Source organism: Manis javanica, chromosome 4, assembly GCF_040802235.1.
Source record: "Manis javanica isolate MJ-LG chromosome 4, MJ_LKY, whole genome shotgun sequence".
Classification (NCBI taxonomy): domain Eukaryota; kingdom Metazoa; phylum Chordata; class Mammalia; order Pholidota; family Manidae; genus Manis; species Manis javanica.
In genome coordinates, this window is record NC_133159.1 from 20142755 (window position 1) to 20213788 (window position 71034).

The 71034-nt window shown below is 50.1% G+C and overlaps 1 protein-coding gene across 2 annotated transcripts; it reads right to left on the bottom strand.

The window, feature by feature from the left end:
- Window positions 1–9982: 9982 nt before the first annotated feature.
- On the bottom strand, window positions 9983–56704 carry SLC9A1 (solute carrier family 9 member A1). Of its 2 annotated transcripts, none has more exons than XM_017640038.3 (12): window positions 55522–56704; window positions 22245–22705; window positions 19040–19290; window positions 17945–18162; window positions 16831–17033; window positions 15197–15286; window positions 14651–14721; window positions 14361–14534; window positions 14008–14122; window positions 13816–13917; window positions 12399–12471; window positions 9983–11718 (listed from the first exon to the last, which is right to left on the bottom strand). In XM_017640038.3, the coding sequence occupies exons 1-12, from the start codon at window positions 55871–55873 to the stop codon at window positions 11435–11437; spliced, it is 2394 nt and encodes a 797-aa protein (XP_017495527.1). In that variant the 5' UTR covers window positions 55874–56704; the 3' UTR covers window positions 9983–11434. The 2 variants fall into 2 exon arrangements, with proteins under 2 accessions (XP_017495527.1, XP_017495526.1); XM_017640037.3 differs by having other exon boundaries at window positions 9983–11772; window positions 55522–56701.
- Between the last annotated feature and the right edge of the window lie 14330 nt (window positions 56705–71034).

Genomic DNA, 71034 nt, shown 5'->3' on the forward strand with positions numbered 1-71034 from the left:
GTTTCAGTACTTTTGTATGGATTTCTAAATAATAATGACTTTTAAAAATATGACTGCAGTAGCATTACCAATAAGAAAATTAACCCTAATTCCTTAATGTTACTTACTATCAGTCTCGAAATTTCCTTGATTGCTCCATAACTGTCTTTTACAGCAGGTTAGTTTGAATCAAGATTCAAATAAGAGCCATTCATTGCATTTGGTTGATACAGTCTTTAAACTTCCCTTCATCTACAATAATCCTCCTCTTACTCTTTTTTGGGGGGTCTTCCCACCTATTTTTTGAAGAAATGTGGTCATTGTCCCAGAACTGTTCACATTCTGGATTTGCTGCTCAAATCCCTGTGGCGGTATTTCCATCCAATGGCTCCTTACCTGTTACTTTCAGACTCGTGGCCTCAGTAGCATTTAACGCCTCCTTTCTCCTTCTTGAGCTACTGTCTTGTCCTGGCTCGATGACCCCACACTCTCCCAACTTCCCTTCTCTGCCCCTCTGGCCAGCCCTCCTCAGTTTCTCCCACAGTTTGCTCCTCTTCCACCCAGCCTTGAATGGGTGAGGCCCCTCCGGCCCCTGGCTGGGCCCCATCCCTTCTCTAGTCATGTTTCTTCCGGTTCTGTGGCTGTTCATGCCGTCTAGGTACTGTAAGGCTCAAGCCATTTTCTCCCTGGCCCAAATGTCTCCCCAAGCCCCGGCTTATTTACACAGAGGCCCACTTGAAAGCTGCACCAGCCTTTTCACTGGCATTTCAAACTAAGCTCGTGCTAGAAGGAGCTCTGGACCTCCTGCCCCCTGTCCCCCCAGTCCTGTCCCCCATCCCCCCAGTCCTGTCCTCTCTCTGAGTGCATGGCAGCATCACCCACTCAGCCACAGAGCCCAGATCCTGGAGTTCCCCTTGATTCCTGCCTCCCCCTCACTTCTCACATGCAGCCAGCCAGGGGCTGTCATCCTGCCTCTGAAACACACATGACCACATGAGACCGACTGTGCCCTCTCCGGGCTGCTGTCGCCTCTACCTGGGACACTGCTCCAGTCTCCCTTCCTTCCTTCTTCCATTCCAAACACACTTCAATCTATGCTCCTCATGGCTGAAAACAATCCTTTAAAAGCGTAAATCATATAATATAACTACCCTGCTTAAATCATGGGACTAGGTTTCCAGTGCGCGGCTCTGGCCTGCGAAGTCTGCCCATCCCTCTGACGGGACATTCTCCCTGCCACTCATCCTCCTTCAGCTGCAGCTTTACAGTGCCTTCTCAGAGCCTTTCACTCACCACTGAATCGTAACAGTTCCCTCTATTATTCTGTCTCCTGTGGCGCACTTTGCACAAAGATATTGGTGTGTGCACTTATTTAGTGTCCATCTGCCCCACCAGAGCACAGTCTGTCACGCCTTTGCACGAATGGTGAACTTCCGGAGGATGGGCCCCAATTCCAGCTGCAGGCTGGTCTGCCAGGCTCCCAGAACCCTCCCAAGCAGCAGCAGAACCCTGGGTGCTGCGGGGATTAATTATTCAGGATGTGAACTCCAGGGCTGGAAGCCAGATTTCTTTTTAGCATTCTTAAAACAATGGAGATAAAATTTATACATAGAAATATACACAAATCCTAAGTGTACTATTCAGTGAGTTTCACAATACCGTGATCAAGATATAGAGCACTTCCAAAACACCGAGAAATTCCTTCTTGGCCCCCTCCAGTCAAGCCCCAAACTCACAGGCAACCACTGGTTGGTAGCTGGATTTTTCTACCCTGTTCAGGCAAGGGCAGTGGGGTGTTTATAATACTCGGCATAATACTCAAGCCGATCCACATATCTTGACACCACTATTTTTACCAACGAGACCTGTTTCTAGTATCAGTGTGCTAACACACCCTCTGGGGTTGATGGCAATAAGCAGAAGCTCTAGTGGTGGCCAGGACTGGCGAAGGGCCTTGCTGGCTAAATGAGGGTTCTCTTCCCTCCCTGTGTGAATCTCCAATGGGTGCAGCTGTCCGCCCCTACAGTAGAGCATAAACTAATGTGCACCTAACCTCACACTGTTTACACTCAAATTCAGACACTACAGCAAAGTGGAACCAGTGGAACAGGCCAGGCTAAAAGGAGCCTGGGAGGCTGGCTGGTGGGCCTGGAAAGCCAGCCAGTGGACCCAGGGCTGGTGGTTGCTCTCACAGTGAGTCTGGTTGATGTCATCCAGAGCACATGCCCAGTCCTGCAGAAGTAAACCACATTAGAAAGTCTTCTCTGACCACCTGCCACCTAATTGCAGAGCCATCTCTGACCCCTTTTCCCTTTCACGATGCAAGATGCTACCAGGGACTCCTTTGGAACGTAAAGGAGAAGCAGCTCCAGAGATGAATGACCAAGGTTTCCTCTTTCTCTCTCTCTGCAGTGTGTAGACTTTCCCCACTGGACTCAGGGATTCTTGCTCCTGAATTCAATTCTCATGGTCCTCCTTCCTGAAGACCCTCTTGGGGACACCTGGGGCTAAGGAAGTAGGTTTCAACTCTCCACAGCGTCCTGCCATCTTTCCCTGAGCACAGAGTGCAGTGTACAGTGGGCCCTTAAAACATATTCCTCGATGGAAAATTGCTTTCCTGGTTCTCACACGATCCTTTTACTGAATTTATGACGTGGGCAGAAATTAGGAATCCCTTGTTACAGATAGGAAATGAGGTTAAGTGTGAGTGTCTGCCCCACCAGCCTGCCAGGTCTCCCAGGACAGGCTCTGTGCCACACACACACACACACACACACACACGTGTGCGCACGTGCTCTGGGCCTATTTGCTGAAGTGCATGGGGGCAGCTAAGCCTTAGTTCCCTTATCTGTAGAGCAGGGCATTGCATCACATGTTCTTATTTGCTGGTCCAGGCCCGCTCTTCATATTTTTCCACTGCACTGGCCAGCGGAGGCTGACCTTTCCCAGGGCTGCAGCTCTCACCAGGTCCCAGGGCCTCCCCTTACTTCCAGCTGCTGCCAGCCCCAAGTGCTCCATCAGCCTTTCTTAACTCCTTTTAACTCTGCCCACCACTTTGTAATAGTCCCTTTTCAATTGTCCCTTTAAGTGTGTCATCTGTTTTTATGCAAGGCCCTGACTGCTACAATTATTGGTACCAGAATAGCCCTGGGAAACAGGCCCTTGGATGGGATTCTGGGATCTGAAATTGGGTTACTCACATATCTTGATTAGCGCATGAATAGCCACCTTGACAGAAGGTAGTGGTCAGTGGTAATCTGTGGCATGTGGTGGCATCACAATTACTGGCTTTATGACTGGTGGTGGCAAGAGATGGACTGGTAAGCTGCTGGGATATCAAGTGGCTATGGCACTTAGTCACTATGGTGACAGTAGAGATTACAGACTGGAGTGACCTCCTGACTACATCTGATTGCCCTAGGAAACACACACAAGTTAAAAACAGATTGAAAGCCTTGAACTGGGCTATCCTGGGAAATAATTCTCAGTATGGGCCTGGAGGCAATGAGAGGTGATGGGGGTGCGTCCTGAGGAAAACCAGCATCCCCCCAGCTGCCCCAGGTGGAGTCACTGAATGGCTTTTATGCCCAGAAGGCTGATTTCCTCACACTGAGGGCAGGGAGTGCTGCCTTCACCAAAAAAGAAGATTCAGGGTGTGTTGGGGGCTCATTGTAGTCTGGGGGTCCCACTCCTTCTTACCCAGTGCTCCTCCCTTAACATAAGATACTTGGTAGGGTTGCACATTTCATTGGCTCCGCAACCCTGGGATCCTAACAGGGCCTGGGCTTGGTTCTCGGCCAGATCTGCTCTGTAGCTACCAGACAGCAAAGATTCCTTCAGAGCCTCCCCACAGGCTTTCTGAATTTCCACCCTTGCGCCGAGTTGTGAGTTCAAGTCTTTCAATCTGTTCTTAGCTCCAGTAGATCCAATGGGACCACAGTCCCATGTGTGTCTGTAAATTAACTGGCAGAAGCACCCCTGCTGATTTCCTGATTCATGGACTGAGAGCTCTTAGGGGTGGCGGGGTCACATGGAAGCTCCTGAACTGCAGCTTCGCCGCTATCAAACTATCAAACCAAAGGCAACACTGTGTCCCTAGGGAATTTCAGAAATTAGTGCCACCAATTGAAGATCTGAAATATGTAGAGGTTGTCCTTCCTACCAAGATTCAGCTTAACTCACCTACCTGGCTGGTGCAGAAGTAACTTGGGGGCTGGGGAATGACTACAGATTATTGTGAAGTTCATTAGGTGTGAGGCCAACTACAGCTGTGGTTCTAGACATGCAATTTTACTGGAGCAAATTAACACCTCTTCTGATCTGATGTACCTCTTTGACCACAAAGCCTTTCTCTTCTATTACATGACAGTCAGAAATAGTTTGCCTTTGGATAGCAGACAGAGCAGTACCTCTTCACTCTGCCACCCCGGGGCTCATCTACTCTGCTGATTCCTGTCAGATAGTCCAAAGAGATGAATCATCTTGATACAGTTCAGAACATTATGCTGGTCCATTATATTAATGACATTATGGTGATTGGGCCTAGTGAGCAGGAAATTGCAAGCACTTGAGCATGTTGGTGGAACATACGTATGTCAAAGGAAGGGTGATAAATCTCACAACAATTCAGAGGCATGTCATGTCAGTGAACTTTGTAGGATAGCTGGTGGTCTGGGGTGTGTCAGGGTATCTCCTCTAAAATCAGAGACATGTTGCTCAGCCTTATACTGTCTATGATGAAGAAAGAGGCAAAATGTTTTATGGGACTATGGATTTTGGGAGCAACATATACCACATTTGGCTGTGCTGTTTTATCCATTTACTGGCAAATCCACAAGACGGCAAGTTTTGAGCAAGGCCTGCAACAATGTAAGACTTTGCAGCAGGTCCAGACTGCAGAGCAAGCTGCCCTGTCATATGAGCTTCAGGATTTGGAAGTGACTCTGGCAGGAAAAGATGCTGTATGGACAGGCGCCAACTTTATTAAATAGTATATATGAGATTAGGTCCAAGAAAGTCCAGAAAGCACAAGGAAATTGCATGAGCAGGTGGCTCAAATTCCCAAGGTGCCTGCACTTCTTGCTTCACTGCTTCTCCCTCAACCCACGGTTGGGGAAGTTGCTAGGACCAGTTAACATGGAGGAAAAAGCACAGACATGATTTCCACATGAGCCTGCATTGTATGTTAGCACCAGCCACAAATGGATAACTGCTGTATTAAAGCTACACTCAAGAGTGTCTCTAAAAGACAGTGATGAAGGGATATCCTCTGAGTGGACAGAACCTCTGGTTATATTCACCATCCATTTTGCAGGGAAGAAGAAATGACTTGAGAGACAGATCTACAAGTTTGTGGGCTGGTCAGGGACTTGAAAATAACAAGATTGGGAGATTGGCAGTGAAGAGGTCTGACAGAGTGATACAGATGGACTGCTTGAAACAGGCACAGATGGTGAAACTCTTTTTAACCCACACAAATGCACTGAGGGGGCATCCAATGTGAAAGAGGCTCTCAATAATCTGGTGGACAAGCTCCATTTAACTTCTCTCCCCAGTTACCCTGTTCTTGCTCAATGGGCCCACATGCAAAGCAGCTGTGGTGGCCGGGACAGGTGCTACGCATAGCGTGGTAGGCAGAAATAATGACTTTCCAAAGATGTCCATGTCCTGTAGTTACGTTGGGATCTGTGATATATTATGTTTTATGTGGATTAAGGTAGCAGAGAGAATTAAGGTTGCTTATCAGGTGACCTTAAAAATAGTGAGAGTACCCTGATATATCTGGGTGGGCCCAATGTAATCGCAAAGGTCTTCAAATGTGGAAGCGGACAGAAGGCAGTCAGTGTCAAGAGTGGTGTGATATGAGAAAGCCTTGCCCAGCCATGGCTGGCTTTCAAGACGGGAGGACGGTACAGTCCAAGGAATGCATGCAGCCTCCAGAAGCCAGAAGAAGAAAAGTGGATTCTCCTCTAGAGACTCCAGAAAGGAACGCAGCCTTGCTGATATCTTGATTTTAGCCCAGGGAGACTCATTTCAAGCTTCTGACCCCCAGAACTTTAGTGTTGTTTGAAGCCACTATATTGGTGATAATTTCAGCAGCCACAGAAAACTAATACATATAAAGCTCAACGTATTTCCCTCACCAAATCTGATCTAGCAACTGGCACTGCAGAATGTCCAAGCTGCCAAGCTGTTTCCTGTATGGCACCGATCCCTTGGGCAATGGTTCTCAAAGTGTAGACCAGGAACTCTTTCAGGGGTTCTGTGAGGTCAAATCTGTTTTTATACTAAGATATTCTTTGCCTTTTTTCGCTGTCATACTTTCGTGAATGTATGGTGGAATTTTCCAGAGGCTACATAATGCTTGTACAACAGACTGAATGCCGAAGCAGATTTGAGAATCTAACTGTCTTCTAGTAAGCCAGACTCAAAGGAGACTGGTAAAGATTTCAAATAATACCATTCTTCTCAAAATTTTTGTTTGGGACAAATCATTTTTCATTAAAAATGTTATATTTCTGTTAACAGGTAATGAATTTAATAATTTTAAATAAATTGAGAACTATTTTAAAGCTTTAATTTCTAATCCAGTGAAACAGATAAAACCCACATAAAAAAAGCCCTTTGTAATTTTTCAATAATTTTTAGGAGTATAAAGGACTCCTGAGACCAAACATTTGAGAACCATTGCTCTAGGGGGACCAGCTATTGGCAGGTTGTCTATACTGAGTGATTCTTTCATGAAGGGAACAGTTATTTATTACTGCATGGTAATAAATATGTGTTGTTGACATGGACCTGCCTTTCCTGCCTACAATGCTTTTGGCAGCACCATCATTTCTGGACTTAAAAATCATCTTATTCGTAATCTGCTTTCTTGCCCATTGCCTTTCTTCATTATATAGGGAAGAGCGACGTTCTCACCCATGGAATGCATTGGACTTACAAAGCGCCCTGTCACTCAGAAGCAGTTGACTAGAGAGAGTAGCGTTACACTGCCAGCTGAGAGACAGCACCCTGCAAGCTTAGGTTACTGATGGGAAGGAGGCAGCACGTGCTTAAAACGAGTGGCCAGGGTATGGCTCCACCCCTCTCACAACCAGAATGTAGAGGCCCAGGGACCAAGGGGTAGAGATGGGAGTGGTTCCTCTTACTATTATTTCACATAATCTGCTGGAGGAATTTTTGCTTTCCATCTCTTTAATTATGTGTTCAGTGGGTCTGGAGTTCTTAGTGCCCAAAGGAGGGATACTTCCTCCAGGAAACACATGTAGTTCCTTTAAACTGGAAATAGTCTTCCCTCTGATCATTTTGAGCTCTGTCTGTGGCTCAATCAAAAGTCAGAGATGGGGTGTAGGGAAAATGGAAGTTCCATGGCCAGGATCTTCACCTGACCCTCATCTACTTGATGATGTAGTTGGTCTACTGCTAGGCTACTGTGTCCACACTTGCTGGCAATAAGCCAATATTGCTTGTGTTGCTATGTAAGGAGCTCTGCCCAGTGCTTGGGGCAGGCAGAGGCTGGAGGCAAAGGTAGAACCTGGGGCAGAGCCAGAGCCTGGAGAAGACAGCAAGGGAGAGGCGGGAGTGCAGGAAGGGGTGCAAGGCGGCAGAGAGACTCAGAGCTGAGACTAGCTTGCTGCATGCAGATCTGCCCTGAGGTGGATGGGATTCTAGCGCTTGACCTGCCACTACGAGAATAAAGCTGGGTATAAACCCTTTACCCCCAATGTTCCGTTGTCATTTTTCGGTCTCACCAATTCCAGAGTGAACTTGTCCAGGGCTGAAACCCTCAGGTGAGACAGGGGGTCAACTGGACCAGATAGGGTGATTCATCTGGATCACCAGAAGGAAAAGGGAGGGTGTGCAGGGAAGGCTGTCTGGAATCTGGATTATCTGGGTGCCTCTCAGATCTCCCATGTCCAAGCATAACAGTCAATGAGAAAGGCAACCCAACAAACTTGAGTCTTGTAAGAACAGGAACTGCCTAGGAATAAAGGCTTAGGACACCCCACCAGGCAGAGAACCTAATCAGCCAAAGAGCTGGCAGCCAGTAAGTGATGCACAGAAGCGAGTGGAAGGGAGAGGCGGTGATTAGGCCTGTGAGCAGCTACAGAAGGGGGGCTGAGGTTTCTGTGGTTATTCAACCCCTCCCCTGTCTTACTGGAAGAACCCAAGTTAGACTCCAGGTGAGTATGCCTGAAGGATGACAGGGATATGGTGGTGGATGACTGTGTTTCCCCTGTGAGGTTTGAGCTTTTTTTCTTTCCATTAAAAAAAATTGAGGTGAATTCACATAAAACAAAATAAACCATTTTCAAGTGAACAATCAGTGTCATTTAGTACCTTCACAATGTCGTGCAACCCTCTCCATGATTTACAGTTGACCCTTGAAGAAAACAGGTTTGAACTGTGTGGGTCCACTTACACGCGGACTTTTCAACAAATGTATTGAAAAATTTGGGGGAGATTTGTGGCAATTGAAAAAAACATTGTCTTTAGCCTACTTTATTGTAAGAATACAGTACATAATACATATACAAAATATGTATTAACAGTAGACTATTAGCAGTTAAGTTTGGGGGCAGTCAAATGTTAGAATGTATATTTTCAACTGCCTGGGGTCAGCACCCTTAACCTCTGTGCTGTTCAAAGATCAGCTGTATTTCCAAAGCTTTTTCATCAGCCCAAACAGAAATTCTGTAACCATTTAGCAATAGGGACATGAATATTTAATTTGGAAGACCAAAGTGGATGGTGGTGGGCAAAAGGAATTGTTTCTGCTCGGATATCCCGTCTCCCTTCTAAATCCACTCTCCCCTGGCTCCATTTCCTGGAAGGCTGACCTTTGTGGACTGCTCAGGGAAGTCACTCAGGTGCCTTCCTTTCTGGCTTTTGGATGGGTTTGGCCAAGGGGAGGCACCAGCAGGATCAAAGTCACAATATGTATCCCCTGGCTTCTGGCCTGCCAGGCACTGTGTCTGCTCCCTATGGCTGTAGATCCAGCAGGGCAACACCCTGTCCCCCTCTGCCACCCATATAAACAGTTCCCTCCTCTTGCCTTGTGGGTCTAGGGGTTGTATGGGTTTTCTGGAGTGTGAGCCCCTGGGTTCTTCCCTGGTAGGTTCCCTTAACCCTGCCACACCTCTGTAAAGAGTCCCTTGGTTGAAGGCTTTTCAGTATCTCTAAGTGTACCATCCCTTTCTTGATACAACACCAATTGGTACAGAAATGGATGACGTGGTCTCTTCTCTAAGGTCCTTTTGGTACTAACCACTTCAGATTTTGTCAGTTAGACCAACTCCATTTACAGGTGCCAGTCTGGGCCAAGGAGATGCTTTCTGGACAGCCCAGGTTCCAAGGGTACCTGGGGTGTGTGCCAAGGCCCCACTGCCCTCTGGCGGTCATCTCCTGGAAATGCACCTCACGCACCCAACCTTAGCAGAACTGAGCCCCCTGGGCACCTGCACTGTGCTGAGCTCCTTCCATCCAGAAGTTACTGTCCCCACTTTACAGGTGAGAACTTTTTGATCACCCTTAGCATAAGCCAGAATCTTAACCATGGACTCAAGGGCTCATCCTTGCCTCCCCTCGTCACTCTCTAACCCAGCCACACTAGTCTTTTCTCAGACCCTAGGGTGTCTGCCTGTGCACCTCCCAACTACAATGTTCATGAACTCTGAAACCTTCATCTGGTTTATCATAACCTCAGCTCATTCTCTAGTCCTCTCCTAAGGTGCCACTTAAGAAAGTCCTCCTTGCCCTCCCTACCCCGCCCTCCACCTCTCCTTCACAAACACACTGGGGTTTTCCAGGTCTGTGTGGATGTTCGGTTAATGCTGCTCTCCCCAGAGGCTAAGGTGCCTAAGGACATCTTGTCTTAGTAAGAGTCACACCACTGGCTGACAAGGATTGAGCATTTCTCCATGCCAGCCATTCAGCTACGTCCTTCAAGCCCCCAGGCCACCCCAAAGTCCCTGGCCCCCAGGAAGCAGCCCTTGACTCTATCAAAAACTCACACCGATTTATTAGAATATGAAAAAGATTCGGTTTCTTCTGTACAGGTGGCAGAGCAGCAGCAGCTGTGGTGGCTTTGAACATGGTTGTCAATGTCACCCTTGCATGGTGACTCCTGCCCGAAACAGCACTTGCACAGAGGAGGGGGACAGGTGAGCACCCACTATCCAGTCCACTGGGGAGAGGGACACTCTGACTATTGCACAATCCTGGGGAAGGGAATGCCCTGGGGGAAGGACAGACACCACTAGGCCTGCACCTGGTCACGGTGGCACTGGGATGGGGGTGTGTGCCTGAGAGCAAAGGCCCCTGGGGCCCAGGGCTCTGCCCACCCCCAGCCCAGCCAGGCAGGAGGCACTCAGGGGAAGCCTTTTCCTCTGAGAACCGGGCTCCACAGCAAGCTGGGTGAGGTTCCAGGGCCAATGTGGGGATGAAAACACAGGCCAGCAGGAACAGAGTGAAGCCCAAGAGCAAAGAAGGTGCCAGGAGACCCTGCATCTGTGAGTTGAAGAGAATCATGATGGGTTGAATTTAGAGCCTTAGAGCCACACTTAAGAGCCCAGGAGGCACAGGAATGATTTAGGGGAGTGTGAGTAGGAGGGCCGGAGTTCTGTTCAGCCAGGCGTTTTCAAAATATTTTAAAAACAGGAATGCCCTCTGTGCAAATAGAATCGTACACGGAGGTTTGAATAAACAGAACAGATAAAGAGGCAGCACTTTCTGGAGCCTGTGACAGTCCCTCCCCTGACAGTGGCCCCTGAAGGGTCCAGTGGTCCCCAGAGGAGCAGTTTGGAAAGCTGAGTCACATCACTGTCCAAAGCACCCCAGCTCCAGACAGAGAAACTCAGAGGTGCCCTCAGCCTGCAGCTCTGAGTAAGGACAGGTCAGGATGGCTGGCCAGGGCGACAGAGCTGGCAGGAGAAGGGTGGGACTGTCATGGGTCCCCAATCCCTCTCCCAGTCAGATGCCTGGTCCCCTAGTCTTTCCCCTGTTCATGGAGGGCCTGGCCCAGGCCAAGAGATGCCTGGGCTCCTTCCCTTCCCAGGTGGGACTGAGGCTGAGCCAGAAGCTCTTTGGTTAGAAACTAAGATTGGTTTGGATGAGGAGGGTGATGGAGCAGGGGCAGGCCTCTGAGGTCTGGGAAACTCAGGGGCCCTAGCCCGGGTGTGGGGGGGCAGTCTGGATCAGGAAGGGGCAGGGTTTTGCCTCACAGCCCAGCAGTTCTGCCAAATGGACTGGGAGGGCAGTTCTGGTGAGAGGAGGTGCTTCCCAGGAGGCAGGGGGAAGCCGTGCTGCGGTGGGGGCTGTGGGCCCAGCTGCCATGCAGTGGGGAGGGGTGGGGCCAGCCCAGGCCAGGAAGGACGAGGGGAGCCCCCCAGCTGCCCTGCTCTGGCGGGAGAGTCTGTGGTGGGCCGGGCAGTGCCCGCTGGTCCCAGGGCTACTGCCCCTTGGGGATGAAAGGCTCTCCCTCCCCTGGCTCGGGGTTGGGGCCGGGGTCACTGAGGCAGCGCTGTATCCTCTGGGAGCTGGGGCTGTCACTTGGACCAGGGGTGAAGACATCATCGGTGCCTGGAGAGGGGGGCTCCTTGGTCCGCATCACAATGCCCCCATCGTCATCCTCATCCTCCTCGGCCACTCTGGCTGGGTCCCGGCTCAGCCCCAAGACTTTGCCCTTCAGCTCCTCGTTTACCAGGTCTACAGACTCAGGTGACTGCGGGGAGGCTGGGTCAATGGTGATAACAGGCAAGTCGGCCTTCGGCTCATAAGCCAATGGGTCTGGGGACCAAGAGCAAGGCAGCAGCTGGCTTCTGCCCCCGAGCCCTGCCGGCGACTCCCACAGAACCCTCCTGGGAGCGCAGGGATCCTATGTCTCAGGGTTACTCCCCATCCTCCTTAACAAGCCCTCCCCAGATAGCTTCTCTTCTCAGATGGGTCTCGAAGGTAGGACTGCACTCCTCTCCTCAGACCAGGGCTCCCATCGGTGTCCCTCCTCATATCAGGAATGTGGGCACCCTCCTTCCCGCGGGCCCCCTCCTTCCCGCGGGCCCAGGCCCAGGGGAAGGCCTGTTCTTGCTTCCCTGTGTGTTGGAGCTTCTGGTGGTACAGAGCCCTCCTGCCTCCCTGCCAGGCAAGCAGCCCCCATCACAGTCCTTGTCGTGAGCTGTGCGTGGAGCAGCTCTGTCCCCAGAAGGACCCAGGGCCATCCTTCTGGCTCCTTTGCCGAACTCTCAACTCCACCTGACGCAGGAACTCATGGCTTGGGAAAAGGTCAGGGAGGGAGAAGCTCGTCCTGTCTGCTGGCTCTCTGGGGCCCATTCCTGTTGGACCCCATCCTCAGGAGATGGTGGCCCTGAGCACCCAGCCTCAAGACCCCTCACCAGGCACCCTGTGCCCTGCCTTACCTGAGCCGATGCGGGCCCGAGACATGGTGGGTGAGTCCAGCTTGTGGGCTGGCACAGTCAGGTAGTTGTTGATCTGACAGAGAAAAGGCAACAGGGTGAGTACAGGGGGCCCTCTGGATGCACCCCAGGCTGGTGGCAACACCCTCCCCTGGCCAGCGCAGGCTGCTCACTCCCCCTTTGGCAGTTCCTCATAGGCTCTTTGTCCCGGATTCCCAGGGCCATGCTGGCACTTCAGGGTTCCTGAGGGCTTGGCCAAGGCTCTTGTCAAGCTGTGCTCCCTCCTGCGGGGCCTTGAACACTCCCGCTGCCCTGCCCCTCCCATGGTGACAATGGCCCAGTCTCTAGCTCCAGCCTGCACCTGCCCCTGAGGTCCAGATCCATAAAGTCAACTCAGGATTGGGCCCCTGGGCCCCAGAAGGCCGTCAGGTATCTCAATGCAACATGTCAAAAGTGAACTCAGCTTCCTATTTTCCCTCTAAACCTTATTCCTTCCTCAGCATCCTCTACCCACAGGAACCACTCTGGACCACCCCAATCAGACGTGATGCCCTCAACTCTGTTTCCTATTCCCTCATCCCCACCTCAAACTGGTGACCAAGTCTTGCTAGTTCAATGTCCTAAATGTTCCTTGAATCTACCCGCTCCTTTCCATCTCTCCCTGGCCACCACCCTAATCCGGAGTCACCCCCTTTCCCATGTCACTCCCTGGCTTAGAACCCTTCACAGCTCTCTCTTCGCTTGAATAAAGTTGGAACCCTTATATCATTAATAAACTTCCTTGAAAGCTGAACCCTCTCAGCTTCTAGAATGGGCCACAGTCTGTGACTGGGAACTTGGCACATGGACTGGACCTTCTTCTGCCCATGCACCCTTCACCCTGGCTCTTGGTCCCAAGCTTACCCTAACCACCTCCCTTGCTCAAGGCCCCCTGCACCCCCTTGTCCTATGTGGGCCACTGCAGGAGAAGCTCTGCAAGGGAGGGACTGAGCTGATTCACTGCCAGACTCACACAGGCTTCTCTGCTGCTTAGCATTTAGGAACTGCTCAACAAATGTTTCCTGAACAAGTGAATGAAGGCATGTGTGCTTTGCCTGGGACTGGGCATGTCCCTTTCTCCCGGGGCCTTAGTTTTCTCACTAGAAAATTAGGGGTTAGAGCATGTGGACACACTTCTAGCTCAGACGCCTGAAGATCTGATGAGGGGCCCTGAACTCTTCATGCCCTGAGTGGGGAGGAGGTGGAAGAAGTTGCTTTCTGGAACCTGCCCTGGGGCTCAGTGTTCGAAACAAGTGGAGGAGGCCAAAAAACCAGACTGGAGTGGTTCTGTCTTCAAAGCTACTGGTGGCGGTGTTGGTAGGGAAGGGGAAGAACCCAGATTCCAGAGAAAAGCAGGAGCCGGCTCCAGTCCTGGACGCACCTTCTGCTCCAGTTGCCGGGCCTTCTGTCTCCGGAGCAGCATCTGGTTCCAGGCCTCCTCGTAGGGGTCTGCCACCAGTGTGTGTCTGTTATAGGACCGCAGCTGTGGGAGGAGCAGCTGTCAGGCAGGGCAGGCCCCCAAGGGGCGGAGCGGCTCTGCCGCTGTGGTGGCCGGGTGGGCAGCAGCCCTCACCCGCTGCCTGGTCTTCTGCAGGTTGTTCCTCAGGATTTTGCGGATCTCCTCTTCCTTGTCCTTGGACAGTGCTGGCAGGATGCGCTCGGCAGGCAGGGACTTGGGGTGGATGTTCCTAGGACAATGGGCACAAGTTAGGTCCCCAAGAAAATTCCTGTGACCCTGGAGCCTGAGGGACTGCAGCAGGTCACCCTGGGGGTGGCCCAGCGGGGTGGGCAAAGCCTCAGGTCCTCAGTGTGGCCTTGCGGCTCTCTCACACACTGACAGGACAGAGAGGCCTTGCTTCCCAGCCCACCCCCAGGAGGCCCCCTCCAGGTGGGCGCAGAGGCTGCGGGCCCGGAACCAGCACTCACTGCATGGAGACGGTGGAGACGGCGGAAGGGATCTTGCCCACGCCACCACTCTCCACCAGCTCGATGGCCTGCTTCATCTCCATCTTGTGGTAGAAGGCGATGAGCTGGGGCTCCTTGGAGCGCTCGCCGGCTATTAGACACTTCTTTACATATTTCTTATTAAACCGGTTGAGCCTGGTGGGAGGAGCAGGAGAAGGATGGAGCCACTCCTAGGGCTGGGGAGACACCCAGGCCCTGGGAGAACCGTACATGCCCCTCCCCAGCCATCTGCCCTCAGGCCTGCCACCTACTTGTCCTTCCAGTGGTGGTGGCCATAGTGGCCACAGATGTCCTCGATGCCTGTCAGAAGGTGGTCCAGGAACTGAAATGGGCCCAGGGCCAGGTCAGGCCTCACTACTGGGCTCCTTCCCTACCAACACTTCGGAACAGGCCCCCACCTTCCACCCTGGTCAGCGGTGCTCAGCCCAGCCCTGTAGTTTCAAGAGCAGCCAAGAGGTGGCGCCTGTATCTCACCTATCCTGAACCCAGTGGTACCTCAAGCCCTCTGCTCCTGGAGCGTGGCTGAGCCCACTTCTCTGAACCCACCTGTGCCCAATGTCTAGGACAGGTTCCTACTAGAGGCAGAGATGGATTGACACCCCCTCCTCAGGCTCCCAGATGCTTATCCCACACCTCCCTATGGCATGTCACCTGATAACCTCAAGGGGCTGAAAGACCACCCTGGCACTGGATAAGGGAGAAAGGGAGTGACTGAGGGCATGCATATGAGGCCTAGCTGCTCCCCAGCTACCTGAACCTTCTCCTGCAACCAGGGGCCCAGGCCTGGCTTCTAGTACCTGTGTGTGGATCTCCTCATTGATGGAGCGCTTTGTTTCTTGCTTTTTCTTCACAGCCAACAGGTCTACCAGGGGCCGAATGGTCATGCCCTGGGGGGCAGGTGGGTGTCAGGCACTCAAGTTCGGCTACCTTGGCAGGGAGGCCATAGACCCTCCCACCTCCCTGCCGAAGCCCTTGAGATTGCGATGTCTCTGCTCTTAGGCCCACAATCTCTTAACCTCCATGCCAGCACCTATACAAAGGCAGGTCTTTTAAGGCCTGCTTCTTCCTGAAGACACAGCCAGAAGTCTGACAGTCCTTCCTTCCAATCAAAGGTGGCTCACACACTGGTTGTCTAGCCTGAGCCAGGGGCCAGAGGGCCTCGGTCGGTGGCCTCCGCCACAGACCAGCCCTGCTGCAGGGGAGTAGGCCTGGCTATCAGGGAGAACTCTGCTCTGCCTTCCTCACAGGACCAAGGCAGAGCAGCAGCAAATGTAACTGCACACTGCCCTGCGCCAGAGCCGCTAGGATTAGCTCTTTAATACCCACAGTGTCCCTGAGAGGTCGGTCCTTTCTTTGTCCCCATTGTCCTCCCCCACAGAGGAGGAAGCTGAGACTTAGGAGGCGAAGTAACCTTCTAAGGTCTCACAGAAGCAGAAAAGCTGGATTCAAGCCCATAGGGAAGGTCCCTCCCTCAACACTGCCTTCAGTGAAAGGGGCTTGGCAAACCACCAGCATATAAAACTGCAAAGTCAAGGAGATAAAATATTTTTGAAGATGGATGCAGGGCAAGAGGACCAAAGAGGCAGCCCCGTCTCCTTTCACAGGGCAGAAAACAAGTCCTGCCTCAGTTTCCTCCACATGTTCTTCTCCTGTTTCCCATCTAGGGCTTTGCTGAGATTTGTGCCTAGGAAAGCAGAGGGGATGGTAGAGAAACCGAGGCCCAAACACAGTGTTTCTCACTTGCCCCAAGGTCACCGGTCAGATAAGATGGCACAGTTTATCCTGGACTTCCCTGGGGACTTGGGGGAGGGCAGAAGGAGCCTCTCAGCTAAGCCTGGGTCATTTAATGCACAGAAATCACTGACCTGCAGGCTGAAAGGATTCCTCAGGATAATGCAGCCCAGCCCCCTCACCACAGAGATGGGGAACTTGGGACCCAGAGGACTTTCCCAGGGTCCCCACTGCATTTCCCAGAGAGCAGCAGAGCTCAGGCTGACTGCAGACCTCCTGCTGCCCAGTTCAGCGAACTTGCCAGTTCCCCACGTTGTGCTAGTATTCCTATTTTACCAATGAAGAAACTGAGAGCCTAAGATATTAACTCACTTCCCTCAAGCCCTATAACAAGCATTTGTGGGCCTGCTGACTGTACCTACTTCCCTTAGCACTATCTGTGTTCCTAACTAAGTTAGGCAGCATTCTGGGTACTTTACATTCCAACTGGTCACTCACAAATGACTCGTTATCACAAGTCTCCCTTCACAATTGAGGAAACTGAGGCCCAGAAAGGGTGAGGGGGGCTTGCCCAAGGTTATGTGGCAAGTTACTGGTGGAGCTGGGACTAGAACCTGTGGCCCCTCTCGAATCGCGCGCTTCCTCTGCCTGTGGGCAGAGTCAGGGTCCCCAGGCAGGGCTGTTCCACCCTGTCCAGCACCTGCACGAAGACAGTGAAGAAGATGACGGTGATGATGGCAGTGAGGAACAGGTCACACATGGGGAAGTGCTTCTTGTCCAGGAGGTAGCCCAGGGAGAAGGCGATGGCCCCTCGCAGGCCCCCATAGGCGATGATGAACTGGTCTTTGGGGGTCAGCTTCACAATGCGGAACTTGTTGATGAACCAAGTCAGGCCCAGCACACCTGCCAGGGAGGGGGGAGAAGAGGGGGAAGAAGAGGGGTCAGGCCGTCCCCAGCCCCTCCTGGCAGGAGCCTCCACCAGTGAGCCCGCCCAGCTCACTCATTTCCTGGTTCCCCCAGCCCAAGGTGCTCCGCATCCCTCATCCAGGAGCTGGGTAGATCATTGAGGGGATCCCCAAGCCTAGATGTACTTTAGAAACATCACAGAGGAGGTCGGGGGTGGGGGGTGGGAAAGAGATGAAACGAGATGGCCACGAGTTGACTCCTATTAAATATGATGGGTACATGGACCTATTTTCTGTGTGTGTGTGATTTTCTTAATAAAAAGGTAGTAAAAAATACAGAGGTGTGTGGCTCCAACCTCATCCCACAGAACCAGAATCTCTGGAGGATGAGGTCCAGGATTAAAGGGGTTCTAAAACAGGACACCATGTAAATGTGATGCCCAGTCAAGCCTGGGGACCGCACATCTAATCCCAGAGGAGGTGAGCGACATCTCGAGGGAGGAAGCAGCACACAGCGAGGCGTGGCGCGTCGGGCCTGTGGCCTGGTCCCTGTGCGCTGTCTGGGGCTGGCAGAGCAGATCTGGAGCAACAGCCTGCAGCTCTGCAGGAGCCATGAGGCAATGCAGAGAACATTCTCATACATGGGCTCTGTGGGCCTCAGTCCCCTCCTCAGATACTGAAAGGCTCAGAGGCACAGGGTCCCGGAGGCCCCTCCACTCTGACACCCCATCACTATCTCTCCAGAGACCAGAGACTTGCCACAGGCATGGGCTTCTCTCCTCTCAAGGGTCCTTGCAGCCTCAGCATTACAGAGAGGGGAGGGAGAGCCACTGTGGTGCAGCTGTGCTGGCCTCTCCACCCCTCCACCCACCCCACATATCCCTCCCCTGCTCAGGCCCAGGGCCTCACCCAGCACACGGGCGATGAGGCAGAAGAGCAGGGTGCTGATGACAAAGGTCCAGTTCCAGTGGTGGGAGCCAGCCACCGTGGAGACGCCAAGGAAGATGAAGATGAGGGTCTCACTGACACTGCTCCACATCTTCAGGAAATATTTGATGGTCGTGTGGGACTTGTGGGAGATGTTGGCCTCCACGTAGGGGCGCATCACCACTCCTGATGCAATGAGTCTGGCGTTGGGAAGAGCGGGATTTGGGGTCTTGCTGGGGTGGAGGCTGAAAGGTGCCCATTTACTGGGCTGCTCTAGGGATCAGATGCCTGCTGTGGGCTTTATATCTGTTCTTACTCAACCCTACAGACACTGGCATATTCTTACATTTTTCAGATGAGGGATCTGAGACTGGGAGTCTCAGTCTCTTGCCCGCTGTTACACTGCCAACAAGTGGCAGAGCTAAGATGCAAACCAAGGTCTGCCCAACTCCAAAGTCTGTGTCTTCTCCCCAAGGCCACACTGCCTCTCTGCTTACCAGGAGGCACTTACACCACGTCCATGGCCTTGGGTTTGTTCTTCTACGTCATCATGTCCCCTGATACATGGCAGTCCCTACAGAGAGCTCTGTTCTGAGCAGCAGCCGAAGCCCTCCCAGCCTGGTGCCCACACCTAGGCCCTCTCCTGCTGGCCTGGCCTCCTCACGGTCACCCTGAATCCCCCAGTCCAGCCTGGCCTCTGCACTTCCAACATCCTCTGCTACTGGAAACACCATTGCAGCTCACTGCCTCTCCATATTGCCCTGACAAGACCCACCTGAGGCCTTAGACCTCCAGGACTCCTCACTTCAACAGAAGCAGCCTCAGGGGCTGCTGAGGGGAGGGCTGAGTGCCAGTGCCTGTGTTCAGCTATGCTCTAAGGACTCCCTTTGAGGTGATGAAGGCAGGAGCTGAGACCTTCCAGAACCTGAAACTCAGTGCTTCCCGAGGCAGTCCTAAAGCCTGGTGCTCAGGTCTCTTCCCGGGAGCAGGAGACTGGGCCCTGGGGAGCTCCCTGGTGACCCTCAAAGCCTGGGGAATCCAAGCTGGTGGCCCCCCTCATGCTGCACCCGGACTCACGCCATGATGCCCGACAGGTGGAAGAGCTCGGCTGACAGGTAGGCCATGTAGCTGTAAAGGAAGACGAAGAGCGGCTCGATGACGCGGATGTGGGAGGTGAATCTGGAGGTGAAGGCTGCGATGACTCCATAGACCACGCCCACAAACACCCCACCCAGGGACACCACGAAGAAGCTCAGGAAGCCGAGGACGATGTCCACGATGCCCACGCGGTCATAGTTGGCAAACTCCTCAAAGAGGTGATACAGGACCTGGGGAAGGTGTGCAGGCTGGTTGGTGGGAGGGCAGGGCCCTGAACCCATGGCTCCCTGGGGTCCCCCCAGGGCAATCCTGTCTCCTCCACTGACCACAGCAACAAGAAGAGGCCCCATGGTAGCAGAGAAATCCTAAAGCCAAGCAGGTGCTCAAAACCATGGGCTGGGGTCAAGGGGTACACTACTGGTGGTCCTAAGCTCATGGCACTCACTGACCTTGGGCAGATCATGTCCCAGTCTGGAGTTCAGTCTCCCCTTCAGCACAAAGTAGGGGGAGTTTGGGCAATGAACCAGAACATGACTTCTTAATCACTGAAGCTTTTTAAAAATACACACAGTCAGGCCATAGCCCACCTGGACTCTCTGGTGGTGAGGCCCAGAAATCTCTATTTGACAAGCTCCCTGGGCAGTTGTGATGAAGAGCCAAGTTCAGAGTCTATGGAACTAGAGGTTCTCTAGGCTTCCCCACCTTCTGGACTGGGAAATAAGTGGCCATTATAATACTACCATCAGACATTCAAGTAGCACTTCATACACTGTAAAGACCTTGGACAATGGTTATCTTGCTCAACACACAGCAGTCTCCTGAGGTAGGTGGGCCAGGATGCCTGTTTCCTTGCTAAACTGAGCCTCAGAGTAGTTCAGGTGACTTGCCAGAGACCTTCCAGCCGAGGAGCAGCAGAATTGACTCCAGAACTTGTTCCCTGACAGCAATGGGGAGGTCCTCCCTAGCAGACTCAGCTTTGAAGTTCTGCCCCCTCTGAGATACAGGCTGCCTGGGCTACTCCTGGGCAGGTCTGCTGGGAAGCCAGATGGGGAGTTGCCAGGCCTGGGTGGGTACTGAGGGAGAATGGAGGGGGGCCTGAGGATCACTGAGAGGGAGCCCTCCAAAGCCCCCCAGGACCTGAGGGGCACCTGGAGGCAGGCAGGGTGTGTGTGTGTGTGTCCTGCGGGGTGTGTGTGTGTGGGGGGGCCTGCAGGGTGTGTGGTGTGTGTGTGTGTCCTGCAGGGTATGTGTGTGTGGGGGGGGGCCTGCAGGGTGTGGTGTGTGTGTGTGTGTGTGTGTGGCCTGAGACCACGCCCCTCAGAGGTGGCCTTCAGCTTTACTGTCTGGGAAAGAGGGCACTCACACCCATGCCCAGAGCTCTAGAAAGGGCCCAGGGCCAGGCAGGAAGGGGAGATGCCAAGCACTGGCCACAGTACTGCCTGGACTGCAGCTGTATGGCAGACCAGGCAGAGCTCCAGCAGCAGACAGCAGGTGCCTTCCCAGCCCTGGGCTACCTGAACTCACTCCTGGCCTGAGGACCCTGGGGTCCTCAGGGTGCACTACCTGGGCCAGTGGGGTGGGCACAGACAGTGAGGTCCTCCCTTCCGGCCTGGTACTTTTGTCACTGGGACTAGAGAGGCAGTGTCACATAGTAGTAAGTGTTCGGACTCTAGACTCAGGCAGTATAGATTTGAACCCCAGTCTTATCACTTATCAGCTAATATGACCTTGGATGATTTCTTAACCTCTCAGTGCCTCAGTTTCCTCATCTGGAAAAACTGGGGATAATTAGAATCCCAACCTCACAGAGCATGCATGGATTAGATGAGATAATATATATTCAGACAGGAAGTGCTCAGTGGACACCAGGTGATTACTGCTACCACTGCCGCCTCCCTGAGGAAGTGGGCTGTGGGCTCCAGGTGGCCTGACTGAGGTACCCACTTTACGCGACCATACCCCCAGTAGTGCCAGCCTGGACCCCAACACCCAGATCCAGCTGGGGAGTGCTCTGTCTCTGGCACCAACTGGTTTCACAGACAGTAGTGAGTACGGCACCGTAAGGCCCTACAGGGAGGATGACAGGCCAGGTGCTACAGCTCCTGCTTCAGATGGGGTGACAGGCTCGTGTGGTAACCCTGGGTGAGAGCTGATGCCAGAAAAACCAGGTTGGAGGCCTGCTGCTCAGGCCAGGCTGCTGCTCTGCAGCCCGGGGAGGAGTCCAGGAGGGGGGCGGGGGTGGGGAGATGAGCAGGAGCTGGGGCTGCATTGCTGGCTGCCACCGCCTGTCTCTTCTCTGAGGTGTGGCTTCCTGAGGGGCTGGGGGTGGAAGAGGCAGTGTGTGTGTCCTGGTGTTTTCCTGTGAGTGCAGCTGCTCTCTGAGGGTCCGGCTAGGAGGAGATGGGTGTTTTCACAATGCGACGTGAGTGTGCACACACAAGTTTGTTTCCTGGGGAAACTGGCTGAGAGGAAGGGCACATGCACGCACAGATGGAGCTGCCACATGCAGACCCTGCACTGGGGGTGTCTGTTCTCACCAGACCCTCGGAGGAATGCACTAAGTACTCTGCCACTTTGCAGCTGTCAAAGGTGAGGCCCAGAGAGGGACAGTCACTTGCCTATGGTCACACAGTAAGCAAGAAGCCAACCCAGGACAACCTCTACTTATCACTTTCTGGAGGTCTTGGAGGCAAGGCCCTTTGCACAAATATCACCCCAAACCTCTGCACAAACCAAACACTAACTTAAGACATAGCCAACATGAAAGCTGGAATGACCTTCACAGACTAAATGGTCTATTAAGGGCAAACTGAGGAATAAGGAGAGTAAGTAATTTCACCAAGATCACATCACAGTCCAAAAAGGAACACAGAATACAATCTGGTAAGGCCAAGAGCTCAGGCCCTGGGATCAGACAACTGGCCTCTAACCTTGGTTCTGTCCAATTCTAGCAAGTCATTTAACTTCTTCGGGCCTGATTCCTCCTCTGAAAGTGAGAATAACAAGCATGAGCATTAAATGAGATAATACATCTTGAGTGCTCTGCGTGCCTGGCACACAGTAAGCAGGAATGGACATTTGCTGTTTCAATACTACTACTACAGTGGGTGGATGTGGGATTCACTCTGGATCTGGATTCAGGTCTGTGCCCTGTGTGCCTGTAGGTGTGGTCCCCACCCCTCACCACAGTGACGGCGTCATTGAGCAGAGATTCTCCGAAGACAAGGATATGGAGCAGCTCATTGATGTGAATTTCCTCGAAGACGGCCAGCACGGCCACAGGGTCCACAGCCGAGATGATGCTGCCAAAGAGCAGGTTGTCCAGGAGGCCAATGTTGTTGATCTGCTCGCCCCCCACCAGGCACACAGCGTACATGAGGCCACCCAGGAAGAAGGCATTCCATAGTGTGCCCACAACAGCGAAGATCAGGATGGTGCCCAGGTTCTCGGTGAACTGCCGCAGCGGCAGGAAGTAGCCCGCGTCCAGGATGATGGGAGGCAGCAGGAAGAGGAAGAAGACATCCGACTGCAGGAAGGGGGGCGTCTCGCCCACGCCCTTGATCAGGCCCCCTACCAGCAGCCCCACCACGATCAGCAGGCAGCTCTCTGGGACGATGCTCGAGATAGTGGGGATCACATGGAAACCTGTGGAGGGCAAGAGAATGGGAGACCGTGGGCTTACAGGGAGCCTGGACGAAGCGGACAGGGCTGGGGACAGGGAGAGCAGCTGGTGACAGGGGTACAGGTGTGGTCTCAGAGGGCTGCTCTCTTAACACTCTGAGCCTCAGCTTCCTTGCCTGTAAAATGGAGGTGATAAAACCAGCTTCACAGCATTGTATAAACTGATGATGTTTTTAAAGTGCTTTCTTCAAAGGGTACACAAATGCTATCTCTGTCACTGTCACAAGATAGAAAGAAGCAGCTCTGTACGCCTCCAGAAGGCAGAAAGTAGAACTGGTTCATGAGCCTCCAGGTACCCAAGGGCATTAATGACACCTGAACCCAAGTCATCTTTCCAGGCACAAGTTCCAGGAAGCAGATGTGGGCCCAAGACCAGGCATAAGAACCTACGATTCCGTCTGAGGGAAGGTAGCAAGTTGCCCATCATGGAGGTGTGCAAGTGGAAGGCAGACAACCAGTTGGTGGAGAGGTGACACAGGAGGCAGAGGAAGCAGAGAAGGATCAAGGAATGAATATCAGTGCAGGAGAACCTGGAGATCATACCGCCAGGGTCTGCAAACCTGTAGGACATGTGCAGCAACCACGATCCCAGACTCACATGCTTTCCTGCCAAGCCCAGAGAGCTGCTTGAGAGGCCAACAAAAATCAAGCCGTTTTGCATGTGAGACACAACCTATTTGCCACTGCTTCTAGCTCAATCCCATCTGCTTCAAGATGGGGCAACCGAGGCTCAGAAAGAGGAAGAGACTAACTCATAGTCACATAGCCAATCACTGGCAGAACCAGTACAGAATCCAGGTCTGAGCTCCTGCAGCTCCCATCAAACCCTGCAGTTCTTTTTGTATTCAACCCCTCCTATTCTCATTCCCCATCAAGGCCTGAGACCCACCAACCATCTCTCCATGCCAGGTTTGACCTGAGCTCCTGGTAGGTTTTTGGTTTGTTTTGGGGTGGAGAAGCCCTGGGCCTCTAGCTACAATGCTGGGTACCATGACCCCAAGGTCAGCTGGGTTAAGAGGGCATGACACTTTGCTCAAGGTGAAAGCTCTCACGCTCCTCCTTAGCCTGTAAGTTCTGTGCAGGCTGATTCCATATCCATCTATAATTATATCCCCAGGGCTGGGGACACAGAGGGCAATCAACAGTATCTACTGATTTGAAAACCATGACTCACATAACTCCAATAATCTATCTGGCCAGGCTTCTGTTCTCATTATCCCTGAGATCCTTGGGAAGGAGGAGAACCACCCCTCGCTACGACCAAAGCATCCCCTACTCTCAGGCACCCCTCTGGGAAGTGCCAGTAGCTACAATGTAAAACTCACACTCAAAACACCAGTGCCAGAACCTCGGCACAGTGCCAAGCACCCAGTGACACTCAAAACATGTTGGAAAAAAACATACGTCCATCCTAGGCCAGGACAGGACCCCAAAGCCACCCTGTATATTCTCCTCATTAAAATAGACCCATCCCAAAGTCCCCTCTTTTGCTGAAAAGTCCCCTAGTCTCTGTAGTATCCTCCAGTAACCCCTGGTGTTCAGCTGACTGGTACGCTGGAATTCCTTGCAAATTCTCAAGTCAGCCTTATCCTCTTTGCCTGCAGACCTTTGCCTAGTTTGTCCCTTCAGAACACTATTTCAATACCTCTAGTCCTACTGCGTGTGGCTAACACCACATCCTTCTGCCTGCCTCCTCCTCCAGGAAGCATTCCCTGATTACCCCTGTGTGCCCAGGTTAGGGCAAGAGTCCTCCTTTGCTGTCGCCCACTCTCAAAACCTTCAACCCAAAGTCATGCACAGATTTCTCTTTCCTTGGCACCCAGCAAGAACAGACAACTCAGGCAGAAGTGGAAGAGACAGACAAAGACACCACACTTCAGAGAACTGCACTGCCCTGGAGGGGCGACAGGATAGCACCCAGGTTTAGGGGAGCAGAGATGCAGGCATGGGCCAGGAAGCAGCTTCTAAAGGCCAGGAGTCCAGCTCCAGCTCCGGCCAGCTGACCTTACACCCTACCCCAACCTACCCTGGAGGGTAGCACCAACAGCTACCTTGGGAAAAGGCAGAGTCAGAAGAGACAGCCCAGGGCAATAGACGACAGCTTCCACCTCCATCTAAAACATTTAGGCTTTAAAAATGCCTCCCCACCCCTCTATGCCATCAGTCCAATCTACAGAGCTTTCCTGACCCTAGGAGGTGCCAGTGTCCTGGAGAACCACAGATGAGAATGCTGCAGCCTCTTGGCACAGTGGGTAGGGTGGAGATGAGGAATGTGTGAAATGAGCCGAGAGCAGTAACATGAAGACTTTATTACTCCTGAAGATGCCCACCAGTCAGGTGCTTTGCTGGGAGCGGGGCACAGATCATCTCTTCAGGCCTCACAACAGCCTTATGGGACAAGCATTGTCCCTGTTTTACAGATGGGAAAGCTGGGGCTCAGTGTGATTCAGTGGCTTCCCCAGAGTCTAAGGGAGGAGTTCATACTCTAGCTCAGAGAGCCTCAAACCTGTAGCAGGGAAGGCAGTCACTCCTTCACTCAAGTGTGGGTATTTCCTCTGTGCCAGGTTGGTGCCATGTGCCCGTAACACAGAGGTGGCTCAGGGTCAGGGCCTCCGCGAGGAGCTCGTGGGGATGGCCTTGCTTTGCTGATCTCAGGCCCTCAGGCCCTCAGGCTCCCAGCACAAGGGAAGAGGCAGGGGGCATTCCTATCTGTGGATGGAAACCTGGAGCTCAGAGGCGGCAGGACATGCCCAGGCCACCCAAGACTAGGTCCTTGGCCCCCTGACTGGGGTGCAGAACACTTTCTTCCAAATAAGCCAGCTCCCAGAGTACCTGGGCTGGAGCATGATGTAGGAGCAGGTCTCTCCAGGCCTTTCTGTGTTGGCCCTGCCTCTCAGCAAGCAGAAGGAACTCCGGGACCTGATGGGCGAGGGAAGGGGAGGGCCAGGCCCAGGCTGAGGAGGAAGGTCTGGGATCCACTCTTGGCTCCCTGCCCACGGGTAGGCAGCACCTTACTGGAAAGCAGCTTCTGGGGGAGGGAGTGGATTCTGTCATCAGGAGCAGCAGCTCAGGGAAAGGGGGCTGCTCAGGCTTGTCCTTCTCCCAAGGCCCTGGCTCCACCAGTTGCCCCCACCCTGCCATCCTCTCACAGCACAGGAAGTTTGCTGACAGCAGGCATGGGAGGGGGCACTGTTGGGGTCCCTAGTCTCCCAACAAAGGCCCAGCATTGAGGCAAGATCCCAAGATGCCAAGAAAAAAGACAAAACTTGCAGGGCCTGAACTTGTGCCAGTGGTGACGTCACCAGAAAGGAATCAGGGGTGGGACAGAGGCAGTTAGAAGGGCCATGAAAGTAGAACAGACCTCGGAGATCATCCAAGTCTTCCAATACATGGTTAGGGAAACTGAGACTCAAAGAGAACCGGTGACCCATCGATGGTCACGTGAGCAGGTCCCCACGAGCACTTGTGACACTCCAAGCCAGTGATTTCTCAAGCCACCTGGTCTCCTGTGAGGGTGTCCTCCTTCAGAGCAAGGATGGAAGAAGGTGTGGAATTCAACAGCTCCAGGTCACAGCGCAAACCCTTGACACAGTTTGGGGCTGGGCCCCCTTTTAGGTGAAGTGGCTGGGGGAGGGGAGAGGCATTTCTCATTCTGTCCAGTTCAGGGCCAGTTGGGCAACTAGGGGTACAACCCACACTCTCACTCTGATACCCACACTTACATGCACATACACTCACTAATTCTTACACATCACATTCACTGTAACACTCTCATTCTTACACACACACACCGAATAGACACTTGACCAAACGGAATTGGTGAGGGGCTCCCGGCTCCCCTGCAGCTTCTCTGCTCTCCACCGTGAGTACATTCATTTACACCTCCTCTGACTTTCCCCATCTGCTGAGACTGGCGCAGTGGAGCAGCAGGCAAAGCTGTTCCACGTCACCCTTGGTTGCCAGGGTGCCCAGATGCCCCTGATCCCACGTCCCGCATCTCTCCCTGGCCTGGGCAGGCAGAGGGGAGTACCAGGAAGAGGGGGGTCACCAGGGACCCAGCAGTGTGCGAGGGGCTGTGCCGCCCTAGTTCCAGGCCTCAGGACTGCTCTGGGGCTGCAACTCGGCCAGGTCCCAGGGGATTCCTCGTTGCCCAATGATTCCATTTCTTTAACTCCCTCTGCAACTGCCCCAGCAACCAGTCTCAACTACAGTCATGAAATGTAATACCTCCCAGGGAAAGCCTGGCACTCTATAGTTTATAGCAGCGTGCTCTGATGCTTTTTAACTCGCTGGCACCTTACTACAGCTCTGGGAGGTACAACTACCATCCCCTTGTTTTACAGATGAGGAAACTGAGGCACAGAAAGGTGAAGCAACTTGCTGGAAGTCAAGTAGCTAGTGACATTCAAACCCAGGCAGTTGGCTTCAAAGTCTATGTTCTTAGCCACTCACATGTTATCCCTGATTTTATTTGTATTTTGTTTCTAAGGGGAGTGTTGGCACCCAGAACTAAAGAGGCCTAAAGTGGTTCCCAGAGGACCAGAGGTGGTATTTTCTTTCCATGAGCTCTTCTTCTGGAAGTCTCAACACTGCTCCCCTCCATCTGGTGGCCCAAGAAAGACCTTGGGAAACCCTTCCTGTCTTTTAAGCCTGCCCCCTCCAGGAAGCCCTCCTAGAGTTAACTCAGCCAGAAGAGGTAAATCTCTGCTACCAGGGCAGGAGGGAGGAATCACCAGACTGCTCAGCCCCTGCCTGCTGATCTACACTCAGCTCTGGTTCCCACAGGGCTGGAGGGTCCTCTGGCAAAGTAGAGGCTCTGATTCTTCCTGGGTCTGACTCTTTTCAGTGTTGATTTCTCCTACCATCAACGATGAGGACCAGGAAGAAAGATAAACCAGACTAGAACAGACTCAGCTGCTGCCTCAGCAGGCTCACAGCCGGACCAACAGACAAAAACATGTGGCACTAGCCACCCAACCCTGGGTTCCAATCAGGGTACAGCCACTGACCTGGGGCAAGTTACATTATATCTTCTACTCTCAGTTTCCCTATCTGTAATAAGTTTATTTCTGAGGGTTTTGGAGTACTAGAGGAAATAATGCTAAAGAATGCCAAATTATGCTTGTACTCAACGTTAGCAAAAAGTGGAAGTGGTAACTGATAATATTGTAATTTTCTTCAAAACCCAAGTATTACACAAATTGTTCTACGTTACCACGACCTGTTAGTGTACACTTGTCCATCACTGGGCTTTAAGCCATCTGAAGGTGGGAATTTCCTAGAGTCACCTGCATCTCCAGCTCCCAGCACAGAGTAGGCATTAATTACTTATGAACTGAGATAAAACGAACTTTTAGATGTTAAGTGTGGGAAAGAGGAAGGAGGTGGGGATGGCTCTGAAATTTCAAAAGGAGGTAATCCTCCCAGAGGAGGGACCATTTGAATTGGGCTTTGAAGATCAATAGAAGTTTGCAAGAGAGAGAGAGAGAGAGAGAGAAGCAGGAGAAAAGCCATTCTAGGGCTTTGTATCCTCTAAAGAGCCTATCACAAGCACACCGCACATAGCAAATGGGTGTATGGGTAATGAGTGAATGAAAAATAAGGAAAGAAAAAGACAAATAGGAAGGCGGGCTGACATCACCAAGCCTTTGCCAATATCCAAATATGAATGCTATTGTGAAGATTAAATGAGATGGTGTGTGTAATACACACAGCACAATACACGTTACATGTCTTTGGGTCTTGGTCCCTCCTCTGTAACTGCGCTCATGATGCTACCCCCACGGTGTCACTGAGATAAGTTATTTAGAGCGCCTGGCCTACAGGGGTCACCCACTGAATGACAATTTTTTAAAAATGTAAACCAATAGTGCCCACTATGCAAGGCTGAATTTGATCATGATTCACTTTTAAGATACAATCTCTAGTACAAAGGAGAAAAACACTTACAGATGTGCTGGGCTGGGGGCTTTTATGTATCCCCCTCTCATTTCATCTTGTATCCTGACCCTCACTTGATAGACAAAGAAACTGAGGCTCAGAGAGGTGAAGTGACTTGCCTTAGGTTACCTAGCTGGGAAGAGGCAGAGTCACAATTAGAACCCAGGTCTCCTAATTGGCAGGTCTTTGGGCCATGCTATGCCAATGAAAACTAAGCCTGTCAGGGTCAACAGGAAGAGAATTCAGGTCTGGAATATGCCTCCCCTACAGAAACAGCCATAAATAAGTCTGTTCCAAGTGCCTGGGTAGGAATTGTTCCCCATGCATGGGAGTCTGTCTCTCTCTCTCTGCCTTTCCTCATCATTCTTCCAAATAGCACCTCTATTTCTTGCTTGTTTCAATCCATATCTCAGGGACACAGGGTCCCACCCTCCAGGAACATCAAGTCAGTGGGAAATTAGCTAAAACGTTAGTTGAGAATACAAGCAGCATATACTGGGCCATCTGAGGCATGGCAAAAAGAAGACTGGGCCAGGAAGCCAAAACCTGGGTTCAAGGCCCAGCTCTGCCCTTTGGTGACCATGAACCCGTGGGCAAATAATTATACTACAGATGGGCCTCACCTTCCTCGTGTGTAGACAAGTGAGAATCAAGCAACTAGACACAGAAGCACCGTGTACACTGCAAAATGGCTAATATGGGTGAAGTTTCCCTCTGTGTGCCCAGAGTTGGGGGCAAACTTCAGAGACGATTGATGAAAGAAAGGCAAGACAGGAATGCCACGTGGACCGAAGTGGGCTCAGTGGCCAAGACCTGACAGCAATGAGCAGAGCGAGGCAGCCACTCTCCAGGCCCTGTGGAAGACCTAGTAGGAGAGGCTGCTCCAGAGTAGGTACCCAGTGATCAAGATTCCAGGGTCCAGTTGCTGGCTGAGCTCAGGTTTAATCCATACATACTACTTATCTTCCCATCCCCATCAACCACTACACGCCAGTTGCCAGAAGTCCCCAAACCCCAACTCTGGGCACACAGAGGGAAACTTCAACCTGAACTTCTACTCGCGTTTCAAAATGCAGTGTAGGTGTCACCTCCTCTGGGAAGCCTTCCCTGAACCCCCCAGGCCAAGTTGGGTGGTCCTCCTACCTGAAGAGCCAGGAGCTCTGTACCTGGTATTCTAGTCAGTTTGGCATCCCAGCACATGGCCCTGGGCCCCATGAAGGTGATGCACAGAGAAAGTGGGTTAAGGGAATGATAGAAGATTCCTAAAGAATGTGAAATTGAAATTGGGTCTTGAGGTGCAGGACCAGTGTGGGAAGAAAGCAAACAAATGAACAGAGAGGGATTCCCAAGTCTTCTAAGGGCCTTGAAGCCTCCAGCTAGTCAGGAAAAGAGAGTGTACAGTGAGAGAGAGGCTGACACACAGAGGAAATAGGCAGGCCATACAAGGAACTGAGTCAAGGGCCTGCTGATGCTGTAGGCCTCAGAGGGTCCCTGAACTTCAGGCCTGGCCCCAAATGCGCCTGACCTGGCCTTGAGTCAGGTTCTTTCACTCCCACCAAGCTCTTCCGTGGGACTCAAAGGCCCACTTCAGTGGCCCCTAGCGCCCCTCACCCCACCCTGAGCTGAGAAGTACCACCTCTTGGTGCCCAGCCCAGCTTCCCCCATCACCTAAGCTGTCCATAAATATCTGCTGGATGAATTTCATTCCAGCAGATTCTCCCCACCCCCTACAGGAATGAGAGTCCCCACGCAGTGAGGTGGATGACTCACACAGGACAGCAGGGGGGTAGGTAGGGACAGGGACAGGCAGTAAACAGTCCGTGCATGTTGACCAGACAGTGCTCCAGCAGGCACCAGGGCCTGGCAAGGAGAGAGGTCTCCGGGCAGCCGGCAGGGTGGCAGATCAGGGGGTGGGGTGGGGCCTCAGGCCCCAGTCTCAGTATGGCCGCCTCGGGTCCCTGGCAGGTGACCATGTGATGCTCATTTCTTTTTTGATTTTTTCAAAATGGGAATATATTGCTTTGATGATTTTAAATGGAACCCATGGTCATTTAAAACTTTCCTCTGACAGTTATCGTATACAGTGCACTAAGCAGAAAGTGAGTAATCTCTCAGGGACTCTCCCCCTTTCCTTGTACCTACTATACAAGCCTCCTCCCAATCCCGTCTACACTGCTAACCATTTGGAATTTGGTACACAAAGTTTGTATACCAAATTCCAAACTTTTCTGTATTGAATGGTTTTAGACTTTGTATAAATGGTATATTCTGCACGCTGGGTTGTACATGCTCCCATGGGACGGCCTGTACTATGCACTTCACTGCAGCAGCTCATGGAATTCTCTCACCAAGCCCAATGCTGTCGGTACTATTACTGTCACCATTTGAAGGGAAGTACAGAGAATGTCAAAGAGATGACTGCTTACAGGCCCCCAAGCCAAAGCAGGGCTACAAAGGAGTGCTTCAGAACTAGGATGTACCCCTCACCCCCAGTCCCTGGTGGAACAACCTCACTCTAGGTCTGGCCTTGCTTGTGCCCTAATGTATTGAACAGACCTCCTACACTGGCATTAGGGTGAAGCCTGCTTTCTCATTTGGAGCTCCTCCACTAAGAGCCTCAGGCCCCGCCTTTGTGACTGGCAGTGAAACCAGAGGGCCTCAGCTTCCACTTTCTCTGCACCTTCACCTGACCCACTGGTTTCACTGGTGTAAGAAAAATCTAAATCGCCTCTCTTGCAAAGGAGGCCCTGATCAGCAACAAGCATTTCAGCCACGGAGTATGCAGGAGGTGAAAGCACAGACTGCTTGAGTCAGAAAAGAACCTGGGGGTTAGTCCGGTTTTAAGCTACCGTCCACCTCCTTCCCTGGCGCCCCAGTGTGCAAGTCCTCAGCTGGGCCTCTCCCTTCCCCCTCCCCCGCCCGCCCCACTCCCAGCCTGCCCACGACCCCTGCCAGACTGACAGCTCTCAGGACTTGCACACTCCAAGCATCAGCCTGCCCCACACCAGGGGTAGGGGAAGAAACCAGAGACTTGGTAAGACAGGGTTCCATTTCCAGAAACTTTAGAGCCATGGGAAAGCTAGATTTTTCTTTTCTTTTCCTTTTGGTGGGAGTAGGGTATAGTTTGCAAAATGCAAATTGAATGTAACAGGTGTACCTGTTGTTCTCAGTGTCCCTTCCAGTTGAAAGCCACTTAGTTTATGATCGTAACAATGAATTAAGTCCACTGTACATAACTTGAACTTGTTCACAATATCACCATACTTAGATACTGAGAGGTGGAGGTAGGAAAGCAACAAAAAGAGAAATTCTACCATTTCCAGGAAAGCCCTGCAGAAAGCGGGTCATGGCATCCCATTTTTAGCTGCTACAGCTGGAGGAGGGGGTTGCTGCAAAGGAAGAACACCACTTTGAAGACACTGGCTGGGTTGGGGAAGAGGGAATAGTGCCAGAGAGGGATCAGGACCCTTCTACCCCTCCCAGATCAGTCTGTCATGTGCTTCACAGCGTCTGGGAGTGGGGATGAAGAAGGGGTGTCAGGCACCCCTCACCATGGGCATTTTGGTGACCTTACAGAAGGGCCAGAAAGATGTCAATGAGAGAACGACTCTCAGAGGACAGAGCTTAGAGTGGGCCCAAGAAGATGGGGAGGCTTCTCGAAGGGGTGAGCGTGGGATGATCCTTGGGCCAGTGTGTCCGGTGTGCACAGGGTGGACCTGCAGAGTGGCAAGGGTGCAGGAGCTGGACTCATGTCCCCACCCTCAGACCTGCTCCCCCTATTACACACCCCATCTCCCCAGCATCACTCAGTTGCTCAGGACCGAAACCCTGGAATCATCCTGACTCCTTTCTCTCACTCCCCACATTCAAGTCAGCAGCAAACCCTGTCAGCCCCACTCACTCCCCTCTAGCTCTACTGGCCCCCTTGCTTTTCCTTGAGCACAACTACAGTTCTACCGCAGGGCCTCTGCATTTGCTGTTCCCTCTGTCTGCAACAGTCTGCACCACATAGCTGGCCAGTGAGTTCTCTCCCTTCTTTCAGGTCTGTGGTCAAATGCCACTTCCTCAGAGGCCTTTTCCAAGCTTATCTACCCACTTACCCTGCTTTATCTTTCTTTATAGCCTTTACCACATCCTCACAGCCTGTATGTGCTCCCTGCCGGTTCCCCCATCCAGAACACAAATTCTATGAGGGCAGACTCTCTTGATCACCATTGTCCCCCTAACACCTAGAGTTGTGCCTGGCACACAGTAGGCTCACAATCAGTATCTGCTCAATGGATGACCATCTCCTACCTCAATGATGTTACGAAGTTGTTGTGAGGACCACGTAAGACCGTGGATATGAGGGCACTGGGCAATCACAGATCTTGTCTGGGTGGTTTACTGGGAACCACTCCAGCTCCTTCAACAGCTTTCCCTAAACACCCTCCAGCGTGGAAACAGTCATGCTCGGGTCTGGGGTCCTGTGGAATCTGGGATGCATGGCCCTCCACTGAGGGTCTGCTCACAACATGTGCTCAGTGGGCTGTCTTCCCCTAAAGACACCAGGTCACCCCTCAAGAGCAGGGACCCTGTCCTATTCGTCTCTGACTGTTCAGCACTGAGCATGGCGCCTGGCACATGGCAAGGATCAAGACTTGTTTGCTGAGCCTGTGTGACTGTCTGAGCTGGCATGCACTAACCACCAGCTGAACAGGCCTGAGCCTGAAGGACGGCTGGGGCTTAAGGAGGCTCTGGGAGGGCCTTTCAGGTAAGGCAGCAGCATGTGGAAAGTCAGGACAGGGGAACGACTGTGGTGCCGGCAGAGGATTTCTACTGGGTGCAAATGACAGTGGTGGCTGCAGAGGAGATAATACTTGGGTGGTCATAAAGCAGCCATTTCTCACTAAAACCCTGGGCAGTAGGCAACAGATGAGGAAACAGAAGTTCAGACAGGTTCAGACCCTCACCCATGATCACATGGGTAGCAGCAGAGCCAAGTCACAAACCTGAGATTGCTGACTCTAGGTCCAGTGCTCACCCAGGGCCAGACTATGAAAGATGAAATTCTGGATCAACCTGCTGGGCCAGGCAGAGCCACTGGAGGGCTGTGACCCGGGGATGATGTGAAAGACTTGTCTGAAAGCACCTCAGGGAGGAAGCCAAGGGAGATGCCACCCCTCCCACCCTGTCCCAGGGGCAGAGGAAGGGCCTGAGCCAAGCCTAAGCTGGGGATAAGGAGACCTGGGTTCCTGTCTAAGCCCTGCCATCCACTCACTAGGTGCTTTGAACAAGCCCTTGTCTTTCTCTGGCCTCAATTCCCCATCCTCAGAGGTGTACTGCAAGCCCTTCCAGCTCCGCCATCTGATGGATGATCTCTGCCCTTGGACAAAGCTGGGCTCTGTACACTCACCATCCGTTCATGCCAACGAGCGCAGAGGCTGGGCCCAGAGTGTTCGCGCAGAGCAAGATCACATGAGGCAGTAGGGGGCAGTGTGAGAGCCCAAGTCGGCCAGCGCAGGAGCTGGCTCTGCCCCTTCTAAACCTGAACTTCTCTGTGATCGCTGGAAATCATGGTACTGCCCTGAACCTCTCTTCCTTTGCAGTGGGGATAAGCAATGTGCTCGGCACGGGACGGCAGTGAGAAAGTGGAGGAAATAAAGGTAAAAATACTCAGAGAAAAACAGAAACAAACACCCACAGAGCTGCAGCCATTGCAGTGACAGCTCTGCTTTCAAGGAAGACATGCATGGGGGCACAGGACACATCTTCGATGGAGGGGTGGGATGGCAAGGGGCCTCTCTGTTTCTGGGGAGCAGAGCATATCTATCTCAGCAGAGGCATTGAGTCATGGGAGGATGTCCCACACGCAGGCTGGGAGATCCTGAGCAGGATGGAGGGGAAGGGAGACATCTGGAAAATGAGACGAGGTGTCACCTCAAAAATTTCAACCCAAACTCAGCCACCAGTCAGGAGGGGCAGGGAGTCCCCTTTGGTTAAGAGAGAGCATGGGCTGGGGAACCTACAGGCCTGTTTTTCTGGCTCTGCCATCTATTAGCCATGCCTCCTTGGCAGATACCCAACCTCTAAGTCTCAGTTTCTTTATCTGAAAAATAGGCTCATAACCATTTCTTTTTCAAAGGACTTTTCTGAGGATCCAGTGAGATTAAGTATCTGGAGCAAAGAGTTGCCAAAGAAAGCACTCAGCAAAGGGCACAGTTCCATCTCTGTACCCCTGGTCCCCGGCCCAGAGCACAGTTAATGGGGAAGCAGCCAGTCAGGAGACTGGGCCACACTCTGAGGAAGCCCCTCCAAAGCTTGGTTCCTGTCATATCATCATTGGTCCCAGGCTGAGCCTGGCTGGCAGAAGTCTCCAGAGGTAGTAAAGGGAGCCTCTGGGGAGGCTGAGGGGAGGTAGAAGGAGAGTGAAAGGAGGCTGAAGAGGCAGAAGCCCTCTGGAGCCCTACTAAACCTGCTTCTTGTCCCCTCTAAAATCTGTAAAACTTCCTTCCTGGGTACCTGAGTACAGGTCACAGGATCTGTGGATGTGGCTGAGCCACTCAGATGCAGGTTCCCTGAAACCTTAGCGGCAGATCCAAGGCAGGCTGGTAGGGTGGGGAGGCTAGAGCATCCCCCAAAGCAAAGGCCAGAGGCACCTATCTCCAGGGAGTGCCCGGAAAGTCTCCCACATACGTCTCCTGCAAACAGTACAGCTGGCTGAGCATCACAAAGGCGGGGGACAGAGAGGGCACACCTGGAGGGCCTCTCACTGACACCTGGGGACAGTTTGTCACCTCAGGCCTCTAGGAGCCAGGAGATGTACTGAGTAGATAGAAGAGCTGAGCATGCTCAGAGGAGGCTGCCCTTTGGAGGACACTGCAGAGAAAAGATGAGGACACGCCTGGCTGCAGGCATTGGTCCTGGTGCCAGAGGGCCCAAAGCTCCAGGAACAGCAAAGGGAGGTCAGACCTCTCCTTGGGGAGAAGAGGGGCAGCAAGAAGACACAGGAAATTAGAGGAAGCAGGGCCTTCTGAGACTATTTCAAGGCAACCACTCCATTTCACAGGTGCAAGAATGAAGCCCAGAGAGGGGCAGGGACTCAGCTGAAATCACACAGCAAGGTAATGGCAGAGCTGGGATTCATGCCAGGGACTTATCATCCAAAGCCAGTCTTTGGAAAAAGGAGCCAACCTCATCTATTCCCACCTTTTTAAGAAACTACCTTTTACCGAGCACTCTACTGTGATGCTTTGTCCACCGCAACTGCATGATTCTCCTAAAAGTTCCCTGACATGTCCTTACTCTGCAGCTGAGAAAAATGAGACAGAGAGAGGTGACGGGCCAAACCAAGGCCCTACATCTGGTCTGACTCCAGAGCGATGGCCCGGCCGTATTTCCTCCAGCTCTCAGCCCCAGCCTTCTGCCCTGCTGTGGTGGAAATAGGCATCCTGATTCACTCCAGGCTGTCGCTTGCTTGCTGTGTGACCTTGGGGATGAGCCACCTACCCACTCTAAATCTCTGGTTCCAAAACCCTGAGTAGTACCAATATGCCCTGGTTCTGTGTATGTTCTGCCAGCAGTAGAACCAGGAGCCCTCTGGTACCAAGGGAAGGGGAGTGGGTCTGGCTTCCTGGGCTCCTGCTTAATGCCTATGTGCACTGCCTTGGGGGACACAATGCAGCCTTCCAGCCACGTGCCTGTGTGGGAAGGGAGAATCATCAACAAGCCCTGTGCTTTTTTATTTGGCCTCACTAATGCCATGAGATAGGCATTATTTCCATTCTCCAGAGGAGAACTAAAGCTCAGAGCTTGAAGAACTTGCCCAAATGGCATACAGCCAGGAAGCAATAAATCTGGTACTCGATCCCAGGACTGCCTGATCTTAGAGGCCAAGCTCTGCCCTCATGCCAGGCTGCTTGGTACTGGCTCCTAGCAGCCTGTAACTGCTTCCTGCTGCCACTCTCACCCTCAGGGCACAGGTTCCGGAGTCCGGCTCAGATGTGGCTGTGCAGACAGAGTCTGGCTTGGGGATGGGAGCCCATCCATGATGAGCTAAGCACAGAGGGGTATGGTCCAGCCTGCCTACTTGCCTGCTGCTGGCCTACTCCATAGAAGTCACTGCCCCGTGCCCAGGAAGGAGTAAAGGAAGTCTCTGCCAGCACCGGCTTCACCTGGGTAGGGCCCACTGTATGATCCTATACATGGCACAGGGGCTGGGACGCCTGTGGCAGCAGGAACAGGGAAGCATTGCAGAGCAGGACAAGAAGGACCTGGACCTCGGGCTAGAGCCCTGGTTCTGATCAGCTCAGTCACACAGACTCCTCATGAGATGGGGATGCTGATGGTGACAGCACTCACTGAGGGCCCCTTAGTCGTCCCAACTACCCAGTCAGGTACTATCACACATACCCTACAGATGAGGACCCTGAGGTTCAGAGGCTAGGTTAATTGCCCAAAGCCATCTAGTTGGTAAGTCGCAAGGCCAGGCAGGATTCAAGCCCAGGAAGTGGCTCCAGAGCATTTGCCAACCAAGTTCCCCATCTGAGCCACAGAGAAAATGAGCAGGATAACAATTTTCTCAATTCTCCAAAGGATGGACCTAACTAGAACTGTCTCAGGATGTTCAACAGAGAGGACTGGGGGCACGGGATGGTAAAAATTACTATTGTTATCAATAGAATGGAAAGAACACTGTCCCAGAATGCCAGTCCCATGCTGCCCTCACTCTGAGCCTGGAGTTTGCTCAGCCGTATGATAAGAGAGAACAAGCTAACCTCAAATGGCTCTTTCACTCTAGCTTCCTAGGATTCAAGGTTGCTCAGTTCTACCCCTTTCTTGTGTGTGGGACCCTGGGTAAGCTAGTTAACATCACCAGACCTCAGGGTCCTCATTTATAAAACGGGGACACCTCCACCACCTCACAGAGTCAGCTGAGGCCCACCTGAGCCAATGAAGGCCAAGGGCCCGGAGTGGGGCCAGCAGGGCAAGGCTTCCGGCATGAGGTGGAGCCTGTTGATATATCTTCTGCGATATCACCATTCCCTGCCAGCTGGACACGTGCTACTCCACAACCTCACCCTGGACCAACAGGGCACTCCTGGGCAGGCCCCGCCCAGCCCACTGATAACACTGCCATGGGCACTTTCAAAACGAGCTGCGACTCGGAGACAGGCAGGAGCCAGAGCACAGGGAGCCATTTCCACTGCCGTGTGCCTGGTACTGCATGAGGCAGCTAAACACGGGGGGGAGTGGGGCCCACCTGGGCCAACAGGTGCAATCTTATCACACCAAATTGTTCCTGGGAAGGAGCAATTACTAGGAGCTAATAAGAGAGGCACAGGCCCCGCCCCTGCTGGGGTTTAGTTTCTGGATTCTTGACCTCAGCCTGGGCCTGGGGACCCCTCTCTATCCTCTTACAAAAGCTGTGAGGGTGAAAGCTCAGGAGATTCAAACGCTGAACCAGAAGCATCTGAAAGACTCTGAAATGCAGGCCACATCTGCCTGAAAAGACAGGGAGCAGAGGTGCTAGTCTGGCTCCTTAGAGGTAGAGAGTGAGCTCCATGGGGCTGGGGGCTGAGGCCCAGGTTTGGGGGTACTGTTAGGACAGGGAAGGCTCTGTGGCCTAGACAGGGGTAGCATCTCCCTTCTCATCTAAGCCACCGTCTCTGCTCCATCCTCCTGCTCCCCAGCCCTTTTGGACTAGAGGATGGTGGGCACAGATGACTGCGTGGAAGTTCCAATCACCCCTGTGGCCTTGGCCAGGGATCAGGGAGGCTAGGAAAGAGGAGACTAGGGCTAGGAAATTTTCTATAGTGCCCTTCCTCCCTTGCAGCAGTCCCCAAAGATAAAAAGTGGGCTGATTTGAGCCAAGTTCTGGCCTAGAGAACGGGGACCCTTGGAGGACAGGAGCTGCCCTGCTTGGTTCTGCCCTGGCTTGTCACTTGCTGGCTCTGTGACCTTCCCTGCACCATGGTTTCCTCATGTGTAAGATGACAGGTTAGCCTCTTAGAGGCCTCCTCTGGCTCTGACAGCCCATGATTTTACATAATCACCAGCACACATGTACCACTTTGTCCTCTGGTTTGCACTTCCCTGTATTCACCTATTTAAACCTCATGGCATCCCTCTGATGGGGGCATGGGTTCTCCTATGTTAAAGATGAGAAAGCCAAAGATCTGGAGACTCGAGCCCAGGAACACACCCAGATAGGGTGCAACAGGGTCAGGACTTGGGCAAGCATGAGGGAGGCCCTGCCAGGCCAGGGAAGAGTGACCGGTTCACGAGCTCATCCGGCCTGTCCCTCTCAAAGCTGCTCCTTTGATGCAGATAAGGGGACTCTTAAAATATCAGATGTAATGAAAAACATAAGTTACAAAAGAGTATGGACAGCATTATTATTATTATTATGAAACTATTTTTATTGAAAAGAACTTTACAAAACTGTAGGGAAAAGTCCAGGCAGGCACCGTGAACTGTGAAGAGTGATCCACTCTGAGAAGCAGAGGACTGAAAGGGATAAGACCTGAATTTTTTCTTTATAAGCTTACGTGGTATTTGAGCTGTTCTTTTCCTTTTTATAGACAAAGAAAGAAAATGTGGGGGAAATTTTTCTGAGCACCTGGTCCAAGTCAAAACTCAGTACTGAGCATCTTACTATAATAGATTATCTCATTTAATTTTTACAAAAACCCTACAGGGTTTAAGAATGTTCAGAGCAGCTTTATTTGAAATTGTCAAAAAAGGGAACCAACACAAATGCCATCAACAGAATGAACCAACTGGCACATTCCCAGAAGGCAATGCCGCGCAGCGATGTCGAGGACCAACCTGGGGAACCTGCAGGGACACTGAGGAACCTCATGGATACACAGAGCAAAAGTAGCTGACGCGAAGGTTCCTGTTGTCTGGTTCCAGTTATATGACGCTGAAGAACAGGTACAACAGATGATGACAGAAGTCAGAGAGTTGTTCCCTATTCTGGGGGTAACGGAGGAGAGGATTTTAGGAGGTACACAGATGTCCCCTATTTTGATCTGACAGTTGCTAATAATGGATGAAAACATTTGTAAATAATCATTGTGCTGGGCACTTTAAGATTAGCGCACTCCACTGTATGTATGTAGGTATGTTATTCCTCAGGGAAATAGTGGGAAAAAAGGTTAAAAAAGAAAAAACACCATGGGAGAATTATCTCCAGAAAAATGATGCTCTTAGGTCACATATTCAGCCTATGGTCATATACCCGGCAGGTGGTGGTGCTGGGATTCAAAGCCAGGTGTGTCGGACTCTGGGGATCTTTAGCCACCAGGCTAAATGACTGACTGTCCTGAAGGATGCCTCGAATCTCCACCACCTGGGCCCCTGCACAGGCAGCCTCGCCCCTGGGAATTTAAAGCACAGTGTGGGTGGCTCTGGAAAAGCCAAGTTCCTCAAAGCTCCTCCGCTCCTGGGTTCAGATGTCGGGACCCACTTGCTCCTTGCTGCTAATCACTGGTCTCTGGTTCAGTCACCTGCTCAGGCCAAGAAGAGCAGCCTGGCTCCCCAGAAGCCTCAGCACCCTGAGAGCTGCTGTTTGACAAGGGAGGTCCAACGGGAGCAGAAGCCAGGCCCACAAGTAAAACTTCAGGCCCGCTGGGAGCTGGGATGGGAGAAGGACTCTGTGCAGGAGAGGGTGCCCAGGGCACACGTGCTTGCCATAAGGGGCCCTGGCCCACAGTGGTGGAATTTCAGATGTGGAAGGAGAGCTGAGCAGCAGAGCTGGCCCTGGGCCTTCTCACACATGGCCCAGTGCTTCAGCTGCTGGGCCACACTGTCTCACACTTTTGGCCTCCAGCTCCTGCTGACTCAGAAATGTGGGACCCTCCCAGTCAACCTCACCGCTTCCCACCAGGGACCAGGAGCAGAGGAGCTTTGAGGAACTTGGCTTTTCCAGAGCCACCCACACTCTGCTTTAAATTCCCAGCCTGCCCAGGCTCCCCTCTTCTCCCCCTCCAAAGGGCACCACCTCCTGCTGTTAGGCATGGATCCCCCTCTCCAGCTACATCCCCTCCACTCTCCCCTAAACTCCCACACAATCCTTGTCCCAAACCATCTCCTGCAGTTTCCCATCTGATCAGTTTCTTAGGAGGGATAATTATCTACAAAGGGAGGAGGTGGAAAATTTCCAGAGCCACAACGCTGGGAAAAACTTCATCTAGTCCACTCTCCACCTGCCAGAAGAGCCTTCCTCCTAAACACAGGCCAGTCTTGGTCATGCGTCCCCTGAAACCTCCGCAGCTCCCACCACTACAGGAAGAGCCCACACTCCTCTGTGCAGAACCACCTGATCTGCTTCACTTAGGCTCAGGTCTTGTTGCCACTAAATTCTAAGTGGCAGGGCCAGAACCAAGACCCGTCTGCCACCAGGGCCCACGCTGCATTGTGCTGCCTCTTTGTGCCGCATCAGCCTGCCTTGTTTTTTAGCTTTTCTGTGTGTCTATCTCCCACACAAAACTGTCAGCGCTGCCAGGGTGGGAAGCACCTCCCACAGCAGGTGCTCAGAGGCGAGTGGAGGGAAAGGTGAGAAGCCCAGGGGCAGCCACCTCACCTCTGCAGAAGCAACAGGGTTGGTTCCAGAGGGAAGGGGGCACCTACACCATCACTGAAGAGGTCAGGACTAGGGGCTGGGAGACCTGAACCAACCGCATCTCTGCCACCACCCACTGTGCCCTGTGGGCAAGTCACTTCCGCTCAGGCCTTCTGCTTCCTCCTCTGTGAGATGAGGGGGTTGAGCCAGGCTCTGTCACTGTTCACCACACCCTTACGTGCCCTTGCAGCTGAGTACTCTCCACCGCAGTGTCAGTGAGCCTCCAGAACTGCATGTCAGGCGCCGGACAGCTGCGTGAGAGCCAGGACTCATCCAGGTCTTTGATGGCCAAGCCCCGTATCTTTTTCCATTAGCCTGCTGGACTCTTCCCTCTGCTTCTAGGATCCCTCCCAACAAACTCTGAATCTCCGATTCTAGGCCTGCCCTTTCTTTCCAGCCTGACTTAGGCCAGTCAGCATGGGCAGGTGACGTCAGGCCATGTGGAACTATAGGGCTTGCTAGGAACAGCCATGGCAGGGCCCTGGTGCCAGGCAGTACCCCACCTCCCACATGACAGGTCTGGTGACTGCCTGCCTGCTGGGGCTGGGCAGGGCAGGGGCAGGAGTCCATCCAGCAGAGCCTGGCAGAGCCCACTCAGCCCCTCCCTTCCCCACATGCCCTTATCCCCTCCTGCTCTGCTCTGCTCCTGCTCCCTGCTCACCCCTCCCCGGGAAAGGCTCTCCAAGGCCAGAACTTCTCTCCCACTTCTGGCCTGGCCAAAGGTGCCTGCTGGAAGCCTCACTGCTTGTTCTCACAGACATGGGCTGAGGAGCTGTGGCAGGGACCCGCTTTGCTCAGCTCACTGTGGCCAGTCCAAAGTCAGCCAACTCTCATCTGATTTCCAGACTGTTCTGCCCATCCCTCCCCCGGTCAGCCCACATCACCCTACTCAAAGCCTTTGAGGGTACCACCTGGCACCCAGAATCCGACTCAACATCTCACCCAAGGCCCACAGGTCCCACGTGATCTGGCTCCTGACTTTCTCTCCATTCTCACACCTCCATATACTCCTTTAGTCTACTCCATGTTCCTCAAACATACCCTCCCAAAGACCAAACACACCCTGGTCTTTGAAAGGCAGGCTCCTCCTTGTCAGCTCAAATGCCAGCTGTTTGGAGAGAACTCCACTGACCCTCAAAAGTGGTGTGCCTTCCTCATATGTATTTTCTTCAGGACGTTTATCACAGCCTGACATTGTTACAGCCACTGTGCCACATCCTACACTGGCGTGTGAGCCCCCTGCATCAGGAGCCTTGTCTTGCTCTGGCTGTGTCCTCAGCATCCAGAATAATGTCTGACATGGGGGTGGGAGTGGGGGTGTGCGTGCTACACATTAGACCAGGTGGCCAGGGAGGCCTCTCTGAAGAGATGCCCTCTGACCCAGGGCCTGAATGAGGGAGCAGCCTGCAGTGGTCTTCCAGGCTGGGGAAAAACAAGCACGGAGGAACACGACTGGCAAGCCTTGGTGTATCTGAAGAACTCAGTAAGGCTGCTGTGAGTGGACTAGGGGAAAGAGCAGCAGGGAGCGAAGCCAAAAGAGGTATAGGCCACATCTCTCATCAGGAAGCAACTGAAAGATTTTTAGCAGGGAACACCATGTTCTGGTTAACATTTCTGAACAATTCCTCTGGCTGCTCTGTGGAGAGCTAACTACAGGCAGAGGGGAGCGGAGCCAGGAGCCCATTCAGGAAGCCACTGGAGTCACTGGGCTAGAGATGCTTGTGGCTTGGGCAGGGTGAGCAGAAGGGGAAATGGACTGAAAGGTCAAGTATTCCATCCATGGAGCCATGCTCCCACCAGCCTGAGAGGCCTCGGCCAAGCCTACACCCCTCTGGGTGGAGTTCTAGACGCTTGGGAACCCAGCCCAGCCCACCTACCCCATCTTATTTCTCACTGAGCCCCAGCCGAGGCTTCCTCCCACCCCAGCTGGCTGAGCCGCCTCTCGGGTGCCCACTCACACTGCTGCTCAGAGCCTCGGCTGGTGCTGCGACCCTCACCTGCTCCGCCACCTCTCCTCTCCTGAGCGTCCTGTGAAGGCACCTGCACAAGGCCTCTGCTCTCTGCTCATCTGGGCCTCACTTCTCCCTCCCTGAAGTCCTCCTGGGCTTTGAGGCAGTGGCACAGCAATCATCCAGCACTTAATTATTCCGCTTCACTTTCCCCAGGTAGCTGAGGGCTGGGTAAAGACAGATCCCATGACTGGCACCCTTCTGGGTTGTTGTGCTGCTCAGACAATGATGTGCACTACGGGGTGCCCTCAGCACAAGGCCAGGTGCTCAGTAGGCCTCAGTCAATGCAGCTCCCTCCTTACTGCCAGCATACAGCGACACCCTCACCGGCACTCACTGCCTCACAGGGAGGCTCAGCTTATGAGCCTAGCCAGGCTGGTGGGTGAAGCATATCTGGGAGTGAAGAATGCCCCAGTGGGTTTCAAAAGCAAAGGCCAATGGCTCTGCATTATCTATGGCTCTGCATTATTCACGTATCTGGGCCTTTCTCCAGCTCCTCCCTCCATGTGAGCTGAGCAAACTCCTGCTTAACCTTCAAGGCTCAGCTCAAAGCTCTGGAAGCCTCGCCTAATCCTCTCCCCACCCAACTCCTCCAGTGCACCCACAGCTCCGTGGGGCCCTGCTGAGGCACTTCACAGCACATCACAAGGGCCGTTGCCATGTCAGCCTCTCCTGTGAGGCTGGGATTATACTTATTCATCTTGCCATCTTAGCACAGCATTTATCAGGTACAAATCACTGTTTGCTGAGCGTCTTCCCCACTCTCAACTCAAGACCACACTGAGATACTTAAGCCACTCAAGTATTTGCACGTCACCCAAGTCCTGGAGACATTGAGCCCTACCCCAACCCCAGTGCCCTCCACCCACAGGCCTAAAATCACTCTGCACTGCTGAACTCCAACCTTGCCTCTTCTTGCTTTAATGCTGTGGGAGTAGTGGCAGCTCCCATTTTGGAGCCCTGTCATGTGCTCGGGGCTTTACAGACATTACCCCATTAGATCGGGAAACTGAGGCCTAGGCAGGATGATGTAGTTACAAAGTGCCAGAACTTCTGCCCTTAACACCAGCACAGTTCACCCGGCACCTCATCATAGCTGAGCCTATTTTAAAAACTATCATCTGTTCTGCAAAATTTAGTGCTACACATCAAGTTGTCATACAAATCGCGCTTTTGCTCATTAAATGTTTCAAGTGGTAAGTCTTGCTGCTCCAGCTAGGTGGTGAAATGACTGTTATGTTGGAGAAATAGCACAGCTCTTGGAATGGGAAGCCCTGCACCTGGCTTCAGTTGTGCCACAGTCAGCTGTGTGACCCCAGGCAAGTCAGCTAAGTCCTCTAGGCCTCAGTTTCCTCATTTGTTGAAAGAATAACAGCATCTTGCCAAAAGGTTTCCTAACGCCTGCTGGAAAGTGCTCTACCACCTTAGGGATGTCTTCCTTAAAAGGATAAATATTATTTATTCACAGCCACCTTACCCTGGAGCTTAGCACAGCACTAGACACACAACAGGGCATCAGTAAGTCAGTAAGTGTTGCTGAGTGATTATTCAGTTGCTGGGAGATTCAGAAATCAGAGAAAACAAGCCAGTATTTCTCTTCCCCCTGATCCTAGAGGTATTCCTAAGTGCCACCATTTATTGTGGGTCCAGAATATGCCAAACTCTGTGCCACCCATTTTACAAGGTTCTCTCCCCACATCATCCTCACAGCCCTGCCAGGTGGTACCTCATGTTGTGGATGATCAAACTGAGACTCAAAGAGGAGAAGGTGACTTGCCTAAAGTCACAGTGCTACAAAGTGGTAAAGATGAGATTTGAATCCAGGTCTGTTGAGCAGCAAAAGCCTGTGTTCTAACCACCCCATTTCCACAGGGAGCTGCTCTGGGACACTCCTGTGCAATCCATCGGTCCTGCCCTAAGTGGAAGCTTCTGACTGTGCCCAGTGAGACCTGTTTCACTTAAGCATCTGATCTAAATCCCACCTATCCTTCAAGACCCAGTTCAATGGACACCTACATAAAGCCTCCCCTGATCCTCCCAGGTGGGAAGGTCTTTCTGCCTCCTCTAAACCCCTAGAGAATTTCATCTGCACCTCAAATCACACCCTTTCTTCTTTCTGACTGTTCAGCATCTATTTTGCATTTCTCAGACTGGTTCCTGCGCTCCTTTAGAAAGGCTGTTCTCATACATCTTTGCTCATTCCGCCACCAGGCAGGCCCAGAAGGGGTGCCTGACCTTCTCCCCCACTGAGCTGTGACCTGAGTCTTGGGCTGTGCTCAACTAGGTGAGCTGGCCCCACCTCACGCTGGCATCCTGCTTACCTGGTACTGCATCCAGACAACTGTGGGCTCAGGACCCAGGAGATAAGATCTCATTCCCTGGTTTGATGGCAAAGACACTATAAAAAGCACAGCACCCAGGCCCAGCATTGGAGTACAAAAGCCTGAGGAATTTGACGGGCGAGGGCAGAAGCCTCTGGACTGGCTCAGAGGTCCTGAGCTTGCCCTGCACTTGGTTCTGCAAGGACCAAATGGCTTCCCTGCTAGGAGCAGCTCTCTGATACATGCTCCAGCAGGAAGCTGCCCTTCCTTATGCTTAAGGAGCCCACTAAAGTATTACCAATGCTTAGATACCGACACCCAGGCCAAAGACCACAGCCCCTCCTCTTGGCTCAGCTCTTACTGCCTAGAGACCTGTGGGCGAGTTAACAGCAGAGAAAGCCCTCCCTCTGCCATTCATTCATGTGTGGCTCTGGGCATCCTCTCTGGGCCTTAACTGGAAAATGAGAGGACTGGATGAAAACATCTTCATTTCCCCTTTGGGCCCTGGGGCCACAGGCTATAAAAAGGTTCTTCCTACTTCTAATATTCTACAGGTAGAATAATATTCTCTGCTTTCACTCCCAGAAGCAGGGTGAGAGCAGGAGATGGGGGTCCTCAGTACATGAAACAGCAGAGGCCAATCAGGGCTGCCTAGCACTCCACCCTCAAAGCCTCTCCCCTTCCGAGGCAATTCCCGTGCTTCTCCTGCCTCAAAGGTAGCTGCTTCCCCTAACAGATATGTGCTTGGGCCCTAGCCATTTTAGGAAAAGGATGGGAGACCTCAGTTACCTCCTGGGGTATGAGCTGGGCTCACCATGGAAACCTAGCAGACCCAAGGGGCAGAAGGAACCCAGTACTTTTCCTGCCTGCACAGGGCAGGAGGAGCTGCTGCTTCTGCTTTGATCCCCAATCCAGAAAAGCTTTTCTCTACTTTACAGAATCATTTTCCCTTCTCTTCTCCCAGGACACAGCTTACTCATTTTGACTGGGGTCACTCCCCTTACCTAGGAGTTCTGCAGTCCCACAGGCAAACCCTACTCATTCCAGAGCTAAGTCCTACACCCAAGGCAAGTCCTTTACCCTTCAAATCTCCATAGCACAAAGGCCAAAGCTCTTAAACTGCGGTAGAGCCGCAGATCTCTCTCAGAATCTGTGGCTACTGTGGGCCTTCTCTCTGGTAAACACACATATACAAATGTCTACAGATTCTTTTGGGGTGTCCTGAACTCTGTCACGGACCCAGGAAGAATCTTAGAATCCTAGATTCTAAAACAGCAGGTCATCCAGTCCATTCTCCTACTTAAGCCAGAGTCCCTTCTGACAGCAAGCCCTCCCAAATGTTTCTCTTCTCCACCAGGTCCATTGCTTGAGATCACCTCCTTCAGGAAGCCTTCCCTCATCTCCCCTCCTCTCTGATCCCCTCAGCATGCCAGCCTGAGCCCCACAATATCCTGCCTGTGCTTTCTCCCTTGCCTGTTGTCTTACTTCCCCAGCAAGAGAGCTGGCTCTCCATGGACTCCTTCATTTAATCCCACAACCCTGAGCTGGAGTTGGAAGTGACCATGAGAATTCTGGCTTTGACGTCAAGGCTCATGACAGTAGTGGCCCATCCCACAAAGGATGGGGCTGTGGAGATCCCCCTCACAGCCTGCCTAGGCTTCACCAGGGCAGGGCCTGCCCTTCCTTCAGGAAAGTCCCAAAGAGCCTTTCAACAACTGAATTGACTGAAAGGAAAATGAAGGCCCAGAGAGGCAAAATGACTTACCCACGGGTTAGTATGCAAAAAAGAGGCGAGGCTGGGACCAGGACCCAGGTCTCCAAGTCATAGCCTAGAGCTCCTTTCCTTTACACAAATGGATTTATGAAACCTAAATCTGCCCTCACACTCCCACACTCTCATATGCACAGAGAATATCTGAAAATATGCACAAGAGAGGTAACAGTGGCCCTCTCTGGGAGGTCATCCTGGTCAGGGAAATCGGGAGGAGAACTTTTACTTTTTACCTTAATACCCTCTGTACTGTTGGATTTTATCTTTGTTTTGTTTTTTCTTGCCATGAACGTTTTATTTATTCATATTATAAAAATAAATCTGCCACAAAAGGAGATTCTGGCCCCAGCCCACTCCCAACACACACATAAAAACAAAGAGAAGCCGTAAGTCAACCTGTCCAGGTACAACTATAAATTAATGAGATTGCCTTTTAGCACAGTTTATGGCCACTGGTCTCATTAATTCACAGTCATAGTGTGGTTGATGGCTTGAGGAATCTTCTTGGGAAAGCTTAATTCAATTAGGGCTCTCGGCAGCTCCCTGAGGAAATTCTGGTATCTTGCTTTTACTTACACAAATTGAGGGTGGACCAAACAGACCCAGACTGTCCTGGAGAGACCCCTCCCCCAGTCCAGAGAGATGCCTTTGCAGACCCTCCATTAGAGCCAAGCCGACGGAGGCAGGGCGGGAGGGAAGAGGCCGCAGCACCGCCACATACACTCTGGTGGATATCTACAGCATCACTTGGTGAGTGGTACCTTCCGAGCTCCGCTGAACTCCCTGGCCTGGCATTCAGGCTGGTGACCAGCCTCTCCAACCCCTGCTCTCCCTCCTTTCTGAGCAGTCAAACAGGTTTCTTATCTGCCCCAAAGGCTTCACACGGACCCTATGTCTACAGGGAAGTCAGTTATGTGCTCCTTTGTTCCAAAGATTCAGGAGCCCTTATTCTGTGCCAGGCACAGATAAGAAAGCAAACAGAAGCCCTGTCCTCAAGGGGCTTACATTACTGTGGGAATCATGTACTAAGAATAAGTAGCTCCCTCTATCCTTCCTGCTTATCTAATTCCTCTCCATCCTTCAAGACTGGCTCAAGTTCCCCCCCTCCTCTGAGAAGCCTTTCCTAACCAGCCCTGTCCTCAGGGACTGACTGTTCCAGCTGAACTTTTCCTCTGCCAGCAGCAGCCCCATGGACCATATTCTCCTAAGCAGACTGGAAGCTCTACTGAGCAGGGCCTGGCTTTTACTTTTCTTGGTTCCCCAATGAGCCACAAGCTAAATGCCTGATAGCTGATTTCAAATGACCTACCTCTTCAACCCTGGCTTGAACAGACGAGTTAATTAGCTGCTCTCAGTCCTGGCTGGCCAGCCCAAAGACACAGCCTTTGTGAGCTCTGCCTGGCACACGACAAGAGCTACTATGTAAGTGTTAGCTATTTATTATCTTGGAGAGTTTGTGGAGTGACAACACAGCTGTGATGTTACTCTTATGCCTTCAGTGGCCTGATCTCAAACAGGCTGAGCACTGTGGAAGGGCCAGTCTGGGCTTAGGGGTAGGTGTGCCCTCAAGGGACCAAGACGGGGGCCTGAGAAGGATCAGGACTTCTCATCCTGAATGTCACTCAGAGCTGCTAAAGGACGTATCCTTTTAGGAAAGTGCCTGCTGGGGTAATCTGAGGAAATCCAAATTCTCAGCTAGTCAGTATTAGAACTCAGGGGTCAGGTCGGGTCTAATAGACCCCAAAATTGGCCCCAAATGTTAGATGAGGTCTAGAGGGAAGAAAATGAAGTCAGCATGATCCCAGGGAAGGGGACAGCCCAGTGATCCAGGATCAACCCAAAATTTAGTTCAGATAAAATTAGATTAGCCCAAAAGATTAAAAATACCCACATATAATCACGGGCTGCCTTAAAGTATCAGTTGATGTTTATCGGCATCTAAAGAGAAGGTTTGGCCTGGTGCAGTGTGTGCAGACAACCTTGGAGGGGCATGTCTGACTCAGACGTTTGCGGGGGGAGTGAGGGCTGCCAAATGAGGCCCACACAGGCGATGGATGACTCAGGAGGAACCCAGGTCCTGGGCTTGCTGAGTGAGCCTTCTCTCCCCACCACAGAAGGAAAGGAGGCAGGTGGGGGAATGATGGAAGGAGGGAGGGAAGGAGGCAGGCCCGCCAGCTCAGTACAGACAGGCACTCCCAAAGGGGCCCTTAAGTTCCAGTTCCCTGCCCCTCCTGTGTTTTTGAATGTCGCCATTTCTGAGAAGGACTATTTGCTTTACAGGGGACCTGGAGGGGCCACAGTTTTTTCCCTAAACCCAAGAAACCGATCCACAAAGAGCAGCCAAGACTTGAAATACTAAAACCCTTAAACTGTTCCCTGTTCACAATGATTATGGGGAAAATAACTTTTGAACTGAAAGGGAGTCAGGGCGTGATGATGATTTGAGCTCCAAAGTCAGATAGATTTGAGCTGAAAACAGCTCAAAACCCAGGGTTTTCTAGCTATGCAAGTACCCGACACAGCTTCTGAAATAGGAGCTTAATAAGTGGCAGCTAATATAAGTAACAAATATTTAACAAAACTACTACAAATTAGGGATCAGAGAGGTTGTTCCTTGCCAAAGGTCAGTCACCCAGCTGGGCAAAGAGCTAGGACCAGTTCAGGTCTCTTGACTTCCCCTCCCCAACCCATCCAGTAGGTTTTCTGCTGTAATTCACTTTCTTTTCTCTTCCCAGAGAGGCTGCAACACTTTAAGGGATAGGAAAATCCTGCCACTTCAAAGGTCTGCTGCCTATGCCCACAGACAGGGTCTGAGAATAAGTCCCAAGGCTGAATTCAGCCCTCCCACTCCTCCAGGTGTGCTCCAGGGGTTGATGAGAACTGGGAGCTGAGCTGTCCCGGGCTCCAGACCACCTTAGACCACCCTGCTCCTCCAACCCCTCCCTCCTGCAGGAGGATCTGGTGTCCCTCCTGACAATCATTCAGGTGACCAATGTGGATGTGCCTGGTCATTTTCTCCCGTCAAAGCCCCTTTGGCTCTCTGGTTGCCCCCATCTTCACAATGATCTGGCACGTTGGCCAGGAAGGAAAGAGGATGGGGCTTGGGCCAGAAGTGCAGGGATTGTGCCCATTGCCACTTAACTGCTAAGTGACATCAGATTCGTTTGATGTAAAATGGATACAGCAATACCACCTGCTATCCTAATTCACAGGACCATTGGGGCAATCAGTATATGCAAGTGCTTTGGAAACAAATTACAGTATGAGACTTACTGTAAATGAATAATGATAATTATTACTGAACTCTGCCTGCCTTATAGGGCTAAAGAAAGTTGTGCCACCTGCTCCCAACACAGAGACTGCCTCTCAGGAGACCCTGAGGGTAACCAGAACCAGCCCAGTACCCATCCTGGCCAGAGGCAGGAGACGACAATCACAAGGTTAGCCACCCTCTGCTGGTTAAAGGAAATCACCCTTTAACTGGGAAGAAGCAAGTTCAGGTTAGACCACCAAGAGGGCACCAGCAAAGAGATGGCAGGCACAGTCCCTGCCAGAGGACAAGGGATAGGCCCAGCCTGATACAGGATTCAGTTACACCCATGGGTAACTGATGGACCCAAAGCCAGGCCTGGAGCCCCTACTGCTTTCTCAGGGCTGAGGAGGGTTCCCACCATCAACTAGAGGGAGTCCTAAAATACCCAAGCGCAGGTGCCATGAGCTGGGTATCTGCTCAATGCAGGGCCATGTGCATCTGGTAAGGGGGGTGTGAGGGGCAGGAGATAACAACTGCCCCGGTCAAGAAGGCTATACCAAGACTCCAGCAGAAAATAAATAGCAATTCAACATCACAGAAGATCACCTGCTATGAGTTGTTCCCTCATCTGCAAAACAGAGATAGCCTTCAACTCACATGATTTTAGTAGGGATTAAATGAGATTACTTTTATAAAGTGCCTGACACTACTCTATAGATACTCAATAAATGGTAATTCTTAGTAAAACACACACACACACCCAACAGAAGAGATGTCACAGGGCAGGCTAGGCCTCATGCCAAAGTTGTGGATAAACAATAAGGGAATGGGTTCAGGGGGAGAAGTGAAAGCAACTGCTGTGGGCTGGAGTGGGCTGGGAAGACCGCCTAAAGTGGGAGGAATCTGAACAGGCCCTGAAAGCGGCCACAGTGGGCTGGGCACCGCACTGGACATTTCCACATTCAATCAATACACTCATTAGTCTTAGAAGGTAGGGACAGCATCTTCACCTTACTGACGAGGTAAGTCAGGTTCAGAGGAATGAGGTGCCTGGTCATGGTCACCCAGGTACTGAGGGGCAGGGGCAGGGCAGAGCCCAGGCCTTCTGACCATGTCTGGCTGGTGGGCGGGAATGAAAGGAAAGATGTGCCTTGTGGGTGCTCAGCTGAACGAAATCCAGGTAATATGACCAACCGAGGCCCTCTAAGCACCCTGGCACTTCTGCAGATACATATCCTACCTGAAGACTTCTTCCCAGTCCCCAGCTGACCTCGCCTCCCATGGTCCCACAGGCAGTCAGTTATTTTACCAAAGAGAAAAAAATTCACAATTTACCTCTTTCTTTTTAGACAGTCCCATCTGGACTTCCTGAGACAGTTTCAAGGTAACCTTTAAGTTGTTCCTTTCTCCTTTTGAGAAGTGGGAGAGATGAATTCCAGTCTTATTTTTCCATTAACCAGTTGCTGGGTCTGACATCCATACATTGGAAGTGGGCAATAATGACCCCATCTCCCCTACTCACAGACTTGTTCTAAGGAACAAGGAAATGGAAGGACATGTCTTACAAAGACCCAAACCAAAGAAACCTGTAAGATGTAAAGAGACAAGGGCAGGCTTTTTGTCTCTGGTCAGAAGACAAGATGAATACCTGCTTTATGGGCTCCCAGGCCTCTGCCAGGGGTTCTGGGTCAGGGACATGGGCAAACAAGCACAGGGGGTGCCAGTGGTGAGCTGGGTTACAGTGAGGCTCTCCCTTGGAACAAGCACTGGACAGGCAGTCAGGTGAACTGGGGACAAAGCAGAATTCACACCAGGTGGGGCGGGGGTGGGAACAGACCTAACCCAAGGCTTGGGGTCACTCCCACAATTCTCCCATAGTCTAAAGCTCCCTCCAGTCACCAGCCCCTCCCTGCCAAGGAGAATGCAAGAATCCCTGACTCGAAGAGCAAAAGGCCCAGAGAAGGGAAGTGACTTGCCTAATGTCATGCACTGAGTCAGTTTGAAGAAAACTCACAAGCATTTACTCTGACCCCACCCTTCCCACACCTGTCTCTGACAGTGTCCACCTGAGGCTGTGTTCAATGATAAGGGTAGGAAGGAGGATAGCACACAGCACTTTCTGCTCTTAAATGAGGGGTACCATGCAAGGGAGGCATGGATGACAGAATAAGGGCTCCAACATAGCTCCTACCCATGCTGGAGCACCAGGAGAATTGGCAAGACCCCAAGATGAACTCCTAGGTTCTTGGGTATTTGATAGTATAGAAGGAGCATGGCCTCAGCCCCCAACTTCGATCCCCTAAGTTGGTTGGGGCCATCTTCCCTCCCCCCAGGACCAGCTCTGGAGGCAACTTAAGTGACAGGAAGAACAAAGTCAGTAGGACACACCCAAAACCCTGAAACCTTAAGGAAGGACAGCCCATGGCAGCCTAGGGTTAAGAGATTTACAATCCTCCTGCCTCAAAGGAAGATGTTGGGAACTGAGGGCGAGGTGCATTTGCCTTAGGTGGTTAAAGTACCTACAGGGGCAGCTGCCACTCATTGTGGTACTTCCTGCAGGTGCAGTCAGCTTTATATGCATTAATTTATGTCACTGTCACATCAGCAGCAAGCTAGTGAGCTACTATTATTTCCCCATTTTACACATGAAGAAACTGAGGCTCAAAGAGGGTAAATGGCAGAGTGGTAGAACCCTATCCAACATCAGAGCTACATTGCAAAGGTAAAGGAGAAAATGGGCTTTCACTTCAGCTATCTGAAAAGGGACCCTTGAGATTTGGTCACCTTTCTATTTTGTTCCCCAGATGGCCAGATACTGGGACTCCTTTGTTTTCAGAGGCAGAAAAGTGACCTTTCAAGCCAAAGACAAAGACTTTGGGGACTGCAAGGGCCCTCAGAGATTGTCTCTAGCCTCCTCATTTTACAATGGGAAAACTGAGGCACAGGACTAAGTGGCTTTCCGGGGTTACCTAAGTAAGTGGAGTGGTAGAAATGTTGAACCTGGAAGGGGCCACAAAGATCAATTCACAGGTGGAGAGGTGTGACTGCCCAAGGTCACAGAGGGCAGTGGGATGAGAAGCCAAATTTCCTAACTTCTAGACTGATACCTTTGCCACAGTACCATCTCTGTTTTCCAACTTCCCAGGGTCCCTGGCACGGGTTCTGTTGGGGACAAAGCAAGCCAAGCCTGGCCCCAGTAGAAGTGGAGCTATCAGGCCTGCAGGAACAAACTCCTGACTGCCCAGAGTGGGATCTTCATGGTCATGCTGTCATCCCACCAGAAAGCATTGAGCCCCTGAGTGTGTGTACCGGCTCCCAGTGCCCTCACACAGTGCCAGGTGTGGTTGGGAATGAGAGGGTTGCCTTGGGTGGGGGTCTTCAACGATGCTTATGAGGTCTCTCCTTGGTCTCATATTGGCAAATGACACATCATGGCCACTTCAGTTTCTTATAAAAAATTGACAAAGGTTTCATGGTCAAATTTAGAGATTTTTGTTGGTTTCACAGGTAGGTGAGACCTGCAGAAAAAGGCCCCAGCTTGTTCAAGGTCATCTATTTGTCAGTAAGTACACATGGCTCCTCTTGCCCAGTCCTTGATTTTTTCCAGGAAGCTGGCTGCCATCAGGTGGCCCAGCTCCATGTACAGGTCCTGCTACTGTCACAATACCTAAGCCCCATGCCAGGAAGCCAGCTCCTGGATCTGTCAGAACACTGTATCCTCCTGCAGCATGTCCTGTCCCAGACCCTGCCTCACACCAGCCTGGCATTGCCACTCAGCTCCTACATGTCCTTGGGAGAACTGCAAAGCTTCCTGCCAAGAGTCAAACTTCCCAAACCCAAACCAGCAGAATCCCAGGCCCTTGTGCCTCCTACTGCTGATCCTAAAAAAGCTAAGGCAGCTTTCAAAGCCTCTCCTGGACACACATGCGGGGACTTCTGAGCTATGCAGGCTCTGGTGAGCTCCATCAGAATGAAGTGCTCAGGCCTAGCAGGGAGACGAACCCTCTGGAAGGGAACAACTTTTCTGTTTCCTTTTCCCAAAAAGAACGTTTCAAGGTCCCTTCAGACCCTCCACCTGCCCCCACCTAGTTGAGCGGCAGGCCAACATGAATGGGCAGCCCAGACAGCCTGGCAACATACCTGGGTGCTAACCTGGAGGTAAGCTGGGGTCCAGACCAAGCTTTAACTGCCTCCACTCCTTCCCACCCCAAAACAGACTTCAGAAGTTTCCAGGGCCCCCATCCCATAAACTGTGTAAGGGACGGCATCTGTGGGCCGGAAACTGACTCAGGGGCTCCTGACTAGCCTGGGCAGGCAAAGCTGACAGATAACATCCTGAGGATAAAGAAAGGTGGGAACATAGGGATTCCCTCATGTTCCACCACACTTCAAGGTCTCCAGCACACAGGTGCCCTACTATACTCAAACTCCTTAGACATGTCAAGTAGAAATGTCCTCTATCCTGGAACACCCTCCCAGGAAGTGTGTAATTGCACTGGTTGCTGTGGACAGGGCAGACTGTGCCACTTGCTGGAAGACACTCCTCTCTGTCTCACACGCAGCTGGGTACCTGGCTCCTCTCGGGGTCTGTCCCAGCCAGAGGAGACCTGCCAGGCCTGGAAGCCTTGCTGAAGGTACAAAACGAGAAGCATCCCATGCTCTAATCCTGCTCTCTCCTGTGCACAATGATGGCTTCCATCTTGAGAGGCGTCAGACCACAGAGCTCGAGTTTGAGAAGGACCAAGACAGTAGGATGGAGGCTGCCTATGTTACTGGAATAGTCCAGACCCTCATTCCTGGGCAGCCTCAAGTGGTAAGGATGGGGTAAGAAGCTCACCAGTTTGGTGGAAAGAGAAGCATTGGAGCAAACTGGACTTACCTATCTTCATGAGGCAGGCCAGCAGAATCCAGAGGGAGATCTCGAAGGGTGTGCGCACATGTGTGTAGTCGATGCCCAGGACTGGAAAGGCCTTTCGAGTCTTCATGCTGTGTTCAGTGACAGAATGGTTAACGGGGCGGCTCTCGGGGGTGATCTCCGGTGGGGCAGTGGTGACATCCCCAACTGAGCGTTCCCGTGGTGGCTCTGAGCCTCGGATGGTGCTGGCAGTAGGGCTGGGCTGGAGGCCATGGCTCCTGAGAACAGGTAGCAGCCCCACCAAGGCTACCACCACCAGCAACGACGGGAAGATTCGCGGTGGAGAGAGGCCACTGATGCCAGACCACGGAAGCATTGTGCTGCTCCCTCCACCCAGGAGGCCTTGGCCTTAGCAAAGCGAGCCTAAGACCTGGGACATAGGTAGCAAGGGGTCAGCAGGTGGGAAGAGAGACTGGGGTAGGGTAGTCCCTAGGAAACGTTCATGTTTGGAGAGGTATTTTTGTGGTAGCAGTCCTCTCAGGGTGGAGGGAGGCTGGGTTTGCGATCCAGAACTCCAAACTGAGGAAGAGAGATGAGAACCCAGGAAGGACCATAGGACACCAAAAGGTCGGGAACTCCGGGCCTGGGAAAGGCGGAGAGGGAGGAGACTGCGTCCTAGGGACAGAGGACGGGGACAGGATAGGTTGGACGAGGCAAGGAAAAGGAAGGAGGAAGGGTGAGACCCTCTGCTGAGGAGAGTGACTGAGGAGCTGGGGCTCGGCTAAGGGAAGGGATAGGGAGCCTGAGCTAAAGGAAGGGGACCGAACAGGGTGGGAGCCAGTCCAGGAAAAGAAGAGAGGGGGCTGGGAGCCCAAGCTGCCAGGAAGGAGTGAAGCCGGAAAGCGGCCCGGGGCTTCCCCACCCAGAGAAGGGCCGGGGTGCAGGCGCGCCGGGTTGAGATCCCGGGGAAATGGAGAGAGGCGGAAGACGGAGGAAGGCGGCCTGGCTGGAGGGAGCCCCGGCGCGGGCCGGAGGCGGCCTGCGGTGGGCCGGCAGCAACACGCCCCTCTCTGCGGCCCCGGCGCGGCGCTGCGCTCCGCCCTGGCCCAGCTTCAGCTCCTCCGCGTCCAGCTCCACCTCCAGCAGCTACCCTCGCCCTAGCCCCAGCCGCGGCGGACTGATGCCTTGTTGAGTCCGGCGCTACCACTTATAGGCACCAGCGAGCAGCCGGCGCAGCAGGCTAGAGGGACCAGTCAGCGCCGCGCCTTGCAGCGACCCCTGTCGCCGAGAGAAGGAAGTATCACGTGAAAGAAGCAGATGACAAAAAAGTCTTGAATCTTCAGAGATTCTAACACAGGTAAAATGCTTTACTATTTACAAAGCGTTTTCACATCCACATCCGCAGCCTCACGAAGGCTTCCCAATAATCTTGTGAAAGATATATTATCTTACATATTTTGTTACCGTGTGACCTTGAGCAAGTTACTTAATCTCTGTTCCACAGCTTTCCCACTTGTAAAGTGGAAAGAGTAGTATTGCCTGTATCTGAGGGATACTGTGATGACTAAAAGAGAGAATTTATGTAATGTGTTTAGAATAGAGCTCTGCCCATAGAACCATTATTATGGTTCCAGTTTTGCAGATGAGGAAGAAGAGGAAGGAGTTCCTTAGCTAATACATAAATAGTTGTACTCCTTTGCTAGGCTAGCTGCTGTAACAAAGTACCACAAACACATAGCTTAAAGAACAGAAATTCATTGTTTTATATTCTGGAGGCTAGAGGTCTGAAATCAAGGTGTCAGCCAAGTTGCCCCTTCCAAGGGCTGTGCAGGAGAATCTGTTCCACACCTCTCTCCTCGCTTCTGGAGGTTTGCTGACAACCTCTGGTGTTCCTTGACTGTGGCACATAACACCAGCCTTCACATGGCAGTATCCCTGTGTCTCTGTCTCTAGATCCAAAGTTTTCCTTTTTGTAAAGTCACTAGTCAGACCAGATTAGGTGCCAACCCAAGGACCTCATCTTAACCTGAGCATTTTCAATAACCTATTTCCAAATTAGGCCACATTCATAGTTACTGGTGGTTAGAACTTCAACATCTTTTGGGAGGACACAATTCAACCCACAGTAGTAGATTGAACTGATATTTGAATGTATAGTGTTGTTTGGAAGTGGTAAGATTCAAGAGGTCATAGCTGTACATTAGAATCATTGGAAAGCTTTTTAAAACTACCATTGCCTGGCATCCCCCTTCAGAGGTTTGGATTCAATTGCTCCAGGGTAGTGCTCAAGCATGATAGGCATTTTTTCACGTGATTCTAAGGTTCAGAACTATTGAAATTACTGAAATGCCATCCCTATTTTTCAGAATAGTAAATCAAGGCTAAGAAAGTCAAAGGGACTAGTTCGAGATCATAAAAATGATTTCAAAGAGGTTCAGGTAAGTTTAGAAAATATTTGTAGGGCCTCTTGGCAAGGCTTTGTGCTTGTTCTGGCAACACAGAGATAAGACATGGGAAGAGTCAGGAGGGATTGGAGGGGGCACAAAGTGAGCACAACAAGGTCTTCTAGGGTGCTGATAATGTTTTACTGTTTCTTTACTGGGTGGTAGTTTCAAAGGTTACACAGGCATTGATTTGTGATAACTCATTAAGCATTCATGATTTGTGCATCTCTCCTGAGACATGCTACACTTTCACAAAAGGGTATATTGAAATGATAATAAAGTGATGTGATAGTGACTGAAGATACCAACATTAAACTGAATTCTCTGTACCCCACATTCTCCTGGCACAGATCCAGCCACTTGGGAGATGACAGAAGAGCCTAGAAGAACCTTCAGAGAACACCATCTGCCTGGGAGCAGATGAGAGGAGAGCATCAGCTATAGTGGAAATAAGCAAAGAAAGGAACAGCATTCAGGGCAAGGATCAGAATAATGACAACAATGCCTCATGGTGGTTTAGTCTCTTATAGTTCACAACCAAGCCTCCGGGTTTATGAATGATCCAAGTCCTGGTGCATAGTGAGGGCTCAATAAATAGTAGCTATTATTCTCATTTCCATTTTACAGATGAAAAAACTAAGACCCAGAGACATGAAGCTAGTTGGCCAAGGTCACATAGCTATTGGGTAGCAGATCCAGGACTTAAGTCAGCTCTCTAACATCTGAATCCCAAACACCACAAGCTCAGTGTAGAAAAAAAGAAGGGAGGGAAAGGATAGGGCTAGTTGGAGAACTTTCCACAGATGACATAGTGCTAGAACCTGAGACCTGTGGTCCTTCCCAGTCTTGAGGGCAACATTCACTGGTATGCTCTGATCCACCCTACTCTCTGACTCCCCCTCACTCCATCCTCAGTGAGTCATTGGGTGCCAGCCAGGGAAGTAGCAGATCCCACCAGGGCCAGGAAATGCCAGCCCTGACATCCTCTACATACAGCCTGGAGAAGGTTATGACAACATGACAGTACCAAGAAAATATCCTTGGGAGAAACCACATGGGACAGCCCATGGCCAGGGCCCAGCACAGACCAGGCAGTAGAGCATAACAGTTAAGAACAGGTGCTGCCTAATACGGGTAGCCAGATCATCTTTAAACCCTAGCACCACCACTCACTAGTTATAAGACCATGAGTAAATCAGTCAACCTCCCTGTTCCACAGTTTCTTCCTCCACAATAGTGTCAGTCTCATGGGGCTGTAATGAGAATATTAGCCAAAGTAGAGTAGCACCCAGCAAGTACCACATATATTTACCATCAATGTCTTTATTTATATGTACTAGGGGTCCCAGATATAGACTTTTGGTGTTAGGACCAGATGAAGTTACACATTCAGTCACAGAGACACACTTAAGGGTTAGAGAGAAGACCCTCACATCTGTGAAATTAGTCCTGTTCTCAGACTGTACCACCTATAGCATGCTATGAATTTAATAATTTTCAGATAAATTACATTGTAGTGTATTATATATGTTAAAAGCATGATCATGGTAAAGGTAATCAGTTAAAATATGCTGCAATATTTGTAACCCTATTTTAGCAAATCCTCACTTTTTAACCATTGCAGGCCCATACTGTTCTTAACTCAGAGAGGCCTTGTCTCTGCACATCCTTCCCCCTGCAGATCTATGAGTCTCAGCATGCCTGGACCCTGGGTGGCATCTCCTCCTTCTTTAAGGCGATGTCTGCTCCCTTATCCCCTCACTGAATCCTTTTACTAAAAGTGATAGGAATTTTATGGCATTGCTATAGCTGTGACGTCCACAGATACATGACAAATAATGTATGGTACTAGGAAAGGATCTGCTGGGCCACATACCAGCTGTACCTTGTGGGCAAGTCACATTTCGTTTCTGTCCCTCAGTTTGTTCGTGTAACATCATTGAGAGGATTAAGTGGCTGGTGTATGTCAAGCCCTGTACCTGGCTTAGAGTTGGCACTCAATAACTAAGTTCATTTCCTTCTTTCCTTTGTTGTTTAATATCACAGCCCTGCAAGGCCTCTGCTTCTAGTCTGCCCCGCACTCACTCCACTCCAACCACACTGCCTCCTCATATTTCTCAAGCAATGCCAGCTACACTTCTGCCTCAGGGCCTTCTCACTTGCTGTTCCTTCTACCTGGAAAACCCTCCCCCAGATATCCACCCAGCTCACTCCCTCACATTCCTCAAGCCTTTCCACAGATCTCCTTTCTCCACATGGTCTACTATGCGGGAACTCTAATAGTGATGCTTCCCTTGGCCCCCCCCCCCCCCCACTACCTCCCGCTCCCAGCTGCTACTCTGCTCCTTTCTTTCTTTCTTCCATAGCACTTTTCACCTCTTCACATATGGCATAGTTTACCTATTTACTATATTTATTGTTTACTGTCATTTCCACCCATAGGTTGCAAGCTCCAGGAGGACAGGAGAGCCTGAATGAATGAATGAGCGAATTGACAAGATACATTCTTTGCACATGAGAAAACCAAGTCTTTGAGAGGAGATCACTCACTGCGAAGGAGGCAGGAAGAAGGGGAGCCGGGCATGGACCCTAGTCAGCCTGACTCTGAAGTCCAAGCTTTTCCCACTTCTCTAGGCTAATACCCATCATAAAAAACAGGCACATCCTGGGCAACTAGAAGTGAGTCAGGAGGATGGTAAAGAGTTAGAGTTTGGGATTGAGGAGTGGCTTTTAGTTCAAAATTCACTCAATAAGCATTCAGTAGCTGCTGCTCTGTGCAAGCCCTTGTGCTTCCTACAGTGGGAGATTTGACAATGCATCTGATAAACACCCACCAGTGAACTTGATATTCTTACACCCACTTGACAACTGGACATCCCGGGCACCTCCATCTCCATAGGTATAAAACACAGCCCCCCATCTACCTGTAACCTTGCTGCCACTCAATGTTCTTAGATACAATTTGCTGGGCCCTGCTTGGAGAGGTTATGATCAAGTAGGCTGGAGGAGAAGGGTCTAGGGTTTGAATCTGTATTAAGTGCCCTTGGGAGATTTTGATGCAGACGGCCCTGTCCACACTTTGGAAAACTCTGGCCTGCACTGTTAAAGTAAATTTTTTATTGCTCTAACCTCCAAAGCTGCCCTAAAGCTTTGAGAGAAATTTTTCTGAGTCATAATCCTCCCCTGTTGAGGCAGTGATACCCTATTCCCAGAATGGTGCTCAAAGTCCTTCACACATTTGGGCCCATAGACATTTTTCCCCTAATGATTTGTAAGAAAATTTGGAAGTATTAAAGATAATATCATAACCACCAAAATTTACACCTTCCTGAATTATTGGCTGTTAAAGTTTGTTATTAGTTTTATATATATATATATAATTTTCTTTTGATGTTTTCATAGATATCTGTGCTTTTCACCAAATATTAAAGTACCTTTGAACCTTCATTGATATCAACCTCTATCAATGACAGGCAACATCTATGGTGAGTGTTGTGTATTATTTTGACCCTTTAACACTCACCTCTTCCCCACATTCCCTTCCAGCTACTGCCCTTGACAGAGTTGTCTATACTGTCTGCACCTTCCTCTCTTCCCATTCTCCCAAATCCCATCCAATTAAGTTTTCACACCCATATGCTATACCTAAACTGCTTTTGTCAATGTTCCTAATGACCTCTGTAGAGGAGGAAAATCTCTTCTTCCACCCATCTTAGGTTCTCCAGCTGGGGCCTTGTGAATTAGACTGCCCAAAGACAGATTAACAAGAGAAAAATAAACAGAAGTTCATAAACATGTGCATCACATACCCAGAGTTGAATGACTCAAAGGTTCAGTTAGAACTTGGGCTTATATAGCATCCTAGCAAAGGAACACTAGAATATTAGAGAAGCGACAAGGCAAAGGAAAAGGAATCTTCATCTTTCCTTATCTATCAGCAGCCTCTTAGTTGCATGAAATATCTTTTTCCATCCTTTCACTTTAAGTCTGTCTTTGGATTTGAAGTGAGTCTCTTTTAGACAGCATATAGATGAGCCTTGTTTTTTTCATCCATTCTGTAACTCTGTGTCTTTTGATTGGTGCATTCAGATCACTTACATTTAGGGTGATTATCAATAGTTATGTACTTATTGCCATTGCAGACTTTAGATTCGTGGTTACCAAAGGTTCAATGGTAACTTCCTTACTATCTAACAGTCTAATTTAACTCACTTAGTATACTATTACAAACACAATATAAAGGTTCTTTTTTCCCCCTCCTTTTTCTTCCTCCTCCATTATTTATATATTAGGTATCATATTCTGTACTTTTTCAATCCCTTGACTGACTTTGGGGGTGGTTGATTTGATTTTGCATCTGCTTAGCAATTAATTGGTCTACTTTCTTTACTATGGTTTTATTTCTTCTGTTGGTAGCTACTTAGCCTTAGGAACACTTCCATCTAGAGCAGTCCCTCTAAAATACACTGTAGAGACAGTTTGTGGGAGGTAAATTCTCTCAGCTTTTGGTTATCTGGAAATTGTTTAATCCCTCCTTCAAATTTAAATGATAATCTTGCCGGGTAGAGTATTGTACCGGTTCGAGGCCCTTCTGTCTCATTGCATTAAATATATCATGCCACTCCCTTCTGGCCTGTAAGGTTTCTGTTGAGAAGTCTGATGATAGCCTGATGGGTTTTCCTTTGTATGTGATCTTTTTCTCTCTCTAGCTGCTTTTAATAGTCTGTCTTTACCCTTGATCTTTGCCATTTTAATTATATGTCCTAGTAGTGTCTTCCTTGGGTCCCTTGTATTGGGAGATCTTTGCACCTCCATGGCCTGAGAGATGATCTCCTTCCCCAGATTGAGGAAGTTTTTAGCAATTACCTCCTCAAAGACACTTTCTATCCCTTTCTCTCTCTCTTTTTCTTCTGGTACCCCTATAATGTGAATATTGTTCCGTTTGGATTGGTCACACAGTTCTCTCAATATTCTTTCATTCTTAGAGATCCTTTTTTCCTCTCTGTGCCTCCACTTCTTTGCACTCCTGTTCTCTAATTTCTATTTCATTTACTGTCTCCTCTACTTCATCTATCATCTAATTCTGCTTTTAAATTCCTCCATTGTATGTTTCATTTCAGATACTGTGATTTTGAACATTGTATCTGATTCCTGAATTCCTCCCTGAGTTCTTGAAGATATTTTTGTAGCTCCATGATCAGGTTAATGATTTATATTTTGAAATCTCTTTCAGGAAGATTGATGACTTCAGTTTCACTTGGTTCTTTTTCTGGTGTTTGTGGGATTTTGTTTTGAACCAGGTTCATTTGATGCTTCATATTTGTAGGTGGCTCCCTCTAGTGCCCAGAAGCTCTACTCTCTGGAGATGCTCAGCCCCTGGAGTGATGGCAGGGGTTGCAGAGGAGCGGCACTGGTGCCTGTTGGGAGGAAAGAGGTCTTTTATGCTTCCCAGCTGCAGTGCCCATCTCCACTGTCAGGGCCAGTGGGCTGAGCACACAGAGAGAAGCCTCTATGTTTTGCACTTGTAGCTGTCATAGGTGGGGCTGCCCTCTGGCTGGCCTGGTGCAATGGAGGAGACAGCCAGTTTGTGAGCTGGTGCCAGCCAGGGGAAAGGTGCAGCAGGCTGAGTATCATGATGGGGTCCTTGGAGCTATGTCACCAGCTAGGGGATGGAGCACCTGAAGCTCCTGAAAGTTTCCAACCTGCTGGGCAGAGTGCACCTGTACAATTTTGTCCATTTGTGCTTTCTCCTGAGCAGCAAGCTCTGTGCAGTCTTTGCCCCTTTAACAGCCCTCTTGCTGTTAGGAAGTCTGTCAGACTGTCCACCTTTCTTTTGTCTCAGAGAAGCCAGATGTGGATCCCTGTTTTCCACAAGTGGCTGGAATCTCAGTCTCTTCAAGTATTCCTCTTGTCTTAGCTTTCCAACCCCACTAATCTCCAGAGCACCATGTAATGTAGGATCGTGCTCCCAGAGAAGATCTCCAGGGCGGGGTGTTCAACAATCCTAGGCCTTCACTCCTTCTCTGTTTCACTTCTCTTCCTCCCTCTGGTGAGCTGGAGTGGGGGAAGGGCTTGAGTCCCTCTGGATCACGGCTTTGGTATGTTACCCTTTTCCTTGAGGTCTGCTGGTTTCCCCAGGTGTAGACAGTCTGCCACAGCCTTCTTTCCTGTTGCTCTTTCAGGATTTTATGAATTTGTTGTATTTTCATATTATATGTGTTTTTGGAAGGAGGTTTCTGTCTCACCTCTCATGCCACCATCTTTAATCCCTTCTCTTATAATGCATTTATTTATAGTCTGTCTTGCCTGCACTAGAATGTAAGCTCATGACAACAGGGATTTGAGGCACAGAGCATACTGGTTGGTAGGGAAGACTTGGAGCCAGGATTTGAATTCTGTCTCTACTGTCTAAGTACATAACCCTAGGCAAGTTATTTAGTTTTACTGCACCTCAGTGTCTTCATCTCTAAGTTGGGGGTAATACTAGAACCTTAGGTTCTATGTCATAAGGTTTCTATGAGGATTAAGTGAGTTAATGCATGTAAAGTATTTAGTGTTATACCTGCTATGTAGTAAATGCTACGCAAGTGTTTGTTGTTGTTATTATTATTACAAAGTGTTTGCCTCATAGGAAATCCTATATAACTCTTGTTCACTGCTGCATCCTCTTAACTGAGAATTGCACTTGGCATTTAATCAGGCATTCATGAGAGATCTGTTAGATGACTGAATTAGAATACATGAATACTTGAACAATATATAGTATTTTTGTATGTCTTATAAATTTATGTAATGACATTATTTCATATATATCCTTCTTCATTATTTACTTTTTCACTCAATATGATATTTTAAACATCTAGCCAAGGTGATATATACACACCTAATTCTTTCCTTTTAACTGTTCTCTCATAAATATTCCATCATATTAATATATCTCAATCCTTAAATCTGTCCTCCTATTAGACATTTGAGTTGTTCCAATTTTATGTTATTGTGAACAATGTTATATCAAATGCCTTTATAGGTATCTCTTGGTACACATGTATAAGAATTTCTCCCCCTATGTACTTGAAAATGATTTCTGGATTGTAGGGTTTGTACATTCTCTGCTTCCCTGATTATTTTCCTAAGGTACCTTTGTCTTCCCACCTGTAAGTATGAGGGAGCCATTTTTCCCATATCCTACTCAATACCTACTTGAGTCAGGCTTTTTATTCTTTGTTAATTTGGTGGGTAGAAAATAGTATCTTGTCATTTTTTAAAATAAACATTTTTACTTTGGAATGTATTTAGATCTACAGAAAAGTTGCAAAGATAGTCATGAGAATTCTCATGTGCCCCTCATCCAGTTTCCCCTAATGTTAACATTTTATGTTAGTATCATAGATTTGTCAAACCTCAGAAGCCAACATTAGCTGATTATTGTTCATTAGACTTCAGGCTTAATTCAGATTTCCCTAGTTTTTCCATTAATGTCCCTTTTCCAGGATCCCATTCAGGATACTCCATTGCATTTAGTCCTCACGGCTCCTTAGTCCCCTCTGGTCTGTGACAGCTTCTCATCTCAATCTGTCTTTTTTACTATTACCTTGAGAGTCTTGAGGAGCACTGGTCAGGTATTTTGCAGAATGTCCCTAATTTGGATCTGCCTGCTGTCTTCCTCATGACTAGACTGGGGTTATGGGTTTGGAGACGAACAGCACAGAAATGAAGTGTCCTTCTCATCACATCCTTTCAAGACAGGCTACCCACATGACTTATCAATGTGATATTATTCCCCTTGATCACTTGGTTAATGTGGAGTTCCAGGTTTCTCCACTATAGTTACTATTTTTTCCCTTTCATATTCTGTTCTTTGGAAGTGGTATCTAATCATTTTAATTTGCATTTGCCTGACATTGGAGTTCCTCTTAAGGGAATTGCCTGTTCATGTCCTTTGCCTATGTTTCAACTCATTTGCTTGTCTTTAGTTATTGCTGATTTCTAGGTATCATTTATATATAAATTGACATTATCTTTTCCCAAGGAGTCATTTGGTTTTAATTTTGTGTATAATGCTTTTCATTACATGTAAGTTTTTTATTTTATTTAATCATGTTTACAAATTATTTCCTTTATTCTTTGTGCTTTTTGAACCACCTTTTGAACAACCAGCCATGACTGAGCAACCCCCTAATAACCTTTGGCTCTTGTGACTATTCACATCACCCCCTTGCCTGGAATACCCTTTCTCCCCTTTTTTCCCAGACAAGCTCCTAAAAAATATCTTTAATTCTAGAAACAAAATGAAGGCCCCTAACCACCCCTACCCCCTTTGATAGAATTAGTTGGCTCCTTTCTCCACAGTTTGTCCACAACTTATTGTCCATACCTATTTTAAAGCACATACTGCATTCTATAACATTGCCCTTTTCTTATTGTTTATGTGCCTTTTGAGTCACTAGATTGCTATTACTTGAGGAGAAGGACCCCATATAATTCATCTTTATGAACAAGCTCTGGGCACGATGCAGCCAATGTCTACTGAATGAATAGATGATTCTATAGTCTGCATCAGTGTCTTCAGACTTTCTGCTCTTGTGCCCCCTTAAAGAATTTTTTAAAACTCTGTACCCACTCTGTATTGTGAGGACTCCAACAGGAAACAAAGGGCATAGTCAAATTAAGACAGTTCAAGATTATATATAAAGGGCCTAATTTAGAAGGTATAGTCAAGACATAGGAAAATATCAAGTGATCATGCAGGCAGCTGGGACAGGCAGCAGCCAGGCTGTTAGCCACCAGAGGCCTGGAGGGGTAATTCTTCTGCCTCAAGGGAACCACTTTCTGCCCAAGGACAGGGTCAAACTGACTAGACCTCCAGAGGTGGGAACTAGAGAAACAGAGACCCTGACCTCATCCCTTCCCTCCCTCCATCTCCTGCCAAGATTTCCCATTGACCAAACCTAAGCCAAGGCCAGAAGGCACAGGGCCTTTGTGGTTCTCCATCTTAGTCAGCCAGCCAGGGAAGAGGTGGGCAGGAGTAGAGCAGAGAATGGATCTGCAGGTCCACATACAAGATATCTGGCATATTTTTAAACTGACAACTAAAATGTTCATCTTAAATATAAATCATTACAAAAGATATACATCCTAGCATATTATAAATATTAATATTTTAAATAAAACTGTTTCATCATCAACTGAATGTGAGTACCATTGTGATTTGATACTCACAATCTCATTCATTTCAAGAAAATCCCAGAACAAGCTCTACTTTAAAAGACAGAAAGGCTACATCATTTTTTTCTTCTTGAATATATAGTTACATTTTGATTCCTCTCACAGAATGTTATCCTAAGATGATATATTTCATGCTTGAAACTGTGTTATTAATTATCTAATTCATCTTTCAACAGAAATTTATATATATAATTGCAATTAACATTTTTTGAAATTTAAATAATCTTAAATTTCCAGGGACTCTAAGGATCTTGTTTTTTAGATTTCTTCTGGATTGAAATATCACCATTGTTATTATTATATTTGTATAAAATCAATCAAAGGAAGCAATATAACATATATCTTCTTTTAATTCTTTTTTTTATTAAGGTATTGACATACACTTTTAGGAAGGTTTCACATGAAAAAACAATGTGGTTACTGCATTCACCCATATTATCGAGTCCCCTCCCCATACCCAATTGCAGTCACTGTCCCTCAGTGTAGTAAGATGCCACAGATTCACTATTTGCCTTCTCTGTGCTACACTGTCTTCCCCGTGACCCCCATACACACCAACATATATCTTTTGACAAGTAATTTTAAACAAAGAGTAAAATGATATTGGAAATTCATCTCTTACTGAAATATTTTTTTTGCAATTAGTTCATATATTTATGGATAAATACTGCTTATTGCTGGAATGAGACTGGATTCAGCATTACTTTTATATCTCTTCTTTTTTATTTTCATAAATAGAATCACCAAGAAACCACATTCACATAAATAAGTAAATGAGAATCAAGGGAGTTTTGTTACAATAATGTCACTTAATTATTTGAATTCCTTCTGTGTAACAAGCCAAATATCACTAGTGATCTATCATAATTCATTTTAATGACAACAAAATTAGAACCTCTTTCAACTTTATTGAAAGCAAAGAACTGGCTATTGCTGACTTGCAAATACCCTTATTATCCAATCAGAGTTGGTGCCCTGGAGGTTTTTTACTGTGGGTAAAAACTTGGTTGGAGGGCTTTTGTAAAGTATGAGAAGGGGAGGTGGGACAGGAGATGGACCCAGAGTTCAGCACACATTCTCCAGAAGTTGGGTCTTAGGAAAGAGCACAAGTAAAGTTAGAGGACCTAGATGTCAGTTCTTGGAAGTATCTGTGCCATTTACTCCCACCTTCAAGGCGCTTCTAGTCTAGTAAGGGAAAGAAGTTAGCAAATTGCCAAAGTACAAAATGTATTGAGGGGGTTGGTGAGTAGTTACTTATGGTGTGAGGGGCCAGGAAAGGCTCCACAGATGGTGGCATGTGAGCTGCTTTTCAGGGTGTGCAGGATTTTGACATAAGAGACAGTAGAGGGAAATAGAGATGGAGCATCCTAGATGAACAGAGGCCGAGACAAGAAACCAAGGATATGTCTGGGGAATAAGAACACTTTGGTGGAAGCAGAGTATAGCACAGGCAAAAAGTGGGAGAAAGGCTGGAGACATGGAATCATAAACTCTCAAGGAAAAAATCTACTTTAAAGATCACCTAATCCAACTCCGCTGCCCCCAACAGCACTTCACCAAAATCCACACAGTACTCAAATATATCTGGTCACGGTGAGGTAGAGCAGGGACACGGGACAAGCATCAGGATTAATTTTTCCTGCCTACGATGAAAAATGCTGAGATATAAATAGTAAGAACAGAAGGGACTCCATCTTAAGGCTAAGATTCCATTTTAAAAACCAAGGAGTCAGGAGGTAAGATTCCAAACATATTTTGTCCTGATTAGCCAACAACCTACACTATCCTAAGGCAGGACAAGCCGTTCTAAATGATAGGTTTCCATTGCTTGAGGGTATCCATTATCTTGGAGAAGAACTGGACCAATAAATTCCCATGTTAAATTTATCTTACAGAATATCTAGAAGACTGATCGTGTTAATGTCTCTACCACTGGAGACGGACATCATGAGAAGCACACACCCCTTGGCCCTTTACCCCATTCTTGAAATCCTTATAAACCTGAATCCTAAGCCTTTAAGCACATCTCTCCTCTGAGGCTGCCTGAACTCCCCTTTTTGCTAATGTGTACTTTGCCTTAAATAAAGCCTTCTTGCTGCTCAGCTTATTGGTTTTGTCTCCATGCTCTTCCAACCCTGTTGGGAAGTTAGTAAGAGACGCCTTTCCCGGTGGTAAGTGTCTTTGTTACTTCACTACTTCATTCAATTTTCTAGACTCAGGCACAAGTCTTTTCTCTCCCTGTTCTACTTCAGACAGGTAGGGAAGGGCTACTGAGTTCTCTGATTTGGGCTTGCAAGTTCCTGTCGCCTGGGTGACCAGGACAGGACTGTGGCTGTACGATCATGCTCTTGAGTAGCCTGCCTGAAAAATCTCCTTTCTTTGCTTTGGGAAGATCTCAGAACATGATCTCACTCCATCCAGTGCTCTGCAGCTCCCCCAAATCCTGGGGTGGTAGGGGCTTAGTTCCCAGGCTTTGAAGATTCATGTGGATACCAGATGCCAGGTGACCCTGGCTTTGGGAGTTAGCAGAGGATCTGCCCCATGCTGAGCAGGAGTTCAATAAACTTTCCTTTTCTCCCTCTGTTCTTCCTTGCTTTCTGCTGCCCGCATGGCTGCTGCCATTCACTACACTGACTTTAATGAGTGCCTTCTTTACCTACACCTGTCCAACCTGTTCATGAATTCTTTCTCAATCAGAGATAAGAATCCGCTCCTGGCTTGAGATCTCACTAAGTGAGCAGGGAGATCTCCCCAGATTGGACTGCCTGACAACAATAGGGGCACCCCTTGTTATAGAAATATAAGGCAGGTCACATGTATAATTTAAATTTTTCTGATACAAAAAGTAAAAGAAATAAGTGAATTAATTTTAATAATGTTTTATTTAATTCAACATATCCAAAATACTTCTCTTTCAACATGTAATCAGTATAAAAACTGTTAATGAGATTTTACTTTCATTTCTTTTTTGTATTAAATTATCCCAGTTCAGACTGGCCACATTTTATGTGCTCAAGGGCCCCATGTGGTTAGTGAATGAAGCACAGATCTAAAGGGAACCCATTGCCATCTTCAGACCAGTCTGGTAGTTAGGAAGTTTTCCTTTGAATGGTAGAATAATACTGACTTTGTTGGGGTGATGTGTTTGTTCTCCTTGGTTCTTGTCCCTGCCGCAACAAAGAATTGAAGGGTAGAGACACAGTAGTGAAGCAGAATGAAAGTTTTATTCGAATACACTCCAAGGAGGAATGGGCTAGAGTCAAGGTAGAAAAAAAAGGCAGATGTATTTGAATAAAACAGAGAGGAAGGAAAAACAGAGGGAGGAAAAGGAAGTTCATTGAATTGCTGTTCGGCATAGGGCACAATCCCTTGTCAACTCCTAAAGCCAGTGTCACCTGGTATCCAGGGTCTCCTTGAATCTGCAAGGCATGGGAACTAAGTCCCTACAACCCCAGGATTTGGGGGAGCTGCAGAGCACTGGATGGCATGAGATTATGTTCTGAGAACTTCTCAAGGGCAAAGAAAGGATATTTTCAGGCAGGCTACTAAGGAGCATGATTGTATAGCTGCAGTTCCACCTGGGTCACCCACACACTGGGAAATTGCAATTACCAAATCTTCAGGTAATTCTGTAGGACAAACCTTTTGTTCCTCTCTAAGATAGTGAGTGGCCACTGCCAAGTATTAGGAACACATCAGTCAAAACTGCTTGGCTTGCCTTAAGATAAGTCCCTCCTATTTTCATTGTGCTAATCTCGGCATTTTTTTAGCAAAATTAATTATGATGCTTGTCCCTTGTCCCTGCCCTATTTCACCTGCATTAGCTAAGGCAAGTGTCAAGGTCAGCCCAGATTCAGAGCATGTGGAA

Excerpts from the sequence above, each read along its gene's own strand:
- SLC9A1 (XM_017640037.3), bottom strand. The coding sequence starts at position 55,873 with ATGCTTCCGTGGTCTGGCATCAGTGGCCTCTCTCCACCGCGAATCTTC. Across the intron at positions 13,918-14,007 it reads TGCAGAAGACCAGGCAGCGG|CTGCGGTCCTATAACAGACA; the intron begins GTGAGGGCTGCT and ends CTCCTCCCACAG. Across the intron at positions 11,773-12,398 it reads TCGGGCCCGCATCGGCTCAG|ACCCATTGGCTTATGAGCCG; the intron begins GTAAGGCAGGGC and ends CTTGGTCCCCAG.